Source organism: Tursiops truncatus, chromosome 21, assembly GCF_011762595.2.
Source record: "Tursiops truncatus isolate mTurTru1 chromosome 21, mTurTru1.mat.Y, whole genome shotgun sequence".
NCBI classification, from domain to species: Eukaryota; Metazoa; Chordata; class Mammalia; order Artiodactyla; family Delphinidae; genus Tursiops; species Tursiops truncatus.
The window spans coordinates 31856260-31927386 of NC_047054.1; the positions used below are offsets into that span (position 1 = coordinate 31856260).

Below are 71127 nucleotides of genomic sequence, written 5' to 3' on the forward strand. Positions count from 1 at the left end.
GACCTCATGTGCTACAAACAGGTTGAAGGGATTAAAAGACAACCCAGGAACAAGAGAGATCCATATGAGAGAGACTTGTCACCGCACCACTTAACGTTCCATTATATATCAGGCGTGGTGGGTGCTCAAAGAAGAGGGGCCTGTGAGGAGGGGACCCCCCCCCACCGCGGTCTGGTAGTAGAGCCACGTTACACACACAGACACCAACACCAAGGCAAGCACACACGTCCCAACATCAGCTCCTGCACGCTCTGACACTCACACACACACACGCCTTCCATACACATCCACACCCTGCAAAGAGATGTGTTCTCCGCACACCAGTTCACGGGTAATTGTTTTTTGTTGTTGTTGTTGTTGTGTTTTTCTGCGGTACGCAGGCCTCTCACTGTTGTGGCCTCTCCCGTTGCGGAGCACAGGCTCCGGACGCGCAGGCTCAGCGACCATGGCTCACGGGCCCATTCGCTCCGGGGCATGTGGGATCCTCCTGGACTGGGGCACGAACCCATGTCCCCTGCATCGGCAGGCGGACTCTCAACCACTGTGTTGAGAGTAATAGCTTTTAAGTTCCTCTGCTGAAAGAAATGAGAAATGGACAAAAGCACATAGCTTTCTAAAGAAGTTTGGGCCCAAGAAGGCACTCCCAGCGGAACTCTTTTTACTGAACCATAGTTGATTTACAATGCTGTGTTAGTTTCTGCTGTGCAACAGGGTGATTCGGAGATATATATATATATATGCACACACATATACATATATATTCTTCTTCATATTCTTTTCCATTATGGTTTATTACAGGATATTGAATACAGTGGGACTTTTGTTGCTTATCTCTTTTATGTATAGTAGCTTGTATCTGCTAATCCCATACTCCTAATTTATCCCTCCCCCACCCCCTTTCCCCTTTGGTAACCATAAGTTTGTTTTCTGTGTCTGTGAGTCTGCTTCTATTTCGTAAATAGGTTCATTTGTATCATATTTTAGATTCCACAAATAAGTGATAGCATTCACATTTGCCCTGGTCTGTCTGACTTAGTATGCTAATCTCTAAGTCCGTCTGTTGCTGCCAATGGCATTATTTCATGCTTTTTTATGGCTGAGTAATATCCATATACCTATATCTACCACATCTTCTTTATCCACTCATCTGTCAATGGACACTTAAGCTGCTTCCAGGTCTTGGCTATCGTAAATAGTGCCTCTATGAACATTGGGGTGCATGTATCTTTCTGAATTAGAGTTTTCTCCAGATATATGCCCAGGAGTGGAATTGCTGGATCATATGGTAACTCTATTTTTAGTTTTTTAAGGAACCTCTATACGGTTTTCCATAGTGGCTGCACCAATTTACATCCCCACCAACAGTGTAGGAGGGTTCCCTTTTCTTCACAACCTCTCCATTGGCTAAATGTATAATGTCATCCTCCTTTTGCCCCATTCCAAACAGGCTTTGTAAGTAATCCATAAGAAAATGCACCCTAAATTCCTGGAAGGGTTGGGCTTTTCGAAGGAGTAAATTAGTGTCCATGGGAGGTGGTCGCTGGAATTTCAGGTGAAGAAGAGAAAAGTGCGAAACGTTCATCCCGGAATTTCGAACGCTCTTGCGGTTAAGTGTTTATCCCATGAACAGACGCTGGCCTCTCTTTTCATGGACTCTGGCTCGTTTCCAGCACAGGTCAAGTTCAAATGCTTTATGCTGCCTAGACAGTTACTGGGCCATGAGCAAGTCCAGGTGGTTCTGATCAGGTCTAGAGACGCCTGGCTTTTCCACTAGAGAATCGGGGGCTTCCAAAGGTCGGCATTCCTGCCCCTCGGTCAAGTTTCATGCCTAATGGAACGTCGCTTCCCAGTTCAAAGTGAAGATCCTTGATTCCTTTTTCCCACCTACCCTCCTCACAAAAAGTCATAAGGAAAAAAAATGGTTGGCTTGGAACAGGGGCCCTGAGGTTTGTTTGGATATCACCCACCCTTTGTAAATCACCATTTTAATGAGTTGAGCACACAGTGAGAAACACAGGGGTCACATTCCTCTGAAATACTTGGTCGGGGTGCATTTAGCCTAATCCCAAATCAGGTGGCAGGCCAGGCCCTTGTCACATCTCCCTTGTCCCCAGGTTTGGCTCAGCACCCAGGACCCCAGATGGTCAGGACAGAGCAGGGGCTCACAGCCTTGAATTCCTGTGCTGGTGGGTGACAGCTGCCTGACGGCCTGCCTGGGGAGGGCTGGGGGACACCGGCTTCATGATGGATACCAACAATTCCCACCGCTCCCGCCCGTGATGGCCTCCCCGAGGGGCAGGCAGGTAGAATAGGAGGCAAGTGATAATGAGAACAGTGAAAGGGTCTGACATGGAAATTTCAGTAGGAAACAAGCAATTACATGAGAACAAACATTCCCAGCGCCACTCACAATCATCCCAACACATAACAGTGATTATAAAAACGATAGCAACAAATTGAGACCCGGAGCTGTTTGCACTTTGAGAAAACGGTCCTTCTGGGGCGGAGCTGTCTGTCCTCAGGCACGTGTGTGACTGTGTGTGTGGTGGGGGGCTTCTGAAACACATGAATTTCATTTGACTTGATTTAAAACTGGATCTCTTTCCCCTGCAGTTGAAACCACTTCTCCTGAACAAACACATTTCCATCCACCAGGAGAGGAGGAAACAGTGAGTCAGAACAGAGGGGAGGATTTTTCTGGACCTGCTGTAGGTTCAGTGGAGTCCTGATTGGAAGCGTTCAGACCCGAGAAGAATGGTCCCCAGTGCAGAGCTCAGGCTTGGAGGTCGGATCACAGCGAGGAGGGTCTAGGACGCAAATATTTTGCTAGGAGCCTCACTGACCACGAGCTGTCCTTTTTTTCATCAAGAGTCACAGCACAGTCGAGCTAGTTCTTAGGGTTTTAAAGGTGAGTTCTTTTCCTTCCAACTCACTAAACGGAAATAAAAGTAAGTCTCTGGGTCCGGCTGTCCATCTCAACTGTCCCTACATCGTGGGACGCCTTCATCACCCCTCTCCAGCCCCCACCTCGTAAACAGCCTGAAGAGAGGAGACGTCCAAAAGTAAGGAGTCAGCTCTGAAGAATTAGGAGAGGGCTCGGAGAGTTTAGCTGTGACAGTGGCTGGCAAGTCAGAGGCAGAGCTAGAGAGGCTTCCTGCTGCCATTAATTGCCGTTTGCAGACTGGGGTGCAATTTTCCTCTAGCCGGCTCCACGCTGCGTCTTCCCACGCCTCTTCCTTCTCTGTGGGGGCCTTGAGGCCTCCCCCAGGCCTGGCCCAGGTCAGGGCCTGATTTGCATGCCGGAGGGGAGCTACTGTTGCTAGAAGTCACTGAGTAACCTGCGGGATGGGCAGCCAGACTTGGATTTCCCGTGCTCTCAGCTGCCGGCCTCTGGAGGGAGTGCTGACCCCCCAGGAATCCAGTCAGTTCTGTGGAACACACCCTGGCTGTCTCTGGGTCACACTGTGAAACACACACTTGGGTTTTGGCATGCGATGCCTTTATTCCTTCAGCTGATGGGCTAAATCTTCTAGGCAAAGAGGCAAAATTACCCAGATCTGGTCATTACAAAGTCTCCAGAGGACTCAACAGCAAAACTGGAAACCGAGGCCCTTAAAGCCCCTCCCACCCCCAATCCATTCCCAGGTACAAACAGTGACGGTGATGCTGGTGTAAATTATTAAAAAGAGCAACAGAGGTGGGATCATGTACAAAACACTGCAGCAGCATCTCCTCTTTTCTTTCTAATTCTCTCTCTCTCTCTTTTTTTTTTTTTTTGAAAGGAAATCAAATGTGCACTTCTGGGGTTTGATGGCTTTATTTATCTCTAAGTCCTGACATCCAAGGAATCTCAGAGCAGCCCTAGCCCAGGATCCCACCTGGCTAGCTGATGGACAGGCTTCTGCGGTGTGCTCAGTTTCAGGGCCCAGGACTCAGGAAATCCAGGGAAGAGAGAAGGTAAAACCATTGCTTGCATCTCGTGGATGCCTACAGCAGAGCTTAGCTGAAATGCCGAGGACAGGACCGTGAGAATTCCGAATCCTTCGCGCCCGCCCTATCCACCAACTCTGGTGCTCAGGTGACGGGAAGGTCATCCTAATTAAAGCCACGTGGTGGGGTTTCAGCTGTGGAAAAATTGCTGGATCCTTTCTCCTACCTCCCATCTCCTCTGTCTCTCCTTAAACATACACATGCAACCTTCCCTCCCTTTATTTAAGCAAACAACTCTCTCCGTGATTAAGTACAGCCCCCGCTTATCTAAATAGTCCACAGATCTATAAAGACACAGGCACTCTCGGGTGCTATTCCGAGCTTGTTCTGGCTCCCGTCTTCTCCAAACCTACAAAGAGCAGCCTTCCTCGGCCTTTGCTGACAGAAATTCCTCACGCCTGTTCCCCGGGTAAAGTAGCCTTGCTCGGCAGGCTGTCCTCAATTTATCAAAGAGGTGGGATTTCCCCTCCAAATACTTCATTCCCCCCGCCACCCCTCTTTTCGTGGCCTCTCCCATAACCTGAGCTTGAAGCTACCCAGATGTGAACATCGGAACATGAAAAGCCCCCGTTCTGTTGTCAGATTCTGATTCTGTTTGGCGGTGGAGGGGAACACCATCGAGAGGTGAACTCCAAGGCCCCCCCAGTGGGCGGGGCTGGGGGGAGGGATGGAGGGGAGGTCCAAAGGCAGACCTGGACAGGACAGGTCTGGATGGCTAATAGTTTGCTGAGGAAGGAAAAAAAAAAGGGAAAGGAGTCTGAGGAGGAATCAACCCTGGAGAGCTAGGACAAAGAACCCTAACGAGTGGATGGAGAGGATGGGCCCCCAGCTTTGGGTTTCGAACTGCGACTCTCCCACAGTTTGATTTTCTTTCCACCCCAAAGCATGGTTCGTATTTTGAGTTCCGAGGAGATGGGCGCTGCGTGGGGACCCAGAGGTGACATTAGTAGCGCAGGGAGCCAGGACACTGCTGAGCGGGCAGCGCTTCTTCTATGTGCCGCTTAGAGCCTCCGAGGACCGGCAGCGCCAGCTCCGCCCCTCACCCGGGAGCCAATCAGAAATGCAGAATTCCAACCCACCCTCAGCTCTATCCAATCAGAACCTGCATTTTAACTCGGTCTCCAGGTGACTTATATGCATCTTAGAGGTTGAGAAGTACTCCTTGGAGAGCAGGATGTACCTGGCAGTAAAGAGTTAGGTTCATCCTCTCCCTCGTGTATCTAACTTACCTCTGTTAATCAATACCGAGTTAAGAATAACTCACAGAACTTCAGAAAGGGCTGCAGCAATATGAAGTGTGTGAGTAGGGAAAAGAGATACCAAAATAATCGTCTGCCTCTCATTCCCAAGCCACCACGTATGTCCTACTAGAATGTCATGCAAAGTAGACCCAGAGGACTGCTGGCATCTGGAAAACCTAGAGCACTCCCTCAAAGTTGAGATTCTAGGGCCACATGGCAAACCTCCCGAATCTAAATCTCTGGGAGTGGAAGACAGAAACTGCACGTTAGCAAGCTCCCCTCGGGGACACATGCTACAATTTAAGAATGAGCCTCCCTATTTCCTTTAAGTACTGTTGGATTGTTGGTACGGATTTCTCTTCCTCCAGAGAGAAAGTGAATTGCTAGCACTTCTGGATCCGTGGTTGCCTTGGAAATAAGACCCACCTAACTTGGATAACACTGTGACCCTGATCTCTTTCTGCCCCTGAGTTGGAGTTTCTGCACCTGTACAGTTCCTTCAAGAGGTGTGAGCGCTATGGAGCCTGAGGGTAAGGCTGCTGTTCGCAGCCCTGCCAACCCTCTCTTAGTCACGAGGCTCTGGCAGTCCTGACACTTGGAACAACCCAAACTCCAGGGCGACGCCAGCTGCTGAAGCCAGGATGCCTTTGAACACACTTCATCATCTTTTTGGTGATTTGATTTTTTTTTTGATAATTCTATTTTAACTTTTTAATTTTTTTAATTTTTTAATGAAGTAGAGTTGATTTACAATGTTGTGCCAGTCTCTGCGATACAGCAAAATGACTCAGTTATACTGATTTGATTTTTAAAAATGCAAAAGGGCAGTGAGAACATATGGGTCGTGGTGGTAGGGTTCAGTGGGGTGACAATGATATCCACGCCCAGCCTAAAAGAGATTTTCCTTCTTATTAACCACAGAGGAATAAAAAGGAAATGCCAGTATTTTCCTTGGCTGGGCTGGCATTCCAGGTACAGGTCCACTAGTATGGGAAAATCTTTTGATACCAGAGCACGACTTAGTGGAATTTTTACAAGTCCTCATACCACGCCTTAAAAATGATGTCTCTGTGCTTAGGTGTGGTCTGGGGTCACTTGGAGTATTTGCTCACTTCTGGGTGAGACTGCCAGTTGTCTGAGGTTTGGAAGTGCCTTGTTAGTCAGGGAAAGACATGAACTGAAGTTGTCAGTGTCATCGCTCACAGAATTAAAAATCACAGCGAGGAATTCCTTAGGCAAGAAGCCTATAGCAGCCTATAGCCTCCTATCAGAGAGCTTGGGCTCGCCAAGTGACACAGTCTGGGTCCAGAGGGAGGCTCAGCTGTAATTCAGACCTTGATCCCATAGGACTGGGACTTGGGAGCCCTGGGTTCTGGTTCCAGCAACGCCAGTGACCTGGGAGCCCCACCCTCCTTGGGAAACCCTAGCCATCTCACATCTGGCTTCCCATCTGTAAATTAAAGGGGCAGACATGGTCTCCTCTACGGCTCACGTGGGTCTCAGACTCCAGGTCCCAAAGAGTTTTCAGATTTTAGTTGGAATTTTAACATAGAATTGGCTGGAAGGGAAAGATCATCTGAAACCAAAAACATGGAAAAGAAACGCAGGCAGTTTGAAAAATACATTCTTGGAGAGCAAGTATTTAACTTTCTCTCTGATCTGAAACACACAGCCGGGGGAAACTTCTGGAAATGATTCATGGGAGCAGGTGGTGTATGTGGGATGGGGTGAGGGTGTCTGCAGGGCACCCCAGGTACTCCTCTGGCCCACCATGCCCCGTTACCATTTGAAAGCTGTTAAACTGGGACCCGAAAAAAATCAAGAGAGGGGTATGTGTGCAGTGGAGGAGGGCGAATGGTGCATCACTGGCGGGAAGAAGTCACCATGCACATTACCGTTGATTAATTGAGTGATTTTAGTTGAGTGAATATTGATACATGGCAGGAAGGCATGAAAATAAAATGAACACATACGGGAATTACTATTAACATAAGTGATAACATCAAAACATCTGGTAAAATGCAGTTAAAAAAACAACACACAAATGAAATGGAATGTAAAACATTTTCACAGTATTCAAAGCTTTTGTAAGAGATTTAGACTCTATAAGAGGAGTGCTACATGGAGGAACTAGAGGAAACAGGAATCTCGTCTGTGTCCTGTGCATCTGCTGGTGAAAGGTCAGGAGGGCCAGCACATTATGCCACGACAGTCTCTCCTGAAACAGAACGCCTGAGCCCAACACATCCACGGGGTTACAGCAAAGCCATTAGTTACTTGGAGTCTGATGAGAAAGACAGACTCTAGGTTTGGGCAATGGGGTTTCTGTAATTTACAGACCCAGGTGCCTTAGGGAGCCCTCAGTGCTAATTCACCGACACCCAAAGCCAAGTGTGACACAGGATGCTCTAAAAATGAAGTGTTCTTGGAATTCTCACCTCACTTTCTATCTTCTAAGATAAGTACTAATATTCTTCAAAGATTTAGCTGAGTTCTGCCCACGACCGCACTGGATTCCACCCAGAATGATGATTTTAAACCTTCACGAATACAACCTTTGCACTAGCAATAATGACCAAATCACACACAGACCTCTTTTGGAAACCACTGAGAAAGCCAATGAGTCTGCACATCGTTTTTGTTACATCCTTTGTTGAGAAAAACAAAGGTTTGTGATCAAATGCGGCTTTGGGCCCAGAGCCTCCCTGTGCCCTGCAATGGTTGATGTGTGATAGTCAAGGCTGTCCCAAGTCCACGGTGAAACTCAGTCCCGGGACTCTGTGGCTGGACTGTACAATTGCAATTCACATTTCCAACTTCTTTTGAACTCTCTTACTGCTTCCTACCTGAGAATTCCCATTTAGAGAGTCCACCTGTTCATGTATAACCTTCCTGGGGTAACTGCTATGGCCCACACAAAGCCTTTCCCAAGGCCCTCGCCCTGGACAGAGGCCTTGTTGCCTGACCCGCTCTGTCCAAACAAGCAGATGCAAATGAGCACAGAACTCTTGAGTTAATCAGTCAAGACCATAGGCTCATGAAATTGCTCTGAATTTCAGTTGACAACAGGAAAGTAGAATATCTCTAATTAACTAATATATATACACATTTTAAAAAAATCATCCAAAATTACAGGCGAATCACTTAAGATCCCCAACACTTTATGATTAAAGGTCAGAGAGAACCAAAAAAAAAAAGTATTAAATGATGGGTCACTAATTGTCAGGGGTTCATTAGATCAGGATAACCCTCAAGAACGTACTGAAGTCGGCAGGCTGGCTTTCAGACTGGAGTTTTGGGAAGTTAACAGAATCTTCCACTGTTTCTGTGTCAGGCAGAGGCCATGCAGGTGACGCCTTCCAGCCCCACTGAAGCATTGGATTGGGTATAAACATTTGCCCAGAGGGACAATCGTTAAATCCTCGAGGTGTTACAGAGAATTAAGAATCAGGCTTGAGGGAGAAATTAATTTGGGAGGAATTACTTCCTATACATTGAACAACAGAAGTCAAGTTGCTTCCGTGAATGGGTTTATGTACTTCACTCATTAAACACGATGGCTTTGAGAATTATCTTAGGGCCCTTGGGGGAAAACCGTAGCTGCTTTGCCTTTTAAACTCCCTCCTTGGACTGGGACCCTTGTAGCTTAGCTTTCCCTCTGCAGAAATGAAAAAAGGGACCCTTGTAGCTTAGCTTTCCCTCTGCAGAAACGAAAAAAGCAAAGCCAAACAAACATTTTTTTTAGTGCAGAGGACAGGCAGGCAGGCTATTCTGAATTTCTCGGCTCTCTAGGCAATCAAGTTCAAAGGAATCCATTTCTTCACAGGAAAGACAGGAATGGGATGTACTGTGAGTTTTGATTAGCGTTGTGTTCAGGCCAGGGCAAGCCAGAACCCCTCAGGAAGGAGGACCCACAGCTACACTACCAGGAGAATCCACCTCCCACTGGAAATGCTCAGAGAGACAGCCACTCAGCTACAAAGTTGCCTCGGAGGCACCAAGAGACCCCAGTCTTACCACACCTTTCAAATGCTCAGTGGAGATTTTTTTTAAAACCTTGAAAAGTAAGTGGGTCTGTTGGTCGCTTTAAAACAATGTGAAATGAACAAACAAGGGAATTAGAATACTAAGCTCTTTGCCCAATGACAATTCACCCTAGACTAGCAACTTGCTCAACTGTTCTCAATTTTTTCTGTTTTTCTCCTTTAACTCTGTTTTTTGAAAACCACGGTTGCCTTCTCAGTCTACGAATCATCACCTCTGTCACACCAAGGCGGGCCCCTGCCGCCCTCCACGTGTCAGGAGGTGAGATCAAACCCGAGGCTGACGGTAACCACCTCCAGGGCATCTGAGACTGGCTGGTTCATATCAGAGATGACACATGGCCACAGGGCCAAGCAATGCAGGCCCCTCCCTCTGTTCTTACTATTTCTCCTGTGCACTGTCACTCTCTGAGTGTGGTGTGTGTCTGTTTCTGTCCACGACGGACAGAAAGAGAAACTCCTCTGGAACTGAAAGCCGTGCATCTTACCAAGAGTTAGAATTTTCTAGTTCCAAAGGCGTAGATTAGCGGATAGATCCATAAGCAATCTGTAACGACACAAAGAGAGTGGCAGAACCTAACGTTTGCTGCCGCCTCTCCCTCGCTGCCCACCCCCTTTCTTTACCGGCAGCGTTTTCTTTTGTAGTGACTGTGTCTCTGATTGAGATGACGCTGCACCTCCCTTCCCCTGGGGACGTGCTGCTCCACACTGTAGGTCTTCAGAAGCTTCCTGATCTAAATGGGTTTCCTCATCTGGGCATGCGGCTTTAAATATCGGCTATACTGGGGTCTGGAGCATGGGGATGGAGGGAGGGGTGGGAAATGCTGCAAGGGCAAAGTAGCTGGATTATGATGCCCTCCACCTCGAAGGATCAGGGGGTGTGAACCGCCAAGGGTCCAGGGGTGTCCTCTCCCCCCTAACCCACCCCGCGAGAATCACTTAAAGACCGACTGGAAAGTGGGACATTCGTGATTCTTCATCTTCTTCATGAAGTTTTTGAATTCTTTGTTTTTCTTGTCCCACTTATGGATGGCCGTCAGCAGGTACTGGCTCTTGACCTTGCGGCCCATGATGAGGAAGTGGTGGCTGAGGTTGTCCAGCTGGTGACAGGGGCAGTCAGCCCCATTCTTCAGGTATAGGACCAGCTTCTTCAACTCCTTCTTCTTGATGGGCCCCAGCTTCAGGGGCTTCTTCTTCTTGGGAACAATCTTCTTGTCACCGTTTTCCTTTTTCACTTCTTTGATTTTCATCCTCAGGGCTAGAGAGGGGGAGGACAGAGAGGGGAAGAGGAGAGAAGGGAGAGAGAGAGTTTTAGAACACAGCTTTTCATCAGAAACCACAACCCACCCGTGGGCAGAAGAGCAGGAGACATAAAAGGCAAAGATCACCTAAAAGAGGGAGGCCCTATCTGTCTATTCTATACATAAGGACCAAGATCTCAGCTCACCTTCACGTACCAATCCTGCCCCCTGGTTTTGCAGTATCTGATGGTATCTCAATGGTTGTCACAGGATGCCGTGAGAGTCTCAGATAAAAGTTCAAAACCAAATCATGTGTCTCTTTTTTAAAACTCCAGGACTCAGACTATCATACGATGCTTTAAGAGAGGAAGGGGATCATCTAATCCAATCAAGTCCACATAATCCAATGCTACCAACATCAGCACTCAAAGAAAAAACTTACCCTGTTTTGTTCGTTTGTTTGTTTTAAGGAGAAAGTTATTGGTTTACGTTTTTTTTAAATATCCAAAGGACCTAAAATTCTTTGTCAGTTGGGTCCTGGAAAGAAGACAGACAGAACCTGTGTGTGTGCAGTCAGCAAGGGAAAGCTGACTGGATCAAACGTCAGCGTCCAACTTTGTCATCAGAGAAACCAGGGTTCCAACCACTGGGCCTCCAGGGCGTTCAGACAGCAGGTACCATTGACGTGCTGTCCACCACTCATCAACCACTAGATGGCGCCACTAACGGGCTAGCCTACCCACCGTGTAGACCCACAGACCCAAACTCGACTTTGACCTCTCGACCCATTCGAGCAAGTCCTGGTGAGGGCCTGATGGATAAATCCAGGTGGTGATTCCTTAAATCTCACATGGTACCTGGGCTTCTTCCATTCTCAGCACGGCTCCCCGAAGAGAGGGAAAGCCAGCCCTCTGCCAGCTCTGCCTTCCCGCCTCTTTGTCTCTACAGAGCCTGAGTCAACAGTGCTTCAGGGTTAGTGTGTGGACCACACACTCTAGTGCTGGCTTCATGGGGTTAATTGGTGAGGATAAATTAGCGTGGAGGCGTTCTAGTCATCGGAAATGCACCAGAAACACAAACACAGCGTCCTTATAACAGTCAACTCCCCTCAAAGCCTCGCCAGCCCTGGAGAGTTCCAAAAGAGTTGGAAATCATTTCTAGATTCTGGTCACCAGATGATGTGTCCATCCCTTGAATTCTTGTGAATTCCAAATCACCAAGCCCTCTCTTTTGAATAACTCAAAGCTTCCACCCACATTCCATGAGGAAAGACTTGAATCGAGCTACAGAACAGTAGCTAATGACTAGGAAAGCATCTGGATGCCCTCAAGAGTGCTGAGTATTTTCCATGCACTTCCTCAGTGAAACCTGATACCCCCACGAGGAAGGTGCAATTATTTCCCCCATTGAACAGATGAGAAAACTGAGGCGTAATGGTTACGTTTACTTGCCCAGAGTCACTGACCCTCAACTAAACCCACGGACTGAGTGTGCACTTATAATCACCGTGCTGTCCAGGCCGAATTGCAAAATTCTTTATAATGAAGCTGACATTTCAAGTGCTGATTAAATGGACCAAGACAATACGGGAAAAGGGCTCAGGCTCTCTTCCCAGGTTTACCCACATTTCAAAATGACTTTACTTACGAAATGGTAAGAGTTCCTCCTGGTTGAAAGGGAACACCGCAAGAGCGAAGGCTTTATTATTTATTCTTTAGCTGATTAGAAAGCACACCCTTGGCCACCGCAAGAATTAGGAGAAATCCTAGGAACAAAGCTTCAGTGGATGTCTTAAAATCAGGAAATGAAATGCACTCCCATCCCTTTTGCTTACAGAAGGAGTCCCAGCTCTGCAGCCACCGAGCCCCGGGTAACAGACACCCCAGGCCCGCAGCCCTTAAGAAAGACCTCACTCCCAAGGGTGGCGGAGGTTTTGGGGACTGGCCCAAGCAGCAGATGGTTAGCCCTGACCTCGCAGGCTGGCCCAGCCCCCCTGCCCACGGGAGTGCACTGAGCACAGTTTCCCAGTGAGCTCCTCTCTTTACTGCCCCCCGCCCCACGGAACCAGTCACCACCCAGCACCTCTGATTTTGCTTGATTCCTGCACCCACTCCCACCCTGAGGGCAGAGGCAGGGGGGCCAGCAGGTGGGAAAGCCGCAACTAGGAACCAGCAGAGACCACCCCTCTGGGACCTCCGCCCAGACCTGCCCAAGCAGCCCTCCCTCTCCCACCCCGGCTCAGCTCCCCTTGTCAGCTTACCATCCTTGTACCTGGTGGGTCACCTGAGAAAAGACTTCACCTGGGCCAGTCTATAGTTCGCTCATCTAGAAATGTGTCCGGGGGGTTGAGCCAGAGGAGACTCCCTGCCCAGGCCCGGGCAGATCAGGGCTCCATCTCTGCCCGCCCTCCACACTGCGAGAACCGACTGACCCAAGGAAGGCGGCCAGGGACTGCAGGAAGGCGAGGCGGTGAAGACACCCTCCGAGAAGTGCCCCGACGTGTCACGTGACCCAAGGTCTAAAGCTGGGATCAATTACATCACTGGCAGGGACGAATGCATTCCCAGTGACAACTGGGCAGCCTCTTTTCTGCAGAGAAGTGAGCCATCATGTTTTCTGGAGAACCCACTGTGTGCCAAGCACAGGACAGGTGCTCTCTGTGTGGCTCTCCTGACTTAATGCACAGCAACCGCTGTTATTACTGACGACGATCAAGGAGAAGGACTCAGGTTAAGGAACAACACGAGGCCACACTTTGTGAAAAGAGACTCAGGACTATAGAACCCACCCCTGACCCCAAAGACCACGCTGGTTCCTACTATACCATGACGGGGTTTCAGATGCTATTGCTTCAGTGGAAACTATTTCCCTCTTTTGATTGTGTTGCTTTTAATCACAACTCAAATCAAAAATTAATGTTCCTTTGCCATGACCGTGTCAAGGAATTTAGTTTACATAGGTGGGAGCATGGCGGGGAGAGGGAAAAGCAAACGATGGAAATGTGTTCTGCATTAGACTCTTCGTTTCTTGCCATTTGGCTCCTTTCTCTTTTTGAGGTAGGGAGAGCAGGGAAGAAGGAGGCACATGTGGCCAGAAATTACTAACATCTTTCCATCTTTCAGGGCTTTATTTCAGGGATGCAGATTACCAGCAATGTTTGGATAGGCGATTAGCCATCCCAGGTCGACTTCCCCCTGCCTTGTGGGTATGTGTGCAGCCTCCCACCACATACACCCAGGGGCTGCTGGGACGGGGTGGGGGGAGACTGACCACTTCCTTTTCCCCCACCCGGCCTCCACCATGCAGACAGCCTGGACCCCAGGGATTTCGCTCGCCCAGGGACTGTGTCTGCGCTGCAACCGGTGCTGGTGCAGCAGCTGGGCTCACGACTGGGGCGCTGCTGGAGTCCCAGGTCCTGGGTTCTAACTGGGTGGCCACAGAACCTGGATCTGAGCTCCTGGAGGCTGTAAAGCGTGGAGTGCAGCCTGCCTGCCGGCCTGGCCGGTCGGGCATGCAGAGGGCCCGTGCTGGGCAATCCCAGGCAGACTGCTGCGCCCACCCTGTCCCCGTCCTTCTCTGCCCCCTCCCAAGCCTGTCTCCCACAGGGTGATGATTCTACACCTGCCTCAGGCCCTTGATCTCAGCTACCCGTGACAGCCAGGCCCTGAACTAAAACAAAACAAAACAAGAAACAAAACCCTTCTCTGCGTTTTTTCTTAGCAGCAACTGAACGCCCTCCAACAGGAGGATATAACTCCTGCCTTTCACCTTGCTGGTCAGGGCCAGCGAGGATGCAGAGACCAGAAACTTTGAAAACTCAAAACTTAAGGTCACAGTTAGGGGCCGTCTGGGTCTTTCTCCGCAACCTTAAAATAAATAACCCCTTCTATTCAGGTTAGACCCTGAAAGTTTCATCCCACTTGCAGTCACCGAAACCATATTTTTTGCCCACAAATGATACCCCCTCGGTAGCCTCCCCACAAAGCCTGGCCATTTTCTGAGGCTGAAACGAGCAGAGGAAGCTTGTTACACTCATCCCAAACCCACACTCTCTTCAAAACCATCTTTTTCTCCTGACCTGCTTATGCTAATGGGGCCGCCATCCTTCCAAATACCCAGACAGGGAGCCTGGACGAGAGGCCACTGTTGGCCAAGGGCCAGGCATTTACACGATCGACAGTGTGGAATCGCTGCAAGAGTGCAAGAAAGGGCCTGAGATGGGGAAGGTGCCGAAGAGGCTGAGTCAGTCCCCAGCTTTGTGACTCCTCTGATTACAGATAACGGTTGCAGTGAAGAATAAAGTACAGAGACGAGAAGAGAAGGAGGAACCTCCACTGGGGAGTCCCTGCAAAGTCATCAGAGGCACGGATGGAAAACTAGGTAGCTCAGCGTCTCGGAAAGCACAGCGGGAAGGCGCTTCAAGTGGAAGAAATGCTCCTTCATCCCCAACGCTGCAGGAGCTTAAGAACGAGCGTGGGACCAGCTTGCCAGCCTTGGCAGTGGGGGGCTTTGCTGACGACCTGTGGGAGCCACAATCCCAGGGGGTCAGGGAGACTCCCAGAGAGCTCCAAACCAACGGGAAGTGAAAAGGTTTTCCATCCTGACAACCACCAAGCGTCTGGAATGTTTGTGAAGAGTCATCGCTGGCTACTTCTAGCCAAACATAGTAGATTGAGCACAGAATCATTTCCACCCCTCTAAAATTATAGTTTAAAAAAAGTTATAAACACACGCAAGAAAATGGTAAAGAAACAAGGACATCACATTTAGTAAAATAGAAAGCAAATGGATGGTGGGTCCTGGCTTGATGAGAAGAGAAAAGCTGAAACCCAGCTGCTAACAGAGGGAGCTGACAGTAAGAAAGCAGCAGGTCCACATGGCAGGACCCAGACGTGCTCGTGAACTGGGGCCATTGGGTGCTTCTGCACTCGATGACAGAGACTGTATTAAATATAGGAACTGAGGAGTCTGCATCAGGGCACCCAGATCCACCAGCCTGGCCATAAATCCAGATGACTGCCCCTCACCAACTCCAGCGGCAGCCAAGACATTTATTCCGTACAGAAGGTCTGAACCCAGACAGACTGGGCTTGCGGACACCAGCCTCACAGGAGGACGGAGTAGGGGGGAGCTGCCCTGACACCAAAGGGTTAAATGGAAATCTGCACAGTGAAGGGCGAAACCCTCAGGTCTTAGAACACTACAGCAATACCCCCAGTCAGAGGATTGTAGGGTTTCTATCTAAAGAAACTAGTAGCCCCAAAGAGAAGACCTACAGCTCCCCCTAACAAAATTCCAAAATGAGGCCCAACCACTCACAGGCCATGCATACACGCAAAGAGCGCCAAGTTAGTGCTTTACTCTTGAGCTCCAGCGGCCGGCCAAGATCAGCAGGCTTTTAAAGGAAAGACTCTACATGTGAACAAGAGACCAAAACGCACGGAACACACAGAAAAAAAGAAATCAGAGATAACAGAAACAAGCTATGGCACAGAAGAAAACTGTTTACAAAGATAATGGAAGATACTGTGTTCATGAAACCAGCACAGAATGCTGTTAAAAGGAATGTTCAGAGAACCAAGAGTATTTGAAGTTTTAAAAGGTAAGAGCAGAAATAAAGAATGCAACACACGTGCTTTAAGATAAGCTTGGAACAAAACGACAACGAGGTGGAAACAGGAGAGAGAAAGATAAAAGAGAGAACCCAACCAGGAGGTTCAACATCTGAATAAGAGAAAACCAAGAAGACAAATGAGAGAAAATACCAAAGAAATAATGCAAGAAAAATTTTCCAGAAATGAAGAATGCAAGTTCTCAGATTACACAGTGCCCGGGTCAATGAATCAGCATTTAGAAACACCAGAGGTAAAAAGAACTTACAAAATCCTCCAGAGACAAAGCGAGGCTACATCTGCTGCAGAGGACCAGGCATCAGAATGGTCCTGGATTGGTCAAGAGCAACACTAGAAGCCAAAACAATTTCCAAATTCAATACCGAGCCAGTCAATGTGGGACAGGAGAATAAAGACAACTTCAGGCATTTAATGGTTAAAAAAAAAATCTTCCATGTATCTGTTCTTGGGAAGCTGCCCCCAAAATGCAGCACAAGACCCAGGATCAGGAAACTAAAGCTCTCACATAAGATAAAAGCAATGGAAGTCTTAGAATGGTTCCTCCAAACAACTGTGTGGCCGGCGCAAAGCTCAATCAGTCCAGACTGAAACAGGAGGACAGAGGGATAGATGTACATCTGCAGGAAGGTCTGGGGCGGAATTCGAAACACAAACACGAGGAGCCAGGAAAATAAAACGAGGCAACTACTATCTCAAGGGAAAACAAAATGGTGTATAATAAAGGAAATACAAATGCAGTACACTACACGGCTCAGCTGCAGATAATATTGACATAATTACAAAAATTAAACGCTGAATGTCAATTTAAGCGGAAGTGTGATATAACTATATTGAAAAGAATGGGGAGAAGAGGGAATAGGGTATAAGACAGATGTCTTTATCGTCAATCATAGAAAAGCAATAAATAGTGTCTAAAAATTAAAACAAAGAATTTAACTAAAAATTAAAACTGTGTAAAAATTAAAATTAAGAAACAAAAGTGAGACAGATCTTTGTCTTCAATAATAGAAAATCAATAAGCAATGTCTGAAAATCAAAATTAAAATTAAGTATGGTATTTATTTACTCGATTTTGCTATCTATCATAAGAAATAGCTAAAATAGCTGAAAATTATTACCTCTGGGTTGTGGAAATTAGTGGTTGGAAGGCATGGGGCAGAGGCCTGCAGTTTTTTGTTAAAAGCCTTTTAATACTATTTGACGTTTTAAATTGCATTTATTCTGAAGCAAAAAACTTAGATTTTAAAAAAGCTTGCTGTCTAGTAAAGAACTGAAATGTATATAAAATGTCAGTGAATCACAAAATGGGAGCTCTTAACAGAAACACAAAGATTACATTTCCTGCCCTTCACTCCCCGTCCAGCAGGAGCAGCTTGGCGTTAGGGCTTCTCAGGAAGGGTTTTGTTTAAGAATTCTGCCTTTTCCACTGTTTATTTGGGAGCACGGGGTAGCCTATAGAGCTTGTCAAGCCGATCATTTTTCAGATAAAAAACCAATTAGGTTAGAATTCGGATTATTTACTTTGAATGCAAAGGGACGTCAAACCTGGTTCAGCTGAATAGGCTGCCCGAGGCTGGAGGTGCCCACAGCTCCCTGCCTCTCAGCCCAGCCACAGTTCCTCCAAGAAAGGAGCAGGAAAGCGTGGGGTCCCTGCAGATTCTGGGGACAAGTAACCAGCAGTCAGATATACTATCTCCAATAGGTGCTAATAAAAAATCATCCTAGGGGCTTCCCTGGTGGCGCAGTGGTTGGGAGTCCGCCTGCCGATGCAGGGGACGCGGGTTCGTGCCCCGGTCCGGGAGGATCCCACGTGCCGCGGAGCGGCTGGGCCCGCGAGCCATGGCCGCTGAGCCTGCGCGTCCGGAGCCTGTGCTCCGCAATGGGAGAGGCCACAGCAGTGAGAGGCCCGCGTACCGCAAAAGAAAAAAAAAAAAAAAATCATCCTGGGGCAGGTAACCCACCACACAGTCTGACTCCTGACTTGCTTGCTTTCCTAAATTACTTTCTCTGACAGACAGGGCTGAAGTTCCCAAACACATGATCTGTGCAGCAGATGGACAAACTCTTTACTGAGTGGCCAGGGCCAGGAAGAGCCCACAGGTGGGCGCCTGGAGCATCAGCCCTGGGGGTTCAGCTTACACCCCTCCTCCCACCCTGCCTCCTGGTGAAAGAGCCTGTTCAGATAGCAAGACCTCACTACTGCTTTTCTACGTCCCAGCCCCGTTTTCACAAATCTCTTGGGTGGGCGACCCTGAGGCAGAAAGCGCCATCCCCAAAGCCAACTGTGCAAATGAGATTTGGTAACAGCGCTGGGTAAGGGCGGGGCTGGGAGAAACTGCCGCCGCTTCCAACACTCAGCAGAGGGTCTGGGCACGGCACAGGCTGGCTTGCAGGCACTGGGATCCAAATGAGTCCTGCTGACAAAGGCCCTGCAAAGGCAGCTCAACAGACCTCCGTTCCCAGCAGGGGCCAGTGTTTGCATCATTAATTCCTTTAGCAAAGAAAGGGGCTCGCGCTTGGTACAATAACTCAGACTCTCTCCCCGACCACAAACCACGTGCTGCATACTTACAGGCATCTACTGGCTACAGGACAGACGCTACAGAGAGAGAAGGGAAAACAAAGAAAAATCAAAACAAAACAAACAAACAAAAAGATTGAAAGCAGCTTTTCTTTTTTCCTCATTTACAAGAAAACAGCAGATGTAAAAAATGCTCCTGAGTGACTTATTTGAGACAAATTATTTAACTGAAATTGTCCTGTTTTCTGGATCCCAGACATCTTGGGGAGGTGGGGGGATGGTCAGGCGGGAGGGTGGAATTTGCAGCTCTGTGCCCTCCCAACCCACTTACAAGTACTCACGCACGCAGCACGGTGGCGGCGGTGTCAGCCATCGGAAACCCGCTGCCTAAGCGCTTGATTTCGTGGCTTGTGTTAAATCCCCACTGATCGAAGCTAATGGTGCAAAATGGAAACCCCACTTCGAGAGCAAAGGGCTGCCTGGCGTGGGTTTATTAGGGACGACGTGTGCACCGCGGCCCAGGCAGCAGGGGCTTGGGCCCCTCTCCTCCCAGTAAGGACCGCATCCCTCCCCCATGCCTCCCCAAGCAGTCGGCAGAGGAGAATAGGAGACTTGCTTAAATAAAGTCACTCAAAAGGATTAATGGAACCTTGGCTCCAAGTCCGGGCCAACCGGCCAAGGCAAACAGTCCTCCTGCCGGAGAGCTCACTAGTTTTCCATTCCACCCCGCAGTGTTCACGCCACACGGCACGTTGGAGTGCGCAATGGTCTCTTGGAAAGAAGACGATGGGGAGTGGGTTTCAGAACCAAGAATCGGAAAAGCCATGAGCTAGCCCTGGCTCTGAGAGATGCTCCGGAGAGGGGTCCTCAGGATCTCCTGGAGGACTTGTTAAAATGCAGATTGGGGGGCTTCCCTGGTGGCGCAGTGGTTGGGAGTCCGCCTGCCGATGCAGGGGACACGGGTTCGTGCCCCGGTCCTGGAGGATCCCACATGACGCAGAGCGGCTTGGCCCGTGAGCCATGGCCGCTGAGCCTGTGCGTCCGGAGCCTGTGCTCCACAACGGGAGAGGCCACAACAGTGAGAGGCCCGCGTACCGCAAAAAAAAAAAAAAAAATGCAGATTGCCAGCCTGCCCCCAGAGTTTCTGCTTCAGCAGTAATGGGATGGGGCCTGAGAATGTGCATTTCTAACACGTTCCCAAGTGACTCTAATGCTGCTGGTCTGGGGACCACACTTGAGAACCACTGGTCCAAAGGGTTTGAGGGTGGGCTTTTTGGTCTGTCACCTTGGTTATTCACAGTGACGCATTCTGAGGACGCTTTCTTGGATGGTGTTTAAACTTACTGGAAGCCCAGGGCAGCCCTCCAAACTCATTAAAACTCAGGCTGAAGTCAGCACGGGCAGGTCCAAGACCCAGCTGACCTTGGGCAAGCTGTCCTAGGGCCATTTTCAGAATCGCCGAGGTCTCTGGGGCCCCCACCCCGCAGAGGTGGAATCTTGCAAAATCAGGAAAACCAAGGCTTTGTTAGCGAGAGGCAGCATCTTTCAGAGTAAAGGACTCTAAGTCCAGAATCAGCCAACTCCAGCTCCTGGTTGGGATTCCATCACTAACTTTTGTACAAATCATTTTACTTCTCTGGGTCTTCATGTAGCCATTTGGACCAGTGAATCTCAATTTCCATTCCAGCACGGGCAATCTGTCTAAGTCTTCATACTTCCTTTCTCTGTCTTGAAACTCAGTATAGATTATCCAAGGGAAAGTAGCCTCTATCTCAGATGGTACCGGGTGCCCTCGCCGGCTCACGGCGCCCGGGGACCCTGCTGACAGTGGTCGCAGCCCAAGCCCACAGAGAACACAATGGCACAAGAGCCTGGCCCTGACCGTGGAGTTGTCTAAACTCAAAGACAGCTCCCAGAAATCATCTCCCAGCACGGCGGCAGGCAGGTCTTCACACTATCCCATCTGACGGATGGGAGAAGAGGCCTGGCAGTGCCCTGACCCCTCGGCTGGGAGATCCCCGAAGCAGCTATGAGTCAGGCCTCTGAGAAGCGGCGGCAGGCACACCTCAGATCTCCTCCCTGCACTGTTCTCATAGTTGATCCCTCTGAGCAGAGGGTGTGCTCCAGACAAAATTTATGCTTTTCCTACCCATCCTTCCGGCCAAACTACAGATCATCTTCTCCCTGAAGGTGATCTTCTCCAGCCCTGACCTTCCAGGTCCCACCCCGCCATCTGCATATGGACTCAGCACAGGTGGTAATTACCCGTGAGTGTGCTTTCTCAGCACCCTCCCACCGTGAGCCTGCAGGCCTGGCCCACCTACCCACCCCTGTCCCTGGACTAGTGGGTGTCCCACACATCCCTGAGCTCAGCTAACACGGATACACAAGCGAACGAAGAGATGTAAACAGCACAGCCTGCCCTGAAGTTCACAGCCTCACTGGTGAGACGGGCATCATTCGCTCAAACCTCTGCTTCAGCAGCAACAACGATGGCCAACGGCTACTTGGCAGATCAGGCCCTGGTGTAGGTGCCTTTACATGTTAACTCACCGAATTCTCTAGCAACCAACCCTGATAACTGGCTTGCTGATCGGGAGGCTAAGGCAGGATGGCTCAAGAGACTGGCCGAGGTTCCACGGATCTCGAGGGGACACTGTGCCAGGAGGAGTGGAGGTGAGGCCACCACCATCTACCGCCTGAAGCACGGACAGTGCTCAGCTAAGGTCCAGGGGACCCAGGCCTCGTGTGAGGCCTGGGCCGGTGGCCGCTGCAGGCTGGGTCTCACTAATTCTTCCCTAACACACAGAGAACGTTCTCCGACAAACCGACCCCAATCACTGTCCCTAACAGAGGTATGCCTGTGAAACCCTTGCATGGTACCTATAATTAAGAGAACATTTCAGAAACTAACACAACATTGTAAATCAACTTTACTTCAATTAAAAAAAAAAAAAAGAGGACACTGATACGTTGAAACAGTAAGTAAAAAAAAAATCTCTGCCTTTGAAAGGCCTAGGGTGAGGAAAACTGCAGAGCAATTTTAGGGGTGTAAAAGTCTACCACGTAAATTTATTTGGGAAGCAATCTCTATGCAAAATTGCGCACATCAAAGACGCAGAGGAGAGAAATACTCCAAAACCTCGGCAGCCGCTGCCTCTGGGCTCTGAGAACGGCTGATGTCTAAGTTCTTTATTGTGTTTCCCTTTATTTTCCAGGTTTTATAATTTTTATAGTGAGAAAAAAAAGTATCCCAAAGAGAAGTAAGTCTTGTTGTACTCTGGGTAAATAAGAAGTTTACAGCTTACAGTTCATGACTCTTCCAGCAGGTGTTCAGCGGGTCTTCACAGAAAGCCCACGACACCAAATTAAACATCGATTAACCCTGTGTGCATTCGACCAGATTTCCCAAACAAACAAAAAATCAAATTCCTTGCTACCCCCTGAAGCTTCCTGGGGCAGCCAGCAGGGAAAAACCCTGGTCACGGGCAGGGAAGCGAAAGGAATACAACTGAGCCTGCAAACCAGGACACTTCGGAGACAGAAAGAGGGCCATTCGTTTTTATGCTGGGCCCACAGGAATAAACGGGGACCTTCCTGAGCAAACAGGGTATGTAGCCACCCTAACGAGCAGGTGGCCCGTGTGTAACGGGGAGGTGCATGCTTCACAGGTGTGGCTGGCATGGAGGTGGTGACGAGTGGCCTGGCGGAGGAGAGGGCAACGGAGGCCCTTCTTCTCCCTCTCCTGGCTGCCAAAGCTACCAGGCAGGTGCAGAGGTCAGAGGGTCCGCACCCTGTCTGACCGCGGGGCTGCCCACACTTCCACGGCCCTGGCTGGGGAAGCAGAGTCCAGTGGATACAGAACCATCGGGCTGGAAGGAGCCTTTGCCACAGCCCTACGTCCTACGTCCCGTTCCCTCAGTGCAGTGAGGACAGCGAGGCCCGGTAGTGCCAGCGCCGCCGGGAATAATAAGCAGAACGGGAGACCCGTGTCCTAGGGCCTCCTCCGCCGACACGGCCTGGGGGCAGGCAGCGTCCTCACTCAGGAGTCACTGTCCCCCTTTCCCTCCCAAGGACGTTCGAGGTATAAAAGGATTCGGAAAGGGAAGTACCTCTCTGCTTCGTCACAGATGTCTCTCAAGTACCAAGTTCAAAAGAAGGCAAAAAGCAGCCTATGTCCAAAATCGTTCATTCTAACCATCGCAGGATGCACAGGCAGAAACAGAGGCTGGTCCTAGACCTGAGCCCACCCCTCGCCCGCCATGAAGCTTATTCCTGCCCATCCGAGATCCTGACCACGTAGCTACCCAGCTGACTGCACTTGAATGTTTCTGTTTCTTTTTTTCAGTCTTTCTAGGCTTTGTATAAAGAGCAGGGAGGGCAGAAGGCCCAGGCACCCTAGCAGCCTGCTTGACCCCGGCCTGGGAGGCGCCGAGCGTCAGCCTGAGCCCAGCCCGCCGTGTACACCTTCCCCGTCCATCAGGTGGGGCAGCACCCGGCTTCACCCCAAAGCCCCAGGGAGGGGCAAGAGCACACACGTTCTCCTGCCACCCGCCCGGCACTGCCCCACCAGAGACAGACGTGTGTCCAACGTAATGCAATCAGGATGGAGAGGAATGCTGGTCTCCCAAAGGTGAAGTCTGTCGTGGCCTCAGGTAGGTCTGGATGAAGCCAAGAATCTGAAAAGTTAATGGCAGTCGGCAGCCGGTCCTAGCTCTGAGCTGGCCGCCTCTCGAAAAGGGAACCCTCCTACACGGTTGGTGGGGATGTAAATTGGTGCAGCTGCTACGGAGGATGGAGGTTTCTCAAAAAACGAAAAATAGAACTAACGTAGGACCCAGCCATCCTACTCCTGGACATATATCCACAAAAACAAAAACACTATGTGTGTTGAAAAGATACATACACCCCAATGTTCATAGCAGCATTATTTACAATAGCCAAGACGTGGAAGCAATCTAAATCACCCAGATGAATGGATAAAGGAGATGTGGTGTACACACACACACATACACACACACACACACACACACACACAATGGAATACTACAGACACAATGGAATACTACTCAGCCATGAAAAAGAATGAAAATTTGCCATTTGCAGCATGGATGGACTTGGAGGGCATTATGCTAAGTGAAATTAGTCAGAGAAAGACAAATACTGTACGATATCACTTAAAATCTAAAAAATACAACTAACTACTGAATATAACAAAAAAGAAGCAGACTCACAGATATAGGAACAAACTCGTGGTTACCAATGGGGGGGGGCATGATGGGGGATGGGGAAGGGGGTGGTACAAACTGTTGGGGGGAAGATAGGCTCAAGGATGTCTTATACAACACAGGGAATGTAGCTAATATTTTGTAAATGGAAAGGAACCTTTCAAAACTGTATAAAACAACAGATACAATACATTGAAAGCTGGCCTCCTCTCTACTGTCCAGGCTCCTTGCTCCCGCCGAGCTCAGCAAGCAGGCGCGCAACGTGGCCCGTGGTGTCGGCCCCGAGCTGGGGGTCCCGAGTCCTGCTTCCAGATCCTGACTTCACTGGGTCTCCTTTCTTTCTCTCCACCCACCTGGAGCCCCACACACAGGTAAGGGGGCAGATCTGGGTGGCCCCCTTGGGGCTCTTTTCTGCTTCTTCAGGAAAACTACTTATTAAAAAGAGATGGAAACAAAAATCAATACATCAACAAACAAACTTCCCCATGGCTGCGGAAGCCGCTGCGCCCCGGGGCCGAGTTGGCCCAGAGGAGACCCCTGGGGAAGCTGGTGGATGGGCAAGGACTCGGATGACGGGGACAGAGCTTCTTGGGCAGCAGGTGTCTCACCACATCCTGGGGTGGCGCGCCAACTGCCAAGGCACGCCTACCACTCAGGCGGCCAGTGCTTCCGACGTGTTTACCAAGCTCCTGGCTCCGGAACCGACAGATTTTGGTTAATGGGCCCCAGGACGCCCCGTGTGCGGTGCATCCCTTCCTGCTGAAGACAGTCAGGACCCCGGGGTTCCGGGCGATGGCTCTGGCTCAGTCTGCTCCCCAGCATCCGGCTCCCTGGCCAGGCGTGCCCTTCACTGGCAGAGGTCAAGAGGGCTGACCCTCTGAGCCCACACACTCGCTTGCCCCCAGTTGTCCCCCCAGAGCTGGGACGAAGCAGGAGGAGTCGGGAAGCTGGGCGGGTCCCCCCGGATCTGCCCAAGAACGGAGGTCACCGCCCTGCTCACGCGCCAGGCATCGGGGACTGATGTCACCGCCACTGACCAGGGATGGTGGAAGACGAATGTCACCCGGCCTACGATCAGAGCTCCGGCACCAGCACAGACACTTCAGGACCCAGAATGCTCGAGCTCGCGGCCACCACCCAGCCATTGCAGATAAGCTGGTACTACGTAGGAGGCACCTTGTCACCTGTCAGCACCCGTTTTGATCTTTGGTGGACAGACGTATAGACACCGTACACCCAACAGCTACAGTGCCAATTTGTCGTAAATTGAGGGTTTGCAGTGAAACCACCCTTAACACGGCCTGCGTGCGTGACTAATTACTGCTGGTAGCCCGAGGGGCTGACACACTCTCTGTATGAAGAATTTCATTTGCTGGCCAGTGAGGAAAGATGCGGTTTCAAGACCCAGCCCCCTGGGCAACGCTGCTGGCCGTTCTCTGGAGTTCTGAGTTCTGATCTCCCCCAGTCGCGATTTCTCCAAAGTTCCTCCCTCCTGTGAATGCAGATTTTGTGCCTCACGTTCTCGTGCCTCACGTTCAACAAATAAACGGTTTTTAAAGGGTCCTTATTTTCTAAAGCACTTCAGATGAGCTGCTGGGGCAAACCCATCCAGCTGGAGGGTTTCGGGTGGAGCTGCTGGAGACCCTCGGGGCACTGCAGGCCAGGGGCACAGAGGGGGCTCCACGATCGCTCCCGCCACCCTTTAGAACCTGTTCCAAAGATGCCTTGGGAGCCGACCTTGCCCCACATCTGCAGCTGACTTTCCCTGGCTTGGCTGACGGGAGACATCCTCTCACCTCTGATGCTCTAGACGCTGCACCTTGAGGTTCTTGGTTTTCGGCGGTTCTATTCCCAAGCTCACCTATAACGTTAGAAATCAGCCTTGTAACACCGCTGCCCCCAGCAGCTAAACAACAGAGCCAGGCTGTATGGAGCTGCTCCCTGCTTCCCAGGGGCCACCAGGAGCCAGGCCCTGCTGTGTGTGACACGGCACTCAGCGGGCCACCATCTCACATCTAGAATTTTCTCTGCCAGGCCAGGTGCTCCAGACCAACAAGGCTTTTTATCCCTTACAAATGCCTTCCACAATTCGCGCATTGGTACTCACCGCGTGAAGCCGGCTTTCTTTGTCTGCGACTCCATCACGCCTTTGACGACCACCGCCCTCTGCTGCCACCTCCCAAGTCCACCTTAGGGACCCCGGTACTGACCGCAAGTGTCAGGCATCATCCTTAAGGGCCTTACAGAGACCTGGTAAAGTCGGTACAACTATCATTCACCTTGTAAGACAAGAGGATTTAGGCTACAGTTTTCCAAAAGACAACAGCTAGTGAGTAACGGAGAGTTCAGTAGCGTGCCCCCAAATTCACATGCACCTGGACCCTCAGAATATGACCTTACTTGGAAATGCAGTCTTTTCAGATGCAATTAGTTAGGATGAGGCCACATTGGATTTGGTGGATCCCAAACCCAACGACTGGTATCCTTACAAGAAGAGTAGAAAGGACACAGACACCAGAGAAGAGCCACGTGGAGACAGAGCGGAGACTGGAGCCATGAGTCAAGGGATGCCGGGATTGCCGGCAGCCAACAGAAGCCAGGAGAGGGCCCTGGAGCAGAGCCTCCCCAGAGCGTCCCCTGGAGAGCACCCCGCCTTTGGTGAGCAGGTGGACCCCAGCAAGTGCAGGCTGGCAGGGCCACACGCTGTGGGCGGCAATGTCATCGTCCATACCCACAGGGGACAGGCCAGGGGACACTGGGTAAAGGCCCCAATGTCCGTCCAGGAAGAAAGTACACAGCGAGTGTCTCATCGGATAATCACAGCCCCTCTTCCTTGAGGTCAGACACCCTTCCACACGCCCAGGGACCTCTTAAAAGAGTAAGGGTCAGTCATGCGCCGCGAGTAAGAAGTGCCCAGGCCAACCCAGGTCCAGGCCCCCCTCCTCCAGCGTAGAGGCCCCCGTGGACCAGTTTCTATGATGAAGTCAGGGTGAGATTTCCTTTGAAGAAAGGTTCCGCTTCGTGGTGTGTGTGTTTACAGAACACCACGTTAGGACACGGCACATGCTGAGAGCGACGTGGGATTTAAGAGGCCATCCAGCCAAAGCCTTCTTCCAGAGATCAGTGAACGGGGCTGAGAGGAAACAAGGACCCGGCTCATCAAGAGCTGGAACCAGGACCCCCACTGCCCCCTGCCTTGAGCCCCAAGCACTGTCCTTCAACACACACTCCGTCTCGGAAAGAGGACCCCCAGCCCCTCGGGCTCCCACCGCATGTAATCACACAGTCCCCTTCCCTCCTCTCCGAATGCGAACAACCCTCCCCCTGCTCCAAGGCCAGAACAAGATGCCCCAAATCGGAAAAACAAGCTGCAGCCGGGCTGAGGACAACCCCGGCTCGCTCTCACATCTGTCACTTCCTCCAAGAAACGTGGCTGCAGTGGAGGAGGAAAGCCGGGGCCAGAGGTCCCTCTGCCAGTCCCCCCACCACTTCAAGGAGAGCCTGGCCCCTCACTCTGACCCAGGACCACCCATCAGGCAGAACAGCAGGCTGCGGCCCAGCACTCTATCCCCTCCGGTCCTGGAAACTCTTACTGAGCCATCCTGGGGCCTGTCCTCGTGAGTCCCAGACCTGCCTCCCTCTGGAGGCCTTTGGGGGTGAGTCAGCGGCTTGGACGGCAGGCTGCACTCCCATGCGTACCCTCATTAGAGAGCCGCCCGGGAAATGGGCTCTCAGGCCTCACACCCCCGTGACAGCCAGACCCGGGGGAACGCCAGGGACCCTCCAGGCCACTGCACAAGGAGCTGCGTGTCGGTTTCCTGAGCCAGAGCTTTTTGGGGTGTGGGCCCGCCTGGAATTTCCACGCTGAGGGCTCCCAGGGAGGAACAGGAAGCTTCTCAACTCTGGCTGGGGTTCCTCATTCTAAGGCCCCGGGGCCAGGCAGGAGCACAGAGAGTTCTCAGCTGGTCCAGACCGGATTCCACCCCCCAACCCGCTCGGGAAGGGGGGACCAAGATGGGGGTGGTGAGCAGAAGAAAAGGAAAGCACCGGTGCTCTGCGGGGCCTGAGTAATTCGAACAAGGAAACCTGCCAGAAGACACATTAGGTCTGTAAGGAAAGAAGGCTGCAGGCGAAGAGCTGTCAGTCACGAGCAAACCCACACCAGCCACGGAGCCCCGTCCTTCCAGAGAAGCCGGTCCTGGGCTCCGCTGCCCCAGCGCCTCGCACACACACCCTCACACACACACAGTTACACAACTGGGAAAGCCAAGTCCCCAGGAAAGCTGATACCCGGAGCGGGGGGTGGACCAGATGTCCCGCCTGCATGAAGGAAAGGGCAGGAGGGAGGCCCGCCCGGGCCTGCACTTCATTCCAGGTCTGTCGGCCTCCTCCCTGGCAACCAGAGGACCGGTCACCGGGAGTCAGGGGCTCCAAGCCGTCTGGTCTTCGCCACAAAGACACACAACTCGACCAGCTTCGAGGTTCTACTGTGCACACCAGAGCCGGCCTTTCCCTCCTGAAGGGTCTACACGTGAGGGCGGGGACTCGAGGCTGGCATCCCAGGTTGCTGGGTGACTTGACCAGGCCGCAGGCTGTCCCTCCACCTTCCTCTGGAAAATCAGGCGAGGTCCTCCCGAGAAGGAAGGTTCGCCCTCCGACACAGCCACCTTCCTGGGGAAGCCACCAGCAGGACTGCCGCCAGCAGGTGCCCTGAGGACCACGGACTCTGTGGGGCTGGAAGGACCGGAGAAGTCATCCTCCTGCTTCCTGCCACATGCAGCCCTCTCGGGTCCGCAGGCAAGAGGCCATCCCGTCTGTGAACGGCTCCCTGGGGAGGGGGGACCCCACCACCTTGTCGGTCAAGGTTTTGTTTCCTCAGCAAGCCGGGTTCTACCTGAGCTACACAGCACACGACTTCCCTTGGCTGGACAAGCCAGTCCCAGTTCTCTCAGCCACTGTCCTCCTGGCACTTGTGGTCCTGAGAGGCAAACACAGCCTTGTCGTTTGAAGGAGGAAGTGGGAAGAGAATCACCAGGCCCCAGAGAAAGCAGGAAACACCCAGCTTTGACCCGGTAGCACCTAGGTGTGATGCTCACAACCTACCTGCTGACACTTCAAGCTGCTGCCCACACGAAGTACCCAGCATTGGCTACCACGGGCCAAAGGGCTGTTGGGTGCTCACTCCACACGCCGGCGTCAGTGCAGAGGGTGTCAGTAAAAGCCCCGGCTCACTTGCCACTGAGGGACAGAGGCTCCCAGAGGTGCCCTGTCTGCACCCGGCTTGCCATGGCCACTGGCCCCTCTCGGGGACAAGACTGACACAAAGTCTCCGCCCCAGACATTCTGAGTGTCCTCTCCACCTGATGCTTTGAACTTTAGTCTTCAGGTAAGATTTGCTCCCCTTGTGACCCCAGAGATGTCTGGGGGGTGAAGTCTGTGTGTATTTTAATAACCTCTAAAATTACTGTGAAGCTCCTCTGAGAAAAGCATCACCATTAAGTATCCTGGTTCAGATCTGGTCTATCTGTAAAATGCATTCATTTTATTTTTTCTTTTTTAAGGAAAGCCAAGTGTGTGGCTTAGGTTAGAAATGCTTTAGGGAAGAGCGGCCACGCGGGGTTGCCCAGCAGAGCTGTAAGATGGCACGTGGGACCGCGGCCAAGGTCACAGGCTTGGGGTGGATTTGCAGTGTGTCCTTTCCAGGACACATCGGTACAATCTCATGGGGTCTATCCACCAGTTCTGAGAAGTATACACAATTATCCCGATTTGACAGGTGAGAAAACTGAGGCCCAGAGAACTGGAGTTGGCCAGAGTCTCGTGGCTGACAAATCATGGGGCTGGAATAGAAAATCGGTTCTGAGGTTTGGAAAGTCCTCCTTGGAAATCACCCGCACCGTGCCTGCAGATTGGTCTCCCAACAGGCTGTCTTCCCCGCACAGGTGGAGAGGGTCCCCACTGTCCCTGGGTTTCTGAGGAAGCATGGGGGGACACGTCCAGGAGAGGGGCTGAGGTCAGGGTGCCCAGCAGCCAGCCAGGCCCCGTCAGGGGATGCGGACCTGCCGTGGACCAGTGCCGCTCCCAGGCTGCGGGTCCCACAGCTGCACCCCAACCCAGCTCCTCCGCGACGGCCTCCCGCTCACTGCTCAGCTCTTCCACGCGCCTGAGATGGAGACCCAGGTCCCCAGCAAGCAGGGAGGTGCCAGCAGAGACATTTATCAAGAAACCAAGTCACAGAGTTTTGCGGAGCAAAACCATAAGATTTCAGAGCTGCAAGGAGCCTCAGAGGTCACCCAGGGTGACCCCTTCAACTTGCTTAAGGAAACAGGCTCAGAGACGTCACCGACTGGCCGAGTGGCAGCGCTGGGTCACATCGCAGGACTCCGGGATTGGGGCGATTGTCTGTCACATCCCACGATCTCCTCGCACAGAAGTTTTTAAGTTTGTTTTATTGTTGCGTTTTGTGTACAGGTGGGTAAACTGAGTCATGGAGCAGTGAAGCGGCTTGCCCAAGCTGACACAGTAGGTGGTGGGACCAGGCCTTGAACTCAGGCCTGTATGACACCTCAGGCCGTGCCTGTTTCTCCGGATGGATTCTTCATATCCCAGGGATTACACCATGCCCTTCCCAACAACCCCTGCGAACCGCTGGGATCTGCCGAGGAGGTGGCTCTCGCCCAGAGAAGCAGCAGCTCTAAGTGGACTTGCTGCAAACACTGAAACCTAACAGAATCAGCCCGGTTGGCATCTGGAGGAATAAACAAAACACGGGGACTGGAGGAGTGCTCGCCGACCCGCAGAGATGGCCCTGGGCGCGCCTGCTGCCCAGAAATCCCTGCCAGGCTCCAGAGCCCTCCCGAGTCTGGGGAATCGGTGGCGGGTTCTGGAAGGCGTCTCTTTGGAGCGACGGGGAAAGGAGGAGGCCCCTGACCTCGGCCGTGGAAACTCAGCCCCCGGAGGGGTGACTGGAACCCACGCTCACCAGGCAGACACGCTGTGCACAGATCAGCGCGCTCAGACCTACCCACACGCTCAGACGCGCGCACACACACAAACCACACTCGCACCCCAGCCGAGGCCTCCCCCGCCCCCGCCCCCGTGTGGCCACAGCCCCTCTTGCCTCCCCCTCCAGGAGGCCCCAGACCCCTGGGGTGACTCGGCCCCACCATCACAGGCCTGGCTCCACGGGCGCCAAGCGTGCCGCCCGCCCGCCGCTAACGAGGTCTGGAGAGCAAGTGCGCAGTTTACATCGGCTCGGCTCCTAACGACCGCCGCTCTCGGGAATGACCGGCTCGGCGGTGACCCGCGTGTGGGCTGATGACACTCTCGGGCTCCTGCCCCGCGCACCCCAACGGAGGTCTCCCGGGGCCCTGACCGCAGCAGATGGCCTGCCCAGCTGCCCGAGCCGCGTGCCGACCTCATCAGAACGGCCGACAGCGGCGCCTTCCAGTGGGTGGCCCGGCACCGGCCGGCGCTGCCCTGAGCCCACAGGCCCTCCTGTCCCAAACCTCTCACCCCTGACACCTGAGGCTCTGCACATCATTGCTTTGGATGAATGAGCACCTCCTCCTTCAGTTTTCCTCCTCCCCCTCTTCCTCCCATCTCCCTCCTCCCCTCCCCCTCCCCAGTCCCTCCTCTCCCTCCTCCTCCTCCTCCCCTTCTCCCCTCCTCTCCCTCCTTCCCCTCTCCTCCCCCTCCTTCCCCCTCCCCTCCTCCTCTTCCCCCTCCCCCTCCCCCAGCCCCTCCTCCCTTCTCCTCTCCCTCCTCTTCCCCCTCCCTCTCCTCCTCCCCCTCCCCAGCCCCTCCTCCCCTCCTCCTCCTCCTAACCCTCCCCTAGCCCCTCCCTCTCCTCCTCCTCCCCTTCTCCCCCCTCTCCCTCCTCTCCCTCCTCCCCCTCTTCCTCCCCCCTCCCCTCCCCTCATCCTCACCCTACCCCAGTCCCTCCTCCCCTTCCTCTTCTCCCCTCCTCCCTTCCTCCTCTCCCTCGTCCCCCTCCCCCCTCCTCTCTCTGCTCTCCACCCAAGCCCTTCACTTTAAAATAGGCTCCTGGCCCCTCATTGCCAACAAGACAAATGTTCCTTTCTTCAGCATGGCATTCAAGGCCCTGAGCTGACTTTTGACTACGCTGTCAATCTCATTTCTAGATACCCGCCCCCATACGCCTTATAAGCCGTCCACAAAGAGAATCACCACTCCCCCATATACAGAGGACGTCATGCCTATGTGTCCTGGTCTCTGAGGGGTCTACCACTTAGAATATTCTTCCTATGTCCATCTTTTTGGTGAGAAACTCCAACCAATCCTTCAGTGGACAGCACAAGGTGCCTCCTCTCTGGAGCTGTCCCGACCCCTCCCCAGGAAGACCTGCTCCCTTTCCTGTGCTCCCATGGCCCCAGTGCTTACCTGTTACAGGGATTTCAGCATTGACGACGTGATCTTATACTTGCCTGTTTTCTCCCCTCTGTCTCCTCCAGACCGTAAGCCTTCTGAAGGTAGAAAGCACACCGCTGTCGTGCACACTCACTGCTCCTGAGTCTGCACGTGATACAGCCTTCAATTCCGCCGGCATTTATGACATCTCTAACGCAAATGCGGGACTGGGTCAACCACTCACTTCCCTCTCAAGGGCAGGGAACACCATATGGACTGGCACAGAACTGGCGGGTGCCAGGTCCCGAGAGGCAGAACAGAAGCCCCATGGGGAAGCCCCCAGATGAAAATTTGGCCTCAAGCTGGCTCCAGGAAGAGGGAGAGTGAGGGGCCCTGGTCTTCCTATGAGGTCACCTAGAGAACCCCGCCCCCCGAACACACCACACCCCCCTCCACCTCCACCACGTCTGGATGGAGGCCTGATAACGTGGGCCACTCGCCCCCTCAAGGCAGCTCAGTGCAGGCCTTCTCACTGAGAATGCAGTTTGAAAGGCTGCACACGAAAGGATGGACGGAACTGCCCCCACTACAAAGCTCCCCTGATGTGCACAGGTAAAAGCTATCTTCTGCCTGAGGTCTGACCTTCCTCGCCAAGGGCAGAGCACCTGCAGAGAGGAGACAGCCGCTCTCTTTGGCTTTGACTGTGCGGACCCCCCTCCTCCCAGGCTCTGGGAAGAAACAGTACAAACACTCCTGTCTCTGGATGTCTGTCGATCCCAAAGTCAGCATACGTAGCTTAAAGTATAAGCAGGGCCGTGTTCTCAGCAGAAGCCCAACAATCGTCTGTAGGATCAAATCTGTGCAAGACTGCCCACCTTCTGCGATCGTTAGACTTTTCAAAAGAAAACACACGCACACGTCATATGCCTGTTTTTAAACGAATGCATGCCAAGAGTAAAGGAGCTGTCACCCTAGAGGCTGGGTGCTAGCTGGCACCTGGCACGCTGTGGGCATCTGAGCCTCCGCATCTCAGAACAAAGGCCAGGCCATGACTCTCTAGTCAGCCCCCTCCCTTTCGTGGAAGCCGCTGTAGTTGACATGAAGTTAGAGGCTGTCTTCGTAGGCTCAGTCGCCCAGGGCAGACTGCCACACTCCCCCTGCAGCCATGCCCCGCTGGCAGGATCCCTGACTCGGACCCACAGACATGCTGGTTGGGTCACCCCTGGAACACACCTGCTCACTCCGGCTGTTGCTCCCTCTGGGGCCCCAGCATCCTACCAGCGGGGAACCTGGAATCAGAAAGACCACCTCCTTCCTCACACCTCAACTCAGCCCTTGAGTCCCTGGGTTTCGGCCGAAGCGAGTCCTAACAGGACGCCGAGTCAGCTGCCTGAACCAACAGATGACCTTCTCTACCTGTGCGGATTTACCTGAATTGGGTTTTGTCAACTTAAGAAGTATTATTTGATACCATATGATCTCGCTTATATGTGGAATCTAAAATATGACACAAATGAACGTATCCATGAAACAGAAACAGACTCACAGACACAGAGAACAGACTTGCGGTTGCCAAGGGGGAGGGGGTGGGGGAGGGATGGAGTGGGAGTTTGGGATTAGCAGATGCAAACTATTATATAGAGAATGGATGGGCAACAAGGTCCTACTGTAGAGCACAGCGAACTGTGATATGTGATAAACCATAATGGAAAGGAATATGAAAAAGAACGTATATATATGTACAACTGAGTCCCTTTGCTGTCCAGCAGAAATTAACACAACATTGTAAATCAACTATACTTAAATAAAATAAATTTAAAAAAATTTTTTTTAAAGTACTATTTGTTTTGAGTCTTAACTCCTTTCCCAGCCCTCACCTCCTGACACCAGGATGCCTTCCCTGAATTTCTCCATTAATCTTCATCTACTCTAGGGAGCCGCCCTGGATGTATCCAACCCCCGTGGGAGACCCTCCCCTCCTACAGGCCTGAGAGCTGGAACCCAGCACTAAAGCAAGAGAAGAGGGACTGACAAGCCTGGCTCTGGCCTGCCTCATCCTCCAGGCCCTCAGATCTGTTCAGGACTTGATGCGGAGCTGAGGCCACGGGAAGGAGCACAGGCCGTCCCTGCCACAGACACAGACCTGGGTCCAAGAGGCCCCAGTGGAGCCTGACGGGTTTCACGTGCTTATTCCAGGCCCCGATTCTAGCTCTGCGGCCATAGCCACGGCGGTGGGGACTTCCTTCAGCCCTAAAGCCGCCTCCAGAAGCCAGCTGGATTTGCAGTGAGAGACACACCAGTGTGAACTCATTTTCAAAGGGCTCACAAAGAGCAGAGAGCACGTCTGAGGAACTCCCAGAGGAAACGTCCCAGGGAAAATGCTGACGGAAGAAAATCCCTCTTGGTTCTCCTGCCTGAATGAGACAGAGCGTCGTTTAGGGAAGCTGGTTCCTAATTTTCCCTCTGCCAAAGTCCTATTTCGGCATCTCTTTGCAACTCACAGACATCCTTTCAGAATCTGTTGTAAAGGATTTCCCTCAATTCCTGCCCTGAAGAAATACTCCTTTATTCCCCTAAATACCCACAGGCCAGCAAGCACCCAGTACCTGCACATAAATCCCTGAGGAGCTGTCCGGACGCCGGGCCTTACACACCCACGGCTCCTCCAGCCGTGAAAGACCAGCACCGTTTCCTCTCCATCCTCAAACGTGAGCCCTGACCCCGACCCCCAAAGCCCTCGCAGGTGACATCATCTCTTCTAGGGTCCTTGCTTCCCCGCCCTGACCCACCAAGGAAATCAGGATGAGCAGGACCCAGGATGGTGCCTAAATAAGAGGTGGTACCCACAAACCCCTTCAAACGCAGCCTTCCATGAGGACCCCAAGACCAGGGTGACCCAGAAACTCCAGACTCCAGGGCTGTCTGGGAACAAGCAGTATATAACCCAGCAGCCCCTCCCTGAAAAGCCACTCTAGATAGCCGCTGTACTGTCTCCCTCAGAAAGACCTAGAAGGCTCCGTTTCCTCTCATTCCATCATCACCATTCATCCGTTCATTCCCTCCCTCCCTCAGACAGGTCCTGGGCACACGTGCCTGTGCCGCCCTCACAGGGCTGGATCTTCCCCCTTTATTCCTAAATGGAGCTCTCACAACCCCCAACGAGCAGAGCCAGAGACCCTGGGAAAGCATCTCAGCCCTCTGCCCCCATCCTTCAAACTCAGCAGAATCTTCAAGGTGATTTCACCCCCGACCACCATGCCCCGGCCCCAGCTCCCAAATCATTCAACACACCCCAGCCTCCTGCCAATTTGGTTCAACAAATGTCTATTTGCAAAGAAAACTAAGGTGGCCACTTTTGGACGGGCTGTCGGTGTGATGCAGAGGGAAGCCGGACTGAGGCTTGCCCCCTCTGAACCAGGAAGTTCCCTGTGCCACACTCAGTGGCACTCGAGCCCAGGGAGGCCCACGCAGCAGGGGCAGTCCTTGGGCCTGGCAGCCCACCGGCCCGGCTGCAGGGCCAGGTCCTCCGGGGCACGGCGGGAGTGACAGTGCTGGTGACAGGCCGGGCCTCTGACACAGCAGATCTGTAGCTCAAATATTTATTGTATGCGTCTGGCTTTCACACAGAATTTGCAATCTGCCAGTTCCCAGTGTTTACCTTGGTAGAAATTCACGGGAAATCTTCGTCTGAACAGGCCCAGAGTTTATTTTACTGGCAGATAAACAACTTTCTTTGATAAATCATCCATGTGACAGTGTTCCTGAAAGACTAAACAAAGATTTCAAGTGCAATCTATAGGGCTTTGAGAAGCCTTCCAAAGTTAATGCACGTTTAATTGGCTGCTCCACGCAGGCTGGGGCAGGGCAAGGGCCTGACATCTCTTTGGCCATTTGCTCTCCTTTGAAAAATAAATACAGATTGGAGCTGCTGGCTCATTTCTGAAAAACTGGAAGAAACCTGCCAATACTTAAATGCTCACTTGCTTCTGAATATGGCCTATTTCTTTGGCTCACGGGAGTGCATATCACAGATATCACAGCTGCTGGAAAAAACGTGAAAACTGCCCCAGAGACAGTGCTTGGGAGGAGGGGACAACACGGACGCCTCTAAGGTCTCTCTTAGACCCGATAAATTATGAGCAGAAAAACTCATATCAGGAATAAGATTTCTGAAAATCACTCAAAAACAAAAGAACAAAGTTCAGTGGGCGTGTCCTAGAATCAGCAAATACTCAATCCAAGCGCTACGTATTCTGCGGTCATCACTGTCCGATGACTTCCAGTTTTTACAGTGACTCTAGGGTGTCATTTCACTAAAGCCCGGACTGTCTCACTTCTGGTATTTATAGGGTTGCTTTTGGTTTGGTTTTGGTTTGGTTTTGGTTTTGTGAACTTCAGCACCTGGAAGCCGCATCAGCCTTTTAAAGTTTTCCCCAGTGGGGTTTGTAAAAGATTTCTCCAGTTTAATCCTCTACTAACCAGAAATTCATCAGGACATTCCATTCCATTTCCTAACATTTTGTGCCAAGCAAGCTGGTTTTATTAGTGCTTGCATCCTCCTACCGAGGCCAGTTTCCATCCTGAAACAATTCTTTCCAATAAGAAGAGATAATAATGGTTATGGCTGGAGCAGGCGCCATGTTCCAGGAACTGAACATGCTTGACTGACCCAATTCTCCTCCCAACACAGTCACACAGGAATCACCATCCACAGGTGATGGAGACAGGCTCAGAGAGGTTAAGAGACTTTCTCGTGGCCGCTCAGCTTATAAGGGTGGGATTTCATCCAAGTCTGTCTGGCCTGAAGCCTATGTTCTTTCTATGCAACAGCACCGCCTGCCCCTCCACAAAGAAACCAACGATCGCCGAGCTCTTTCCCTGTGTCAGGCACAGGCATCAGTCCATTTATACCCGGCAAACTCTGAGAGCATCCAGTGCCCCTTCCCAGAGAGCCTCGTCTCCCATTCCTGGCAGGATGGGAACGTGATGGGCATGAGGGGACATGAAGGAAGAAGGGTGTGGAATCCAGACTGGCTACCCAGCTAAGAGCTGCTGGGAACAAAACCGGTAAGGGATGCCAGGCAGAGAGTGGCCTTGGGCAATCTGATGACTAACTCCTTTATCTGAGTCTTATTTTCCTCCATCTGTAAGCTGAGCGCCCTGCACTGGCTGATCTTTGAGGTCCCATCCAGCTCAGCAGATCTTCAGAATGACAAAGGGGTACGGAGGAGCAAAGCAGCACCCAGAGAAATGCGCGAGCAGCCCCCCTTGTTTCAGCTCATCTCTACGCCCCTCCTTCTCCACCCACCCCCAGAAAGGCTCCAGGGAACAGAGGTGAACTTGAGGGTAAACCCTTCCCTTGGCTTCCCTTCTCCATGACCGTTTATATACACATCAAATGATAAGGAGGACATGATGCTAAGTGAAATAAGCCAGACACAAAAGGACAAACAGTGCAGGCTTCCACTTACACGCGGTACCTGGAATAGTCAAAGTCAGAGACAGAGAGTACAGTGGCGGTTCCTGGGAACTGGGGGGAAGGAGGAGGGCAGTTAGCGTTTGGGTGCAGGGTTTCAGTTTGGGATGAAGAAAAATCGCCAAAGATGGATGGTGCCGATGGCGGCACAACAGTGTGAATGCGCTTAATGCCACTGAGCTATACACCTAAAAAGGATTGAAAGGGTACATCTGGGCTGCCCTGGTGGCGCAGTGGTGGAGAGTCCGCCTGCCGATGCAGGGGACACAGGTTCGTGCCCCGGTCAGGGAGGATCCCACATGCCGCGGAGCGGCTGGGCCCGTGAGCCATGGCCGCTGAGCCTGTGCGTCCGGAGCCTGTGCTCCGCAACGGGAGAGGCCCCAGCAGTAAGAGGCCCGCGTACCGCAAAAAAAAAAAAAAAAAAAAAAAAAAAGGGTGCATCTTATGTCATGTATATTTCATCACAATAAGTTTTTTTTTAAAAAGGAGGGGAAGGCAGTGAGGCGGGGCCACTCAACAGGAGAATCACGGAATGGCAGGTTGGAGGGCACGTCAAAGGGCACCCAAACCCAGCGGTCTGGCAACTGACCGTCCCAAGGAATAACCTCTTCGGAGCTGGACTCATCGACAAAGAGGGAGCAGTCACATGCCCCCCCCCACCCCGCCACGTGCCTTGGGTCAAAGAAAGCAACGACTCCAGCAGGATGTGAGACCGGGAAGGGCTGGAAACAGGATTCGGCTCGGGGGAGGTGTCAACTGAGAGCCTTGGAGCTGCGCATCCTGCTCCTCTAGAGAAGGGAGGCCTCGTCTGCTGGGAACAGAGGGCTGGGCCACCCGTCCTTGCCAAGACCCCCAGGATGAACAGGTAGTGAGTCCAGCGGGTGTGCGGGGCCCAGGGCTGGGCTCCTTACACCAGCTCATCTGCTCCTCACTAAAACCGATGCTGGGTATTAGTGTCACCTCGCAGGGAAACCGAGGCCTGGAGAGGTTCTGAGATTTCCCAGTGTTGCCCGGCGTACGTATAGGGGCAGAGGGAGAGATGAACTCAGCTCCAGGGGAGCCGCCTCCACCCGTGGATCCTGGGTTTCTGGGTCCTTTCTCAGGGCCAAGTATGCTAAAGCAAAGTGCTCCTATTGACATTTGCCTTATCTAAGAATCGTCCTGCCAGGTACAGCCAAGAGAGAATTAAAGGCGCAGAGAGTGCTCACCAGAGGGGGAAACCTGGCTCTTTTCCCAGCGTTTCCTCGCGGAGCCTCAACATGGCTTCAGAGCGCAGAGTGGTCCCCATGGGATCTCGGCCCGAACTGCCCGGGGCTCGATTCCCCCAGCCAGGCCCCCAGCTCTCCACTGGGAGGCCGTGGAATCGCCACCATGACCCACCCAGCCCATGGGAGGGCTTCAAAGGCCCTCAAGGGTTCAGCAGTGGTCTCTGCACGGAACAAGCCCCCCCCATCACGGGCAAAGGATTTAGGATGGGCCACAGGCCACGAGCTGGGAGTGGCATTTCCAGGGCACCTAAAGCTCTGACCCCGTGTTTCCCTGAATGGGAAATGCCATACAGCTCCTTCCAACTATTTCCAGATCTGTGGATGGGCTGTGTATTTTAGAGACCTTCACTGACAATAAAAACCAGTTGTTTTCAGCCTACCAACTCCACCCCGGGGTTACAGTTCCTTCCTCTGTCTATTTAATTTTACTTTGACTGAACTAGATTTCTAGATATTAGGGCTTTTTTTTTTTTTTTAACATATACACTCAGTCACCCAAAACAGGGATGCAGTTTCCCTCGAATTTAATAAACAAGTTACACATACTCGTTTGGAAAGACGTTTTCTCCTTTTACAAAAAAGGAAAGCCATAAACAACAAGGTCCTACTGTACAGCACAGAGAGCTATATTTAATATCCTATAATAAACCATAACGGAAAAGAATATTAAAAGATGTATATATATAACGGGATCATTTTGCTGTACAGCCAAAATTAACACAACATTGTAAATCAACTATACTTCATTAAAAAAAAAAAGAAAGAAAACTGGAAAACAAAATAAAACCAATGCTCTGTTACTTTTTGCCTACAAGGTGCATCTACTGCCAGAATAATATCGTCTATTCACCGGTTTTCCATAAGTACTAGTGGAATGGGATAATAGTGAAAAAGGAGGATATACAATGGTTAGGTCAAAAACAGGCGACCCATACAATAAGTTAAAAAGTAAGTCTAAATTATCCCAATTGCTAGTCATCTGGGAACATTTTAATATTACATAATTTTTACATTGTTTTTCTCACTTAAATACAACCTAATCTTGTGATATAAATGTACTTGTTCCCATTTAACAACTGTGAACATTAAGGAAAGGCATTTCCATGCACACTGTAGAAAATCTAGGATTTGTACTCAGATGCGTACTATTATAATATTTTTGGATTTAAAAATTCCTATATTATTCATCTTTGTGAATTTTAAGATGATGCAACATAAAACCAGGTTGTAGTTACTTTAACAGAAAATAAACTGGAAATTAAACCACTCAAAAAAAAAAAAAAAAGGCGAATTTCCATCTCCCTACCTTGCCCACACACTATCATTCACACACATGCCCAACGAACTTTTATTTTATGCCTACCGCGGATAAGACACCATACCAAGGACGATTTAACTACACACAGGCCTTGTTTTGTTCATTCTAAGACACAGATTCTCTTCACATTTTAATGTGAAGTATGTTTCCTCTGTGGGCGGGGCATCTCCCGTGATGGATGGTGTATCCCGCGATCAATGGGTGTCTTACCGTTAGGTAAAATATGGTATCAGAGACAGATTCTGCTCTCAAGCAGCTTACAGATGTTGCAATTACCGTGCTGGCAGCTACCATCTCCTCCTCTGTGGGAGGAAACCCAAGGTTTAGTTTGGAAAGGCTGAGCCTCCTTTATGCAAGAAATCAAACAATGCACCTCCAAACAGCAGCCCAGCCAAAACACCTTGAAAGCAGAGTGAGCCAGAGTGAGAACAAATTAGTGAAGGTCCAGAAACCGCCGAGAATGCTTCTTCTAGGAAATACTCCCAAACACTAATGGTGAGAGCCAATTTTTTTCTCTTTCCTCTTTGACTCAGTTTAGTGTTGCAGTGTACAGTTTTACTCTTTATGAGGAAACCTATAAACGGGGAAAAAAATACTTCCAGAAGGCAAGGAAAATTTCTAGGGGCCAAGAAATCCTTTTCCACAACCAGAAAATACTGGGCTAAAGAAGTGGCCACTTGAACTCAAAAAAAAAAAAAAAAAAAGGAGAACCTGAACTCTCAAAAAAAAAAAAAAAGAGGAGAAGCCAGTACAAGAGGAAGCTCTGAACTGTCCTAGCAGAAGTATATTATCCCACACATTTCTACCAGGAAAGCTCAAGGGTGTTTACAGATCCAGAAGCTAGAGAGTGGCCAGAGGCAGGATCCTAACCGCACAGCCATTATAAATCAGATCCCCCATCCCTGGGATAAGCTGAGCTGAAGGAAAGACAGTTATGGGTGCTGAGTTGTTAACAGCAGGATTATTAGTGTGGCAGCTTGCAAATAATATATTGACCCGTCGAAGGGAGAACAGCAGCACCCTGCTGTCATGGAGCAGGAAAAGCAGCGAGGAAACAAGCAGCAGGGCCGGTGTTCTCATTGAAGCCCAGCAGGCAGCCTGGCCGCCATGTTGAATCCACAGACTTTGCACCATCTAACTTCTGGCCGTCACACATCTGGTGCTTGATCCAGGCTGATCCAGCTGCATTCCTGAGCATCAGCCCACAGGTGTTTCTACTGAGGCTTTTCCCTGCTGGGGGCAGAATATGTGCTCTGAACTGAGGAGGTACAGTGCAGGGGTGGAGAGAACCAAGCAGACCTGCCAGAGAGTTAAAAATGCACCGCCCGGCGCAGTGGTTAAGAACCCGCCTGCCAATGCAGGGGACACGGGGTCGAGCCCTGGTCCGGAAAGATCCCACATGTTGCGGAGCAACTAAGCCCGTGCGCCACAACTACTGAAGCCCACGCGCCTAGAGCCCGTGCTCTGCAACAAGAGAAGCCACCGAAATGAGAAGCCCGCGCACCGCATAGAAGAGTAGCCCCCGCTCACTGCAACTAGGAGAAAGCCCACGCGCAGCAATGAAGACCCAACACGGCCAAAAATAAATAAATAATTTTTTAAAAAATTGTGCCGCCCGGGGAGCCGGTGATAGACCGGGCAGGCCCAGCTCTACGGGGGCGGCAGGGGTCTGAGGACGCACTGGCAGGAGAGGGCGAGGGCGTGCTGACCCAGAAGGAAAGCACCCCTTGTTCCTGGAGTTCCCAGGGAGCCTTCCAACAACCTGATGTCTTCCCACAGGGGATGTCAGGGCCGCTTAAAGCAAAGTTTGATCCCTGGAGTAGGGAGTAAAGCATTCTTTTTCTTCTCTGTTGTGTGTCAGCTTGCCCTGCTGCATTTCTTTGTCTCTTAACTGAATCCCATCAGCGTGGCTGACTACCTCCCTTACTTGAAATGAGCTGAGCTAGGAAACAAGTTTCTCAACAAGGCTGCATTCTCCAGGGTGCCGAGAAGGGCAGAGCTGAGCTCAGCCCCTGCAGAGAGAGAGAGAGAGAAAGGAAAAAAAAATCCTATTTACTGCCTTATGAGACCATGACACACAGAAAACCCATAAAAGTCTCTCCTGCATTCAGATAAAGAAGACTGGCGTCCAGGACACCCAAGCAAGGAGGAGATAAATGCCTCCAGGAGGGAGCCCAGCGGCTGTTCATCTTCTCCTAAGGGGGGAAGGCAGCATGACAGCGAGTAAAAGAACTCCAGTGGGGCAAGTCAGACGCCTTATTTGTGAAATAAGTGGACTTGATAGGATGACCTGGAGGATCCAGGAGAATTCAAAAGTTCTAGGAACTCAAGAAGGAGATAATCTCCCGGTGAAAGGAACACAGTCCCAAACAGCCAATCAGATTGCCCAGGCCCTGACTGGTTATTAAAATAAGATACACCCCTGGCGCCTGCACGCAGGGAGCCACTGCCGCGGGGAGAGGCTGTCCCTCCCCAGTAGGCTTACCGCAGCCCCCTCCACACCTTTCCCCTTCACCCAAAGGTCAACCTTCACACTCAAATTCTTTCCCAAGGTTTGCTTCTTCAGCCCATGTCTAGCGAACGGCTCTAGTTTAACAAGTTGCCACTAAAGCCCCCAACAAAAGCAGATTGGTGGGTTACTGAGAATCTGAACGAGAAGGTGCAGATTCTCTTCTCAGGGCTGCCGAACATCCTTCGCCTGGAGTCTCCACGGCGCCCCCTTCAGGCGGTGAGTTCTATGACACCACGATTCTCTAGGAAATCACCGATTCGTGCTTGGTCGGGGTGAAGAAATTTCTTTAATGAAATTTTCGTCTATTCTAGGTCCGTATTTGAGGACACGGTATCTAGCACAGAGCTCTGCACTCAAGAAATGTTGAGTGACCGACTGGACGCGTGGCTCAGTCAATGACTGGACACACTGAATCTGAGTCGCGTCCTCCGCACACGCAGTCCCAGGAGAAGTCATCCCGGGAGAAGTCATCTGAACGTAGAACATCAGCTAATATATTACCTTTCAGAGTGGGCTCTAATACGATTGCCTGGAGTTGCTGAAACGTCAGGGAGTCGACTTCTAAAAGTGAGTGTGGTGATTTACACTATCGGAAGAGGGTCAGTGAAATCTAAAGGTGGCCCCTGAGTATTATCCACACTGCCTCCGGCCCCCCGCAAGGAAGGATGCTTCGGGATAACAGCCACATCCGAGCAGATTCTTCCTGCCACCCCCCCCCCCCCCCCGCCAATCACGCAGCAAAAGGCTTCTCATCAGGACTTCTGAGAGATTTTATTTCTGGCCTTTTTCTCGATGCCCAAATGCCTCTTTGGGAAGGAATCTCGCGCCGTTTGCGGAAGGAAAGCTTGTGACTCGGACAGGCTGGGGCCGCACAGACTCTGCCGCAGAGACCTGCCAGCCTCGCCGGGCGTTGGGCTCCCCTTGATGGAGCAAGGGTGTGAGCGTCAACAAGCAAGTGTCACCGCCGTCAGACGGAAGGGTCATCAGAGTTTGGGAACATTGCTGCAGGTCCCTCTACAATTTATCTGAGTTCATTTAAAATGGCAACCAGAACAAAGGATGTGACTCAAACACAAGCAGTGGAATGCTTGGGAGACGAAATCGTCCCAGCGGTCATTCACCAAGAACCAAGAAGGCAGGGAGAGATACTCAATGCAGAAATAAGGCACTAAAAAACGTGTGCATTCTCAAGAAGCTCTCCGTGGCAAAGGGTCAGAATTCGCCACTTCCCGCCTTCAGTCACAATGACAAATACCTGAGACTACACCTGTCACATGTACCATTTCCTTCAGCTTACAAGTGCGCACATACACGTGTGCAGCTCTCCAACACGGCACTTTGCCAGCACGAGGCCCTTTCACGTACTTTATTATGCTTGGTTAGTGAAAACCCGGAGTAGGTAGCCCTGGATGGACGTAAACACTCACGTTACCTACCATTATGCTTTCCCTGGGAGGAATTCTGTAAGAAATCCAGCCTCGGGGACACAATGGCCAGAATCGTGAGAACCTGTCCTTGGCAAAGCAGGCCTGGCGGCAGGCACTTCTCAGCATCCATATACAATAGAGGCTGGAGGGAGTCGGCCCTTCAAAAGGATGCAGTTCACGTCTATTTTTCCAGAGGACAGCCTCCCACGGTGTGTGAAGCTCGGTCTTCTGCGGGGCAGACTACCGGGGACCGTCCCTGAGAGGCTCCCTGAGATCAGCCCCCAGGGCCACATCCAGCCCTTCTCCTAGGGCTGCAAGGGCTCATCCAGAATTGCCTTTTAGCCCGGAGTGATTTGCGAAGAAGGGAAGGAAAACCCCTCACTGTGGGATTGTCAGTTTCCTGGCCTGGAAGGACCTGAGAGCCGCCGCACCCACTACCCGCCCGCCCCGGCAATGCCCTAAGCGCATGGAGACTCCCCTCCCAGATCCTGGGCAGAGTGGTGCTGACACCTAGGGGTGGATGGAAGAAGAGCTGTGCCGAGAGGCCAGCCCAAGCCGCCCGGTTTCCCCCAGCTCCTCTACAGCTCTCCCCAAGCCTGCCTCCCTCCACTCCTCGAGAAGGTCCCCCCAAACCTGCCGAGTGATCCCACACACGGAAGAACAGAAGCCAAGTTTGACTTTCATAAAAACCGGCCGGCTCCCCATCCTATCTGGCCTTCCATCTGCCTGAGAACAGCAGCCGTCCGGGGAGGATGGAGGGAGAGAATACACATCTCCAAAAAGATGCTCCCACAGGCTCTGCACCACGGATGCAGAATGGGAGCAGCCAGGGATGCCCAACCTCCCGGAGGCGGCCAGGGACGCTTTCTTACCAAACTCGCTGGCACAGAGATGCTCGATTATGGCTTCAGATTTCAGCTCGTTGTCACAGGGAGGACACACCGTCGTGCCTAGGAAGGGCAAGGGGAGAACAGGAGCTGAGTGACTGCGGTGGAACGCGGGGCGGACCTGCCCCTGGGGCCTGGATCAGCCCAGGGACCAGGCTGGAAGGAGTTAAAGGTCTTCTGGAATTCCTGATAGGGCAACTTGAGAAAAGACGAGTCCTGGAGACCAAAACAGACGCATAGTTTCTTGAAAATCTGGGGACTAGAGCTGTTGAATATGGTACAACTATGAAAACCAACATGATGTGGGGCTGGATGGGGCGGGTCCTGAGTCGTGGTTTGATGGATGTGGTGGGTCCCTAGGAGAAGCTGACTTGTAACCAAACACTTCTACCCCAGTTGTTTGCCCCCCAGTTCTTTCTCCCCTCTCCTTGAAATACCCCCCTCTGATTCCTGCCCACTTCCTGTTCCCAAACTCCCCAAAAGATGGCCGATCCGTCCGACCAGCTCTCCAGGAGTCAAGAAAGAAAATCAGCCCGACTCACAAACTCCAACCACAGGCCCTGAACACCCCTCCCCAGAAGGGCTATTGCAGCGAGCTCCTGCCAGGGGCGGGAAGCAGGAGAAGCTGGTGGGGGCTGGGAACGGCACCAGCCCTGCTGCCCAAGGGAAGGACTTGGCGAGACATGGGAGAGACCCTCTGGAGGCGTTTTCACACTGTGAAGGGCTTTGAAGAGGAGGTGTGTGTGCTGCAGGGATGGGGGCCACCGGGGGCAGCTGAGGCCCCGGGGGAGGGGGAGGCCTCGGAGGCCAGGGCCAGCGGGTCCTCCCAGCCAAATGCTGCTGATGCTGGAGAGACCCCTGGGAGGTAAGGGGGCTCCGTGGAAGGGCAGGGAGAGAGCGGCCCAGTGGGATCGCCAGAAGGGAAGGTGGCTTGGCACCACCGCTGCCATCCCACCGTCACCTCCATCATCTATCAGACAACTTGGAGTTTTATCCATGATGCGGGAAAGCAAGAGCACATTCTAAGGGTCCTCCACCTCGGCAGCACTGGTGGAGGCCATGCCCGGCCACGCTGTGGGGGGGGAGCAGTCACCCCCAGGGAGGATGGGGCGCTGAGTGACCTTCGCTCCGACTCAGGCTCTTCATCCTCTTCCTCCCCCTCCGTCTTCGTGGCTCCTCTGGCGGCATCTCCTTCACCTTCGAGCACTTCTATGGCTCAGAGAAACAGGCAGAGCCTCCCATGGTGGATGAGAAGGGAGCTGTACAGCCCTCCGGGGCCAGTGCTGCCCCCAGGACGCAGCTGGTCCCCAGCTCCGGGAAGGTGATGCGCGACCCCCCTGCCCCACTTCCAAGCAGGGTCCCTGCGAGGCGCAGCAGAGGCCGTACACCTTAGTCTTTACTGACAGACCCCTGTCCCACCTTTACTTTGTGCCCAGGGCCGCACTCCATCCAGAGTCCTGCAGCAAGAACCACAGCCACGCCCCGAGCAGGAGACCATGGGGCTATATTTTGACCCGGATGCTGAAAATGTGCTTTTCAGCCAGAACTTAAGATCGGATTCCAGAGGTTGTGTTTCTGACAAAAGGGAAAACTCACCCAGAATTTTGCATCATGGTTCTTGCTTCCACGGGGAGAAAAACAGAAAGGAAATCCCGCAATGTGGGAAGGACCGTGGTATCTACTTCGGGAGTGTGGACTGTGCTTTGGGGCTTTCCTTGTTTGGGTTATCTTTTTTCAGTGGAAGTTATCACGTTGCAAAGTTCTACGAATGTGACCTTGACCAAACAACCTGCAGGGCAGGACTATCTGAATACAAACACCGGATTCCCCTTGTTCGCTCACATCACCTTGTCTAGACGCTCTGAGTTCCCCTATCCGACTGGCGCCCCGGGCTCAGCTACGTTTGGCCCTCAGCGTCTCCCAGCCGGGCAGGAGCTGGCTGCAGTGAGTTCTGCGCCTTTGCACGGCTTGCCCCCACCCACAGCCGACTGTGGAGCAGCTCTAGACTGTGTAGGGCGCTGTTAATCTGTGGCCTCTCTGGATCGTGCTGGGGGGCCCTGCGAGCGGCCCGAGCAGGAGAAATCCACCCAGTCATCCATCGGAGAGGCAGAACTAAATGGCTGTTTTAAGGTGTATTTAAAATAATGTTTAAAGCAAAAGAACCAAAACCCAAAACGTTTTGTGTTTCATCAGTAGTTAAGGGAGAGGACGGGAAAGTCCAACACTGGAATCAAGAGTAAGTGGATTTTTAAAAATCAATGCACACGGCACACACCCCCACACAGCACACACACACATACACACAGAGAACACACTCACACACACACGCACACACGCACACACACTCACACACACACGCACACACACACATGCACACGGCACACACCCCCACACAGCACACACACACATACACACAGAGAACACACTCACACAGCACACACGCACACACACACGCACACACACGGCACACACACACATGCACACGGCACACACCCCCACACAGCACACACACATACACACAGAGAACACACTCACACACACACGCACACACGCACACACACACGCACACACGCGCACACACACATGCACACGGCACACACCCCCACACAGCACACACACACATACACACAGAGAACACACTCACACAGCACACACGCACACACACGGCACACACACACATGCACACGGCACACACCCCCACACAGCACACACGCATATACACACAGAGAACACACTCACACAGCACACACACACGCACACACACACACGCACACACACAGCACACACACACATGCACACGGCACACACCCCCACACAGCACACACACACATACACACAGAGAACACACTCACACAGCACACACACACGCACACACACACATGCACACGGCACACACCCCCACACAGCACACACACACATACACACAGAGAACACACTCACACAGCACACACACACGCACACACACAGCACACACACACATGCACACGGCACACACCCCCACACAGCACACACACACACACACACACACACACCCCACACACAGAGCAGGTCTTGCCTGGCCAGCTCTTCAATACAGGGAAGGGACCCTAAGGAAGGCTCCCGGGAAGGATGAGTGTACCGTGGCCTCTGCAATCTGTGACTAAAACAGCCAGGCTGTTTTAACGCACAACATGCCTAATCAACAACAAAATAAAACTAAAGGTATGTGCTCGTTCGCAGAGCTTGAATCAGTAAAACCTGGCTGGGAGGAGGAACGACAATTTATCGGCCTGGGAATGTACAGGTCTAATGCAAGGGCAAGATTTAGAAATAACTTTCCTGAAAACAAACAAACAAACACTTTTCCTCTCCCATAACAGATGCTGAAGCAGCTTGGGCTGAAGCCTTTGGGGGTGTGGGGGGGTGTCTTTTGACTCAGTCTCATTATCAAGTTTATCTTTGATAACATGCGGCCCCAAAGGCCTGCCCAATACCCCCAAACGGTGCTTGTCCAAGTATGTGAACAGAAACCAGCCTGCGGCATGCAAAGATATGCCGCTGCTTTGAAAATTCCATTTTAAGTTTACAGAATAAAAAGAAATAAAGAATAAAAGTAGGGCATGTATACTTGTTCTCCTCCAAAGTACCAGTTCTGATGCTGGAGCCACCAGCCGTAAGGTTACAAGGACCAGTCTCCACCTGCCCTACACACACACACACACACACACACACACACACACACACACAGCCCTCCCACCTCCGGGCTCAGCTGACAGTCAGTGGCCTCTCGGCCCCAGAGGACTGACTCCTATAGGGGGTCCCTCCCACTGAGGGGCCGCAGTCCTGGGCAGGAGCGGAGCCTCCCCCAGAGCCTGTCACCAAAGACTCGGTGGGGACGACCGGGTCCCAAGTCCCACACGGGACTGTTCTCTGTGTGCAGCTGGTCTCAGGAGGGTGACGACCTGAGCGCTCCTGGGATGGAGGGAGGAGAGGAGATGGTGCAAAGGGCAGACTTTGGGAGCAGCCAGGTGGGACACAGCCAAGGAGTCGAAGCCTCCAAGAAGAGAGCCCGGGTTTGGTCCCCTACCACCACCCCACCACCCCTGCCTTTGGGGCATCGAGGTGGAGGATGCTCGTCCCTTCACAAGTAGGCAGCCCAGCCAGCACCCCTACCTTCCCGTCAGAAGGGCTTCCCCCTCAGAAGTGTTCTGTCGCTGATTGTACCAGAAAGGGGCACTTGGGGGGTGGACTCAGCCCCAGCAGAGCTGGCCGCGGCCTCCGGGGGCAGGGCTGGGCTAGTCTGCCCGCCGGCAGTGCCGACGGGGAGAAGGAAAATCCCGTGGGTTCCACGCGGACAGAATACAAAGCGCTTTGTCCGCTCCAGGTAACGGCTCGGCTCCCGTTCTCAAAGGGCTGCGCCTCCCCGAAGGTGAACTCTGTGCAGACCCCCAGGAAAGGGGAGCAGCGGGACCCAGACCTTGCCCCCGCAGGCGGGCCGCTGCCCTGCCCACCCGCCAGACCTGCCACCCCACACCCGCCCCTCTGGACCACCTCCTCCTTCCCTGGAATAAGCCAAGGCATTCAAAGTTCGGGGTGCCCTTTCCCGGGACTACCCCACCCTCACTCTGGGGAGTACGCCCCTCGGGGGACCTTTGTGCTTTGGTATCCCTTGGAGATGAACTGAGTCAGCCATGAGCAGGTTCCCCCCACCCTAAACCCGTTCCTCAAAAGCCCCTGGGATGCGGACCGCTCTGCTCGGCGCCCTGGGTATGGACCTCCACCTCTTTGAGCCTCAACTCCGCTTCCGAAGAATTTGGGGTTGAATTCACTCCTCTAAAAGTCAGGCCACAGTGCTGGGTTGTTTTCGTTGGCTTGTTTGTTCTGTGGGGTTTTGCTTTGGTTTATTTGCTTGTTAACTTGTTTCGTTCTGTTTTGTTGCCTCCCCGGGATGGTTTTTCCTCCCCCCCCCACCCCCACCAAGAACTGCCCTTTAAGTGGAAGGGGTTTCAGAGAAGTACCTCCGGCTCATCCCTGGGGCTGTTAGGAAAGCCTCCAATCTGCGGAGCCTCGCTCCCCAAGGGGAGCTGAGCCATGAGCTAATGACAATTTTATCTTTCTAATTACCTGAGGATTTGTGTAAATGAGAGAAGCAGGGGGTATGCAAGAATGAGGGAGAAGAGCCTTTCCATCCCGCCCCCGCCCAAACCTTCCCGAAGCTGTTAACTGAAAGGGGTAGAGAAACAGAAAGCCTCGCAACTTCTGAACTTTTTTTCTCGGCCAGTTCTGAACCAGTCCTGGAGCTACTTGGCTGAATGACTAGCTAAGGAAAGCGTTAAAAAAAAAAAAAATCCTCCTGAAACCTAAGCAAATAAACAAAGCTGCACCTTAGCATTTGCTCGGCCTTTCTGAGCTTCCCAGATCTGGGGTTTAGGCTTTTTTTTTTTTTTTTTTCCCCCGGAGCATCCCGTCTGGGGGGTTCAAAACTCCGATAGGGACTCGGTTCCCTCGCGAGGGACAGAAGAGCTCTTCTGGGAGCCAGAGCTAAGGCTTTGTTTCACCGTTGACTGGATCCCAGGACAGCGGCTCCAGGACCCGGACCGGGTGCGCGCGGCGCTCGCCCCGCCGGGCACCACCTCGGACGGGCCGGTAGCTCTCAAGGCGGTCGGGCACGGCCGAGAGCACGTCCCCAGTCCCGGGGCGCAGCGCGGACAGCCCCGGGAACCCCCCGCCTCACCTTGGGGCTTGGAGGCCTCGGTGGCGTTGGGCGGGGTCATGGCGATGCAGACGTCGCCCTCGGGGAACTTGTCGCACTTGAGCATCTCGGGCCAGTAGAAGCCGAAGAACTGCATGACGGGCTCGCACGAGTCTCGCACGGCCTCGCAGAGCCAGCGGCACGGGTAGATGGGCCGGTCCAGGCAGACGGGCGCGAAGAGCGAACAGAGGAAGACCTGGGTGCCGATGTGGCAGTTCTTGTTGAGCAGGGGCACCCAGCTGCTGGCCTGCTGCTTCACCTCGGCCATGGTCTCGTGCTCCAGCAGGTTGGGCAGCACCATCCTCTTGTAGCCCACGGTGTGGCACAGCCGCAGGTCCACCGGGATGTCCACGCACTGCGGCGGCTTGGTGTAGAAACGCCCGCTCTGGTACGCGCCGACGTCCGACTGGAAGCTCACGTAGTCGTACTCGCTGGCCGAGCCTGCGGCCAGGAGCCCGGCGGCCAGCGCCAGCAGCGCGCCCGCCGCGGCCCAGCGCCCGCCGCCCATGCTCGGCGCCCCGGCCTCTGCGACGCGGGGCGTCCTCGGCCGCCTCCCCGCGCGCGTCCCGCCGCGAACTTCCAGGAGCCCCCGGGCACAAAAGGCGCCGTCCGCACCCGCGCCAGGCGCTGGCGGGGCGACCCTAGGGAGCTCGCGCGGGGAGGCGAGCGCGCGGCCCGAGTGCGGCCCGGCTCCCGAGGCGGCGGGACCCGAGTGTCCGGCGCTCCCGCGGCCGAGCCCTCCGAGCCGCGCCGGCCAATCAGCGCCGGCCGCCGCGAGCGCTCCGGGCCCGCCCGTCAGTCACCCGCGTGGCCGGCCAATCGGCTCGCGGGCGGGAGGGGTCGGCTCCCTAGAACTCAGCGCAGGTCAACACCCCTTAAAAAACAAAACCAAAAAATAAATAAAGGAAGGAAGAAGGGGGGGAAACGAGAAAAAGAAGAAAAAAAAAAGGAAGAGAGACTGGGGACGAAGAGAAGCGTGCGGTGGGTCAAGACGATGTTTAATGCTGCTGTTAACTTGAGTCAGATGGCAGGAAAGTAAGGAACCTTAACAGTACTTGCAAGTCCATGAGATAATCAAGACTTTTTTTTTTTTTCAAACAGTTTTCCCTAACTTTATGCAGCAGCCCACCTCCTCGGTGTTGTTCTCTGTGGCTGCAGACGAAGATGGGCCGTTTCCGACAGACCGGGGCTCAGGAAGGCTGCGGCAAAGGAGGTCTGCTTTTCAATCCCCAGCCCGTGGGGCTCGGCTCCCGCAAGGGCCAGGCGAAGGTGTCGTCGGGCTGTTTGCTGGCTTAAAAAGGCAGCGCCTTTCCAGGTGGGATAACCGGATGACGGCCCTCCGACAACCCGGAGGCAGTGAGGCAGGAAAGGGTGCTAACAAAGGTGTTAACTCTGCGAGAACAGTTTAAAAAAAGAAAAAGAAGAAGAAAAAAGAAGAGCCCTACTCAAGGCCCAGCCCAAGAGCACGGCTGTGTGTGCACGCATATGCACATTGACATGTTTGTGGTCTAGAAAGCCAAAACATTAAAAACACATGTGCACTTATCAGCGTGGCTTGTGTAAATATCAAGTCCATCACTCAGGCACACATGCTGCATTCAGAGCTGGCCCAGGAACTTCAAGTCAAAAACCAGGGGTTCCGTTAAAGCAGGAGGCAAGAGGGAAGTCTTAGCAGAAACAGCCCATCCTTCCCATCCAGCCCCCCGGGAAATGAAGTCCCTCTGCCACTGCCACCTCAGAGTTCCTGGGGATTCTTTGTATGTTTCAAACGGGACCCTGAGGGGGAGGCTCAAGCTTCAGGGACCTGAAGTGTGACCACGACTGACCCCAGGGGCAGAAGACAGCAACAGCAGTTCCTGAGGTTAACTGGGTCTCCACACTGCTTGTGTCCTGAAATGTGGGGTGGAGGGCGGCCAAGAACGCTGCAGACCACATCTGAGCAGTGTGGCACCTCCCCAGGTGGCAAATGGCCACAGAGCTCCGGGCTCAAGGCAGACACCGGAGGAGGCGCTGCCTTGCTGGGCCAGCTTGTTTGTAAAGCTCTGGGGAAGCTTGCTTTAGATTCTGCAGACCAAATTTCTTGATGGACACATTCCAAGTCAAACGACTAGAGTTTCTGAAGAAGCGAGGCTATTTTCTTAAAGCCCTGGTGCCCCTAACGAGATGGTGATTCCACTGTGCACACAGGAAGCAACTGCCAATGGTCACCTTCCCTGTCATTTCTAAGCCAATGCAAGGTGCATTAACACGAGAGGGGCAGCGTGGAGGCAAAGAGATGGCGGGAGAGCAAGACTTTGGGTGGCGAAGGGTTAATCCCTAAACAATTGGTAATGCTCAGCCCCAGAAGCTGGGGAAGACATTCTTCACAGACACAGAATAGACCTCAGGAAACCAGGCAACTGTGACTCGATTCAAGGGGCAGTTAGAGAAAAATGCAGTTTGGTAGGGGTCCTTTTCTCTCCTCCAGGCAGGCCCTCAGTCCCAAGACAAATGTGTCTGTTTACGTACTCATTGCAAAGAGTTGTGTTAGCAGATAACATCCTGTCACCTCTGGATCCAGTCTTTGCCCAGCTCTCACTCATGTTTGCACTGTTTCCCCAAATGGTGGGAGGACTTGGGTCTGCCCACCATGAAAATTCTGGAAACTAGTCCAAGTGACTACACCTCCACCAGTCCTGGGGCCGGGTGGGGGTGGGGGGGTCTCGAGTCTGGAGTAAATCTCACAAATCCGTTCATGGGAGGGCCTAGCCTAGGTCTTGCTGTTTCTCATTGATCACCCACAAATGGCCTTAGCGAGAGGCCTCTTGGGGCAAGCCAGGGACATGACTGTTCTGAGAAATACAGGGAGTGTGGATGTAAGACCCCAGAATCCTAAACTCAGTACATTTCTGGCTCCTCTCAAGGCCCAGCTGGAAAGGAAAGGCTCAAGTCTGTCCCACTGACAGACTTTAACTCACACCTAGGATTTTGGAGAATGACTGCCCACCACCAATCAGTGCCCATGGAGTTTGGAACTGCACTGAGCGTGACTGCCCAGGTAATCTTTTAAAATGTTTTTAAAGAAAATGTCTTGATTTTCTTGAAATTGAGGAGGAAGCTAGCACTAATTTTTATAAGGTCATCTCATATATAACAAGAGATGTAATGATTTCTAAATCCAGATATTCAGAGGGTAAGTGGAAAATTGAATAAATGATTAGCTCTGAGCAGACAACTCTGGTGAAAATTTACTGAAACAGTACAAATATTATAAATTCTAAAATAATATGTGGAACAGCTATCAGTTAATAAATTTTAAATTAAATCAAATAATATAATTGAGCAAGTTTGTTAATCTAATAAATTTTAAACACTTTAGCTATTGTTTTTGTTTGTGTTCTTTTTTCCGGTACGTGGGCCTCTCACTGCTGTGGCCCCTCCCGTTGCGGAGCACAGGCTCCGGACGCGCAGGCTCAGCGGCCATGGCTCACGGGCCCAGCCGCTCCGCGGCATGTGGGATCTTCCCGGACCGGGGCACGAACCCGCGTCCCCTGCGTCGGCAGGCGGACTCTCAACCACTGCGCCACGAGGGAAGCCCTAGCCATTGTTTTTGATACCTGAATATTTACCCTAAGTTGACCTACTGCTTTTTAAGAATAAACACAATCTCTTCTTTCTCCTCCTCCCCCCTCCCCCTCCCCCAGAACAGCGCCAGGCAGAGCAGCCTGAACACTTCATATTTTAGAGGTGCATATGCAGCTGTTGGGTTTGTGTGGTGCTTTGTCATATTGTCAAAACTTTGCACTTCAAAGCCCAGTCTCCCTTGCCCTAATGGCAAGAATGTGTGTGTGTGGAGGAGAAAGTTCTAGAACAAAGGTTCTTTAAACATGTTATTGACATGACAGAGCTCTCAGAAACCAGGGGTCTCCAGTATGGGAGTTGTGAGCCAGGCACATCTTTCCTTCTTGAATGAACAGGGGCAAAATACACCTTTAAACTTGTGGTTTTCGTTTCAAAAAAGTGCAAGTGGGACTTCCCTGGTGGCACGGTGGTTAAGAATCCGCCTGCCAATGCAGGGGACACGGGTTCGAGCCCTGGTCCGGGAGGATCCCACATGCCGCAGAGCAACTAGGCCCATGCGCCACAGCTACTGAGCCCGCGTGCCCAGAGTCCGTGCTCCGCAACAAGAGAAGCCACCGCAATGAGAAGCCTGCGCACCACAACAAAGAGTAGCTCCCGCTCGCCGCAACTAGAGAAAGCCCGCGCGCAGCAGCGAAGAGCCAATGCAGACAAAAATAAATAAATAAACTTATTAAAAAAAAACAAAAAACAAAAAAACGTGGAAGCGTGTTCCCTGTTGCTTCATAGCCCCAGCTTAAGGAGGCATTCTTCAGTCTCCCAGGTCGCCGAAAGCTGAATGTCAGGCTATGCAGGGTCACTGCAGGGCCTCCCCGGCGCCTACACACAGAGCTCCATCCTGCCCTCTTCCGAAAAAACAAGGGTTGCGGGGTGGACCTTTCCGGCCGGTTTCTCCCATTCTGTTTCACTGTCATATCATCAGTGATTTTGATGACACTCTCCAGAGGTACACTCAGCGTCCTCTCCATCATCCTGGAGCGAGTGTGCAGGGCGGAGGGTCTCCTGCCTGTGGCTGGGTGGTGATGGGTCTGCGTTCAGACCCAGGATGTATGGAGTATGGCCCCAGTTCTGCTCCTTACAGGCTGGATGACTCACACTTGACTCTCTGCGCTGAGTTCTCATCTGTAAATCAGGGCTATTCATGCCTGCCCTGCTACCTCAGGAAATAAAATATGTGGATTCTCAACATCCAGTGTCAGGGAGGCACACAGTCCTAACTGTGTTCTACAGTCTGCAGCGTTTAAAATGGCATTCCATACGAGACACCACAAAGCACAGAAATGTTCTCACTTGGATGAGCTGCTTTTCTGCTCCGCCTCTGTGGAGGTGCAAATGCCCGGAGGTTCCCAATCCCCTCTGACTCAAGAATTGGCCTGACCTAGGGACTTCCCTGGTGGCGCAGTGGTTGGGAGTCCGCCTGCCGATGCAGGGGTCACGGGTTCATGCCCTGGTCCGGGAAGATCCCACATGCCGCGGAGCAGCTGGGCCCGTGAGCCATGGCCACTGAGCCGGCGCGTCTGGAGCCTGTGCTCCGCAACAGGAGAAGCCACAACAGTGAGAGGCCCATGTACCGAAAAAAAAAAAAAAAAAAAAAGAATTGGCCTGACCTGCTGTCTGGGATTGGGAATGTCTGGGAAGAATCATAAACATTTGGAGTTAAAGGCATAGTCCAGCTCCACCTCCTCCCAGGCAAACACCCCTCTGCATCTTTCTTTTTATTCATTTTTTACTGTGCTAAGAACACTTAACATAAGAGCTACCCTCCAAATGCATTCTTAAGTGTCCAATACAGTATTGGTGAACCTCTGCACCATTTTTTTAAAAATAAATTTATTTACTTATTTATCTGTGGCTGTGCTTGGTCTTCGCTGCTGCACGCGGGCTTCCTCTAGTTGCGGCAAGCAGGGTCTACTCCTCGTTGCGGTGCGCGGGCTTCTCGTTGCAGTGGCTTCTCTTGTTGCAGAGCACGGGCTCTAGGCGCGCGGGCTTCAGTAGCTGTGGCTCGCAGGCTCTAGAGCGCAGGCTCAGTAGTTGTGGCTCACAGGCTCAGTATTTGTGGTGCACAGGTTTAGTTGCTCCGCCGCATGTGGGATCTTCCCGGACCAGGGCTTGAACCCATGTCCCCTGCATTGGCAGGTGGATTCTTAACCACTGCACCACCAGGGAAGTCCCCAAACCTCTGCACCATTCTTGATGGGGGCTGGCTGAGCACCAAGCCACCACCACTGGACCCTTTCACTTCTTGGGGACACAGCCACCAGGTTCAGGCAACTTCATGAGAATGTTCTTCCTTTCCTGAAGGGAAATTCTGCTCCCTGTAATTTCTCCTCCCTAGGCCACCCAAGCATTAGTGCCCACCCTAATCTACCTCAAGGCCACGGACACACAGCCCCTGCCTGCCCCACTGCTCAGGTAGACCCACCTCTCTCTCCCCAGAAGAGGCATTGTCAAACTGGGCTTGGCAATTTGTATTCAATTTTGAATATACTACCTTATTTATAGATATATACATTGTAGAATTTATGTACCGCCTTCCAGAAAAGAAGGAACGAAAACACACATTTTTAACATAACTTTTTAAAATCTCTAATGGGCTGGTTTTCTGATTAAAACCCTCACAGACTTTTTGATTGTCCACAGGAAAAAGCCCAGACTCCAGAAGAATATCAAGATCTTGCCCTCCAATGTCCCTCCAGTCCCTCCCTCTTACACATGTTGTTTTGTCAGTAACACCCTCCTTCACCTTCGTACAAACTCCAGCTCATAAACTTCCCGGGTTTAGCAATGAAACTATAGGATGCCCCCGTAAAACTTGAATTTCAAATGAACAAGAAAAAAAAGATTTTTAGTATAAGTATATCCCAAATATTGCATGGAATATACTTATACTATACATTATTTCTTGTATATCTGAAATTTAAATTGAAATCGGCATCCTGTATTTTATGTGGCAAACCCACCTGTTCATCTTTCTAGCATTGCTTCTCCCCAGCAGGTTTGTCTGACTCCCTCTCGGCCCATCACCTCCCTCCTTCACCCCAATCGGATTAACCTCTCTCTCCTCCTGTTGACCTTTTATAACTACTTGCTTTGGGGTGTCTTTTACACAACTGGGAGCTCTTGGAGGATCTTATTTTGTCTCCTTTATCCTTGCATCCCCAGCATCTAGCATGGTGCCAGGCAAACAGTAAGTGCTCAATAAGGCTCTGCACTCCCCAATAAATGCATAAATATGTAGTAGAGAGAGGCAGATGTGTGAAAGACCCAGGCTAAGAGAGGTATGCCCTTGAGCGTCGATTTTACGCTGTGTTTCCTGAGAACCAAGGCAGTAAGTAAGAATGAATAACTCACATGGTTTTCTCCTTCTGCAGAGGAACTGATCCTCAGCGCCTTATACAAAGACTGTAAACAGAGTGTGGGACTGTTGTAAGATGTATTATCATCTTACAGCTTGGGAGGTCAGAAGCCTCTCTGGGCTACAATCAAGGTGGTAGCAGGGCTGCGTCCCTCCTGGAGGCTCTGGGATTCTCCGCCGTTTCCAGCTTCTGGACGCTGCCCACATGCCTTGGCTCCAGGTCGCCTCCTCCATCTTCAGAGCCAGCAACGGCGGGTTGAGCCTTTCTCCTGCATCCTTTTGATCCTCACATCCGGCCTTGGGGACAGACACGTATCCAACTCACCTCTCCCCAGGGCCTGCACCAAGTAGGCTGCTCAGTTGCAGATGGGCATGGAAGGTGGACAAGTTGGTGAATGTACTGGCCGATTTCCGGAGGAGAAGAGAACTTCCTGCAAATCCTGCATGGGCACTGACCCTAACACAACCCTGTTAAAAACAGGGTCTGGGGGCTTCCCTGGTGGCGCAGTGGTTGGGAGTCCGCCTGCCGATACAGGGGACACGGGTTCGTGTCCCGGTCCGGGAAGATCCCACATGCCGCGGAGCAGCTGGGCCCGTGAGCCATGGCCGCTGAGCCTGCGCGTCCGGAGCCTGTGCTCCGCAACGGGAGAGGCCACAATAGTGAGAGGCCCGCGTACCGCAAAAAAAAAAAAAAAAAAAAAAAAAAAACAGGGTCTGGTACCCAGAAGGCCGGGGTTCCTGAGAGCCTCTGACAGCACCTGGGAGTGGAGAAGGGGCAAAGAGAAGCTGGAGAGGGCTCCGCAGGGTGCGACCTAATGCCAGGTCCTGGCTCAGAGCCCCGGGCTTTGCTTGGACATCACAGAGCAGGGAAAATGGTTCTTTAGGAAAGCCCCCCTCCGGTGATCCAGGCAGTGAAAGTGAAGTGACACAGGCTTCGGAGGCCCGTAAATCGCTGGGATTGCTTCCGAGGATGGGGTGGGGAAGGCCAACGGGGACACATTCCCCAAGGAGCCGCGAGCCGCCTTTCTCATGGGTTTGGTATAAACGAGGTGCGGGGAGAGGATGAGTGAGCACCCGTCAGGTGTGGTGACCACACATGCGCTTTGAAGGCGCTCATCCCCTGATCTCCATCCACGGCTGGGGGGTCTCCTCTCCTAGTCTCCCTCCGCCTGAATAACGCACCGCGTCCTAGAGGCCCTGCTCCCCTGAGCTCAGGCACACTGCCCCCCGGTCCCTAGCCCCTAGCCCCAGTAGTGAGCTGCCATTCTTCAGTCTTTCCCAGTTTGCAGTCTACCCACATTATCGCCTTTGGACCTCACAGAAGCCTCTGAGCTGGCACAGCAGCTCGTTATTCCCATTTTTCAGAAGAAGACCCGGAGCGTCAGAGCGGTGGGACCGCCACCAGCAGTGCAGTTTTGAAAGAGGGAGCGATGGAGAGATAGGTCTGAAGCGTGGGCAGGTATATGAGGGGTCTTCCTGTGAGTCCTAGAACCAGGGAAGAGCGGGATGGAGTAGCGGGTGCCTGCAGGGGTCAGAAGTGGGGGCTTTGGAACTGCTGCTAGGAAGGGTGACCCGGCCTGTCCTGGGTTGCCAAGGAGACTACAGAGCTCTGTGCAGGCAGCATGTGGATGCCCAGAAGAAATGCTCTAGGGGAGAAAAGACTGGGAGCCATGCAAAGAAGGGGGGCTCACTACACCTGGGAGAGAGAGAGAGAGAAAGAGGGCTGTGTGAGAGCTGGTCCAGGATGTGAGGCAGGAGTTCCGTGTACGGTCCTCTTCAGGGTCTGAACACCTTGAGGGTCTGAACATCTTCAGGGTCTGAACATCTTTCCAGGGGGGATATTAAAAATTTTAAAACCCATTATGGCACAACTGATCAGATTGTATGCCAGACAGAAACCACCTGTGCAGCCCTACAGGCGTGCCAGCTTCATCCCAGCACTGGGACGGTTCCCATAGAGGCGTGAGAAGATGCACCATTCCCAGAATGCATCAGGCCAGCTGTCTTCCCAATTGGTACCCAAGACTCAGCTCCCCATCTTCTCTTGGCTGGCCACTCCCCAGGGTCCCCCTGCTAGAAGTAGCCAAGGCAGTCCTCTGCCCCTGTGCACCATGGCTATCCAAGCAGCCCTCCTCAAATACTATTTGCTTGTTTACATGTCTGGAGCTCCTCCAGAAGCTTCTTGAGGACAGAAGCTATATCCTTTTGGTCCTTGTATCTTCCGTACTCAGCCCACTGCCTGCCATGTTGTAGACACGGGATCCCTGAATGAGATGGGTCCTAGGACCCAGCTCTGAGCAGTAAGAAGTAAGTGCAGGTTGGTAACTGGGGCACCCTGGAAAGCATTTTAAAACAGACAGCCTTAGGAAATTCCCCGGTGGTCCAGTGGTTAGGACTCCATGCTTCCACTGCAGGGGGCCTGGGTTCGATCCCTGGTTGGGGAACTAAGATCCCACAAGCTGGGCAGTGGGGGGGAAAAAATCCAGATAACTTTAGAAGGCATGCACCTTGACCCTCCCTCCACTCTTCTGCCTGCCTGGAATTCAGATGTGATACCAAGAAGTACAGCAGCCATCTTGCAACCATGAGACCACAAGCATGAGGATAAAGGCCCACACACTAGAGTGGAGGGACAGAAAGATGGAAAGAACCTGGATCATAAGCAATGACCTGAGTGGCTTACCCTGGAATTCCTGTTGGGCGGGACCTATAATCTCTCTGCCTCACTTGTTGAAATCCAAAATCATTTGGGTTTTCTCATTCATACAGATAGAAACAAACCTAAGTGATACAGGTCTCTCATTTAGAGGCTCTCACAGCAGACAGGAAGCTCAAAGGCTGAACATTCCAATTTTTACTGTCTCCTGGGACATTACTATTCACAGTGTAGTCCCCAGACCAGCAGCATCAGTAGCTTCTGGGATCTTGTGAGAAATGCAGAATCTCAGGCCCCACCCCGGACGTATTCAATCAGAATGTGCATCTTAACAAGGTTCCAACATGCATATTATGCATATTTAAGACTGAGAAGTACCATCCTAAGAAACTCCTCCAAGGCTAGGAAGTTGCTTTGTCTTTCTCCTGTTTCAATTCCGATGGCTGCAAAAACAACCTATTTCTAGGTGTCAGTGGATTTGTCACACATGGGCACCCACATTGCTCTGCATTCCGCGATGTAGCAATCAACTGGAAGGGGCTTACGGATCCCCACTTTTCAGAAGAGGAGAGTAAGTCACAGAGAGGCTCGTCAGCCACCCCAAGGACAGAGCATTCAGACAATCCTTCAACAATGAAATCGAGCTCACGGGCTGAAAGGGCGGACAGGCAACTCTCTTTCTTAAAGGAAGCAGCGCTGCAGGGGTGCTACAAAGCAAAGGGCAGGCAGCACAGAAGCGCTGCCCCTTGGCACCTCTGAGGCTGACTGCAGCAGCCAGGGGCAGACAGACCCCGCTTTCTTCCCCACATGCTGCAATATAAGCAGCTGTGCATCTGGAGGCTTCTGTAATCTTGCAGCAGCTCCAAGCTGTATCATATTTAATATCTGTCGCTAGACAAGCATGGCCTTTCATGGGTCCTTCTAACACTTATAGTGTTGCGGGAAAGCCATAATCCCCAACCCCCAGGAAAGCATAATTTGTCCATCAAACCCCTTTGTTCTTGATTTTTAACTGTAGTCTATTAACCAAACTGCTTAAAACACAGTGTAAGCCCCATCAGTAACAGCTTCCCCAGTAGAGCCTCTCAGCCTTGGAGTGCTTTCCAAGTTCTGCATGAACTCCTTGGGTGTGAAAAGTTTTCCAGCCACGTCGGTCCATAAATATATAAGCGACCACTTCCTGAATTGCCACATAATCCTTACCACTATCACTTATGTTTTCCTTTATTGCCATCATCATTGGCGCCTTGACAGGAGAATAAAATACTCTTTCTGGAGGATGAAATGCTCTGCATCCTGCATAATTTTAACTCACCCACAGTCCCAGATTGGGGGTTTTATTTCCATCTCCACTGCAAGGAAATTGCCTCTTCATAATCAGTGGGGATTTCAGATTGGGGGTTAATTCCATCCTCTCTTTTCTCCTGACATAAGCTTTGCCTGAGCTGGGTCCTGTGGGGAAGAGAGGTCTTCTAAGATCCCTAAAACCATAGAGATGGGAAAGAAAGACACACATCAGAGACGGCTGAGGGGGCCAGTGTACGCAGAGCAAAGCTGGGGGGAGTGGTGGTAGGAAGAGCGTGGGTGATGGGTTGTCACACTCTGTCAGGACAACATGCTTTATCCTGGAGCTGCATCTGCCCACCTATTGTCCAGCAACTCAGGGAAACCAAGGGACATGCTAGGGACTTGGTCCCAGAACAAGCCCCCCAGAACCCCGCCTCACCCCCACTGTGGTTTGCAGCACACAGAGACCCCATCTTCCTCAGGTCCATCGTTCTGTCAAGCTGGGAGACAAGTCTCTCTCTCTCTCTCTCCCCACGCCATCATTTTGTCCACCCCCGACTATCCTAAACAAGGAGGCTCTCAGCCTCGTGATACCGCCCCCAAAGGTTGAATGGTTGCTGTCACGAGAATAAGTACACTTGTAAAAGATTAAAGGGGGTGGCAGGGAGGAAGAACCAGGTGGTGCTGAAGTCCAGAGGAATCACACTTCCAAACCTCTGTCTTGTTAGGAAAGACCTAAACCAGCGGACCACACCCTGCCTTGCCTCCTTCCTCCCCTGGCTGAGGTCCTTTCTAGCCCTCCAAAGTGAGGGGAAGCCTGGGATGGAGGCCCAGCTTTGCAAAAACACAGGGAACCAGAGGTAGTCTCCCCAGACTCACACAGACCCCTTCTCTGTGCTTAAAAGGGCATATATGATAAATGTGTCAGCCCAGGCTCTCCGTCTCCAAGCCCTTCCCTCCTTATCTTTCACACATCATATTTCTCTTGCTTCGGGCATAACTGACCTTGGAACCAGAGATCTGTAGGCAGCTCAAAACAAATCCGGTGACCCCTCTTGTCCTCGGAGGTGGAATGTTCTTGATGGGAAATGGATTGCAGAGGAGAAGGGGCTGCTTGATTGGTGACTGTGCCCTGCAGAGCAGGGGTGAGGGAGACAGGGCTGGACCACCAGGGCGATGTGCCTGGCTCCGTGGAAGCTCCCCACCTTTCCACTCCCATCCCTGGCTCGCTTCCTGGGCTCCTGGCTGCTCTCAAGACCCTTTCTTTCCACCCGAGGGGTTCCAGATGGGGTGCCTCCCCCCGCCCCGATCTTCCCTGGGAGGTGAGGCACCCATGGCCCCAAAGCCTGACTGAGCAGCTCCAGCTCTGGGGGAGGGGCGTCTGTGGAATGCAGCCCTCTCCCCACGCTCAGAGGCCAGCCCAAGGGGCACAATAGAATACATTAGTCCCACAGCCCTTTCAGCTCTGCCTCTTTAAGAACAATGGCGGCCACTGAGCTGATTTTTGCCAAATGACTGGCTTTAGTCCATTCGGAGCAGAATGGAGGCCGCCAGACAAAGTCCATATTCAGGGCTTCGGAAGGGGTTGGCTAATGGGCACCAGCCCAGGCTACTTCCTGGGACCCACTCTCAAAGCATCCCAGTGGCCAAGAAAGAGCCCAGCAGCTGACACCAGCCAGCCAAGCCCATCCCCATCCTGGTCAGAGCCACGCCGCTCCTGAGACAGGTGACCACGCTGCCACCCTGAACACAGGGAAGGCAGATTCTCGGTTTAATTTGAGAGTCCTGGGACCAGTGGTTAACTCCAGAACAGTTTTAAGTATTGCGAGTTTTATTTAGGGAAAACCAGCTTGGCTTCTGGAAGGGAATGGTGCCGTAATAACATCAACTCTGTGATGTTAGGAGTCTAGTTTTCCAGCCTGACCAAGCAGAGGGACTTACCTCTCGGTCTCTCTGAGCCTCGGGGCCTTAATTTGTGAGGCAGTTGGGCGATTTAGGCTCTAGACCCCTTCAAACCTTGAAATTTTATGTAGAAAGAAAACTCTGACCATGCCTCCTTTACTTTACATCTCATACTGCATTAGGAGCTCTGAAAACACCAGAAAACCCAGAAGCCCAGGGCAAATATTAGTGCTGATTATAACCAGCAAAGATCAGTGTGAAAAAGATCGGTGTGAAAAGATGAATGTGAAAACAGCAAAGGCACCACCAGAGATACAGCTGTTTTGAGGTGACTTTGTTTTTTTTTGTTTTTTGTAATTTTTTGGCCGCGCCGCGCGGCATGCGGCCTCTTAGTACCCTGACCAGGGATCGAACCCGTGCCCCTTGCATTGGAAGCTTGGAGTCTTAGCCAGTGGACCCCCAGGGAAGTCCCCGCTGATGTGATTTCTTTTTTTATTCCTATAACAACTGTGTCCAAATGGGAAGATGAGAGAGCCACCTGGTTGGCAGTGTGGACTGGGTGCTACCGTGTCGCCCTCACCAGCCCTGCCTTCTCCCAGCTCCTTCTCTTCTCTGCCGTGGACATGCTCTGATCCCCCCGGGGAAAGATGCACGACTCGGCCATAAGCTTTGAGCACTTCTCTTGGCATTTTTCTTCTTCGCTACTGCATTTATCAATATGGAAGATACAAGAATTTTGCCTAGATTTTTTGGTGCACCTGAGAAAGTCATTTCAAGCACCCAAAGCTTAGGTATTGAAAATGGGACATCTCGGGAGGGAATATGTCCTGCCAGTTCAGCCCAGGCATCAGCTGCTCTGGGGGGTCTTCTCTATTTAAATTGCATCCAGCCTCTCCACAGCGACCACCCCCTTTTCCTGCTTCAACTTCCTACCCACCTCTTATGCTCTTCTAACACCCACATATTTTTCTCATTGATTTTATTGTCTGTCTCCCTCTATACCATCACCAACGCTTCCCAAGGGCAGAGATTCGTATCAGTTTTGTTCACAACTGCATCTCACAGAACAGTGCCTTGGTCCCTAGAAAGCACTCAAGAAGGAGACACTTGCTGAAAGAACAAATGAACTCATGATGAATGAACGAATGAGTGAATGAGGAGAATATAGGATACAAACCTATCTATAGTATGATTCAAATTTTGCCGAGGGCTTCCCTGGTGGCGCAATGGTTGAGAGTCCGCCTGCCGATGCAGGGGACACGGGTTCGTGCCCCGGTCTGGAAAGATCCCGCATGCTGTGGAGCGGCTGGACCCGTGAGCCCTGGCTGCTGAGCCTGCGCGTCCGGAGCCTGTGCTCCACAACGGGAGAGGCCACAACAGTGAGAGGTCCGTGTATCGCAAGAAAACCAAACCAAAACAAAACAAAAAAAACAAATTTTGCCGAAAGACTGGAAAGAAGAGAAAGAAGTGAGTGATACAAAGTACTGTACATAAAATAGATAAGCAACAAAGATTTACTGTAGAGCACAGAGAATTATACCCAGTATCTTATAATAACCTATAATGGAATATAATCTGAAGAAAAAACGAATCACTTTGCTGTACACCCGAAACTAACACAATATTGTCAATCAACTATACTTCAATTTAAAAAAAGAAAGGAGGGAGAGAAGGAAAGAAGGAAAAAAGACAGCTAAAAAACTGAAAATAACTACACTGAAATGCTCATTGTCTCTGGTTGTTGGAATCAAAAGTGATTTAGGGCTTCCCTGGTGGCGCAGTGGTTGGGAGTCAGCCTGCCGATGCAGGGGACACGGGTTCGTGCCCTGGTCCGAGAAGATCCCACATGCTGCGGAGCGGCTGGGCCCGTGAGCCATGGCCGCTGGGCCTGCGCGTCCGGAGCCTGTGCTCTGCAACGGGAGAGGCCACAACGGTAAGAGGCCCACATACCGAAAAAAAAAAAAAAAGGGATTTAAACTATCTTCTTTTGGCTTTTCATCATTTTCTAAAATGTCTACAATGATCGTATATCACTTTGGGGGAACAAAAAGTGAAAGTATAGATATTAACTTTAAAGTAAAAAGGATAGGCAAAGAGAGCAGCATAACTATTTTTCTCAGCGAAAGGAACAACGTGAGTCTCTAATATTAGTCCCAATGACATAGGTTTTTAAAAATCCTGCTTCATTTGAAATGTCAGGTAATTATTGCAAAAGATTTCGTGTGGGACGGGGTGAGTGATGGCTCACATGGGGGATAATTGCCCCCATTGTCCAGTTCACGATGCATATAGAGTCATATCTGCATCTTCCAGACCACACAGAAGTGAAGGCTGGTGTGAGAACTCTGGGGCCAGTGATCAATCAACAGGTATTTAATGAGCTCCTACTACGTGCAAGGTTCTTGCTGTGCATCCTTGCTCACTCCTGTGCACGTGCCCTCCTCACTGCCCCCCAAGACCTCTCGCCACCCCTGTCTGCTTTGTGTGGACTGCTGGCCCTCCCGGGGCATCCCAGGCCCAGTCTGGATATCTTTCCGTTGCGTTCTGCATGCCCTAAGGAAGAGACTCTGAGCTTCGTCCACCTGCTCTAACTCTGGGCAGCAGCAGAGGAGGGTTTGAAGCAGGCTCGGAGGTCATGCAATGGTCCCTGGGGGATGCGGGGCCTCTGAGCTCCCTCCCAGCAAACTCGCCTCGGTCCCCTCCACCCTCCCGGCCACTGCCAGGCATGGCACAAGCTCTGCCCAAGGTAACCCACCCATGGGAAGGGGCCAAGAGGGGAGCCTTGGAAGGTCATATGCCTGTCATATCAGGAGAGCTGCCCTTTCCAGGCTGCAGGAATTCATCCTGTAATAGCTTGCCACGCAAAACTCCTTTCCCATTTGGACTGGACTGTGTCCCGAGAGGGGAGGGCTGGTGAGAACTCTGCCCTGCGCACACAGGGGACCTGCGTTTCCTGCGGAGTCCTGGGGGTGTTTGTTCTGAGGAGATGCTGCACCCGTGGGGTGTCACCCAGCAAGAGAGGGGAGGCGGAGAGCCGGGGGTTCGGACATCGGGGAGCGTGTCTGGGCATGTGGCGGGATCCTGCGAGGCTGGAGGGATTTCCTGCCAAGCTAATGAGGGTGCTGGCAGCGCACAGCCATCACTGCAGGAATCCTGGCTCTAATTGGGATCTAGCCTTGGCTCCTGTGGAGGACGGCCGCGTGTGAGGGCTGGGGCCCGTTCTCCCCAGGAACTTCCTGCCCTGACTGTAGGGCCCCTGCAGGGCACAGCCCCGGGGCACTCTGCAGCCTGTCACCAGACCCCCCAACTGCCCCTCTTCCCTCCCCTTCCCCCCACATTGAAATGCTTTCCATAACCCACGCAGGACACCTTGACCTAAGTAGACGTGGCTAGAGAGACCAGCTTCTCTGCAGCCCCACCTGAGTGCTTTGGGCTCCTGGCCAGCCTCTGCGCCGCCCACTTGTCCGGGTTCTGATGCCCATGTGTGCTGCCTTCCTTCTTCCTTCCTACAGTCTCCTGCAGATGGAGAATTTCCACCAGAAGGAGAGGAGCGCGGCCGGTGCTCAAGCTGGACCTCGCAGCCTGGGGGACCTGCTGTAGAGGGGGAGGGAACCCCAGGGCTGGTGGGGCCTCCAGACTCCAGGGAACATTCTCCAGAAGGAAGGACGATTCCCCACCTTTCGGGGCATGACCAACCCTCGATCAGCCTCTTGTCTTGATGAAGTTATTATAGTTCTGGCCTTTTGGTCATTCATTCAGCTACTCCGTGCTGGGTGGGGAGCGATCAGGGCGAACACGAGGCAGATCCACTCTCAAGGTAGCCCAGCCTCCTGGAGACCTCATTTGCCTGTCCGCCAGCTGAGATGAGATTCAGATTCTGACTCGGTGAAGATCTACTCAATGCCTTCTTTGTGTCAGACACTTTGACAATCATTTATACACAGATGAGCGCAGTAGAACCTCAGCAAGTCTGGGAGGTAAGTTAGTTCTGACGAAACTGAGGGTGAGACATTAAGAAACTTGCCCAAAGTCACTCAGCTGACGAGTAGAAGGACCCAGGTGCGGGACTCAGAAAATCTTTGACACGGCACAGTGGCCAGGGGGGTAGGGGTAGGAGGAAGGGGGCTACTAACTGAAAAGATTAACGCATCAAAACGAGCTCCGCGTTAGGTGACAGGTCCTGTGCCACTGGTCCGCACTGGGCCACGTGCACCCAGGGGTCGAAGGCCCTCGCTAGGCTGGGTGCCGCTCCACGCCCACTTGCCAGAGGGGCTGCCTCATCCCGCCCCAGCAGAGGACCCCTGGCACTTTCCCGACAGCTGTGGCTGCAGCGCAGGGGCCTCCTTCCACGAGGGGCGCGGAGGTGCACGTTCGGATCGGCGTTCCAATCTGGCCTCCTTGTTCCCGTCTGTCTGTGTCTCTGTCCTCCTTTTGAAAAAGAAAGCAAGGTCTCTATTGTATCCCATTGTGTACTGACGGCCCAAACGCTGTTTTTTTCCGCCCTGTCTCATTAAGATGGACGGGGCTGCTGCCTTATTAATAATTGGGAAGGTTGCCCTTTGTTTCCCTTTCCTCTCCTCACTAACGAAGCCTGCTCCAGTGGCTCCACAAAGAGCCTTGCAGCCCCGGGCGCACCTGTGCGCTGCGTGCATGGCACCGGCTGCCAAGGCACGTCTGCTGGCCAAGCCTGAGAGCCGCAAACGTACCCACCACACCCAGGGCTCTGGGATCACAGGAAGAAGGGCTGCTGCCGTCCAGTCCCAGGGAGGCTGCCGGACCTGCCCGGGGTCACCCACAGCGTGGAGGTGAGAACCCCAAGCCCAGTCCTGGATCTGCACCGCTCCAGCCTCTGCTCCGCTCGCTCTGCTGCCCTGAGCATCTCTAATCCTTCAGCAAACCGGCATTGTTCTAGGCACCGGGACCACTGTAGTGAACAACGCCTCAAGTTGCCTCCTTGCCTGGCTTTCCAGTAGTGAGACAAGAAAAGAACAAACACACGAGGAAGCAAGATGTTAAGGAATTGGGAAGTGCTGTGGGGAAAAAGTCACACAGGGTGACTAGCTCTGAAGGGCTGAGATCAGGCCGCTCTGAAGAAGTGACAGTTCCCTGGAGAGCCGAATGCAGTTAGGATGATTGCAAGCCCCCGGCAAGAGGGCAGAGCCCTCAGGGCCGGGACTGTCACGTGTGAAGCAGTGAGGGCCCCGGAGGTGTTCCGTTGTATGGGGCTGATATGTAGCTGGCCTTGGCTGGAGACTTCAGGAAAGAGACGGAACCTACCTTGGGTTACATCGGGGCTAGGCTAAGCGGGAGAGGAGGTGGCTGGACAGTCTGGGAGAGGGAAGCCTGGAGCTGGGGCAAAGCTGGGGGTGCGGAGAGGGCCACCAGCCATGAGTCAGGAGGGTGCAGGCACAGGGTCCTAAGTTTCTGTAACCAATGGGTCTGGGTGCTTGACCCCCTCCCCCTCCCCTCACTCGCAATCCCGCCTCTCTCGTTCCAAATGGATGGGACCCGATCCCCCAGGCTGTGGCTGCGGAGCCCAGGTGAACAGCGAGGAGCAGGGGAGATAGGAACATCCAGGTGGAGGAGAGCTCCACTGGAGAAAGGGGAGGCCTCACCAGCTGGTCAGTCTGTACAAGCCGTTGGCCGTATGAATTACGTTCCGGGCACAAGTTCAGACTTCACCAGGCCTGCCCTTTCTGCCCCTTCTGCTGAGAACATAGGTGTCTGTCCTCGGAAAACACTGCAAAATTCCTCCAAGGGCACAGAGTCCCCTCCGTGAATACCCTACCCACCCACCCCCCCAAGAAAAAGCAGGAAGGAGAAAAGGGAGAGGTGATATTTGCTTCTTGTAATGCTACTCGATTTTCTTCAAGCCCCTCGGACTTCTTTTATGTCCTGGACTCAATAACGAGAGCGTATTCACCCAGCCAAAGACAAGGATCTCTCTGCTTTCAGTGACGTCCCAGTTTGAGGGATTCTGGCCCCCAAGTCCCCGCTCCCACCCCCGCCATGTCAGGAAGATTAACGCCCTTTCTCCAACCTGTGAATGGGAGGCTGGGCTGTCACTGACCTCCAAGAAAAGGGGGCCCCCGCACGTTTGCATGGGACTGAGGGAGCTTGGTGAGTGCACACACATACACACACAGGCACCATCCTGGGATCCACCAGGGGAGGCTTTTATTCTCCACGCCGTTCTCGGCTGCATCAAAATTTATCATGGACTCCAAGTGGAGGAATTAGGTTGATTCTCTAGTACATCTGGGGGCCGGCGGGTCCCATGGGGAGGGGACCCGGGCTCGGTCTGCCTGAGTTAACCCCACAGATTTGGTGGCCTCCACCGTTGCTTCTTTTGGTCCTGCTCCCAGAATTTACTGATGAGAAGAAAGGAGCAAATCCCAAGAGCCCTGACCAAGTGCCACCCGCCCTGGGCCCACCCTCAGGGTCTGCCCTGACTCCTACCTGCTCTGTTCTCCCGCCCCAGGGTCTGACTGGCTTCTCTCCTTCTGACCTCGCTCCTGGGGTCAGGTTTTAGAATGGTCTTCACACCTCATAGCCCTGCAGTTGTAACACAGATGCTGGAGTCTGGCTAAGTCTGCCCCCCGCGGCTCGCCACCTCCTGCCCATCCCCCAGATCTCCTTCATTTGATTTGTAACACTACGTATATACGTTTCTGAGCATGTTTCCTCAGCCTAAAATAGTGAGGATCCTAGTAGCTATCTCATCAGGGTGTATGAATGCATTTAAAGGAGGTGATGCCTTGAGAAACGTAACGAGAACATTAGTGATGCTGCTTCTTTGCCGGATTCCAGGACCCTCTGAGCAGCTACAGCAAGAGACTGAGGTGTGTTCGTCTCTGTTCCCCAGCCCCAGCTCTCCAGCTTAGACCTTTGCACACTCGACAAGCTCATTAAATGTTTCTTAAAAATACTCCAGACCCATCCAGTCCTGGGTGCTGATCCCTCAGAAGCCTCAGCACACAGATTTCCTGACCTAAGGAATCCATTCACCCTGAAGGTCAGGGACCCAACAGATCTCCATGTTTTCCCCTTCCCAGGTAGGCATGTACGTGCCAGGGACCTTGTCGTCCTTAAACCAAAAGAAGGCCTAATGGCTCCCACTTATGGCATTGACGGGGCAGGGATAATTATTGTGGACAAAATACCTTTTAACACTCTTTAAGCTATTGTGAGAAGTAAGCTCACTGCTCATTTAAAAGGGCAACGATGACTGGTGGTTGCCAAGGGGGAGGGGGTGGGGGAGGGAGGGAGTGGGAGGCTGGGATTAGCAGATGAAAACTATTATATAGAGGATGGATAAACAACAAGGTCCTACTGTACAGCACAGAGAACTACATTCAATATCCTTTGATAAACCATAAAGGAAAAGAATACGAAAACAAATGTTTATGTGTATAACTGAATC

General features: G+C 52.3%; 1 protein-coding gene across 1 annotated transcript; it reads right to left on the reverse strand.

Annotated features, from left to right (window-relative positions):
- Window positions 1–7122: 7122 nt before the first annotated feature.
- On the reverse strand, window positions 7123–51584 carry SFRP1 (secreted frizzled related protein 1). The gene is made up of 3 exons (XM_019921622.3): window positions 50869–51584; window positions 45141–45218; window positions 7123–10532 (listed from the first exon to the last, which is right to left on the reverse strand). The coding sequence occupies exons 1-3, from the start codon at window positions 51392–51394 to the stop codon at window positions 10210–10212; spliced, it is 927 nt and encodes a 308-aa protein (XP_019777181.1). The 5' UTR covers window positions 51395–51584; the 3' UTR covers window positions 7123–10209.
- Between the last annotated feature and the right edge of the window lie 19543 nt (window positions 51585–71127).

Coding starts and splice junctions, on each gene's coding strand:
- SFRP1 (XM_019921622.3), bottom strand. CDS start 51,394: ATGGGCGGCGGGCGCTGGGCCGCGGCGGGCGCGCTGCTGGCGCTGGCC. Junction 45,219..50,868: donor CGAGGCCTCCAAGCCCCAAG/GTGAGGCGGGGG, acceptor TGCCCTTCCTAG/GCACGACGGTGTGTCCTCCC. Junction 10,533..45,140: donor TCTCTGTGCCAGCGAGTTTG/GTAAGAAAGCGT, acceptor CCCCCTCTCTAG/CCCTGAGGATGAAAATCAAA.